This window comes from Molossus molossus, unplaced genomic scaffold (genome assembly GCF_014108415.1).
Source record: "Molossus molossus isolate mMolMol1 unplaced genomic scaffold, mMolMol1.p scaffold_m16_p_23, whole genome shotgun sequence".
NCBI classification, from domain to species: Eukaryota; Metazoa; Chordata; class Mammalia; order Chiroptera; family Molossidae; genus Molossus; species Molossus molossus.
This window is the reverse complement of record NW_023425359.1, coordinates 14,189,125-14,261,213: the sequence shown is the minus strand read 5'-3', so window position 1 is coordinate 14,261,213 and position 72,089 is coordinate 14,189,125. Positions and strand designations below refer to the sequence as shown.

Genomic DNA, 72,089 nt, shown 5'->3' with positions numbered 1-72,089 from the left:
TATTTCCATGAAGTGTCCAGAAAAGACAAACCTATGTAGAGACCAAAGCAGAGCCACGGTTGCCTGGGGCAGGGAGAGAAGAGGAATGAACAGTAGACTGGCATGAGGAACCTTATTGGGGCAATGGAAATATTTTCAAACTGCACAACTTGGTAAATTTGCTAAAAATTCATTGAAGTGTGTACTGGAAATGAGTGAATCATACAATATGTAAAATATGATTCAAAAGTTATAAGAAATAGATGTAAAATGTCTAGAATAGTTTTTCAACATGGTGGGATTCTGAAGAAGTGGTGACTCTTCTCCACTCAGGTTCTAAATCCATAAAGCTACTTCTTCCTGGAAGGGGCAACATTGTCTTTTTATACATCCTGGAGGGCAGTTAGAGGAAGCACTGCTTCTAGAAACCACTCTAGTCGGTTCAGCTGTGCAGCGTCCTTTGGGAGCCGGGAGGGAGGCCCCATCTACAGAGCAGACTAAAGGGACATCAGGAAGCTCAACCTCAACCGTCCTACCCTTCCACTCACCACCACCACTGCACGTACAAACCAAGAGGTTAGTGACCTACCGTGTCCCCCAGTCTATCCTGGAGTCAGTGAAAGGTCACAGAATATAAAGAAATGGGGTTGCCCCAGCCGGTTTGGCTCAGCGGTTGGAGCGTCAGCCTATGGACCAGAGAATCCTGGGTTCGGTTCCCGCTAGGGGCATGTACCAAAAAAAAAAAAAACAAAGAAAGAAAGAAAAAGAAATGGGGCTGATTGCACCTCCTAGAAAACTAGTTTCATCCTTAAGAGTCTTCTAGGCAGCCGCACCCTCCATTTGTCCACTTCCTTCCTCATGTTCTGGAGGTCACGAGCCTTGAGACCCGGATGTCACAATGTCACCCTCGGCAAGTCAGGATGCTCAGACGCTGATACAAACATTTGACCATAACCCCAGAAAGACACTTCTAAGAAGGCTCTCCAGCCCAGAGCTTGGGGTCAGTTCCCAGAAGTGGCTGCGCCACTGGAAAGGAACATGGGCTTCGGTCTGCAGCTCCTGGTGACCTTGAGCATTGACCTCAGGAGCCACCGTTCTTGTCAGCCTGGTGAGTGCCAGGGTGGAGAGGAGCTTGGCCTCACCTGGACATAGAAAGAGGGATGACAGTCCTGGCCGGTTTGACTCAGCAGTTAGAGCGTCGGCCTGCAGACTAGAGAGTTTTGGGTTTGTTCCGGTCAAGGGCACGTACCTTGGTTGTGGTTCGTCCCCGGCCCTGGTTGGGGTCCTGTGGGAGGCAACCAGTTGGTGTGTCTCTCTCACACTGATGTTTCTCTCCTTCCCTCTCTCTCATCAATGTTTCTTCCTCCCTCCCTTTCTCTCTCCCTCCCACCCTATCTGAAGATAAATGGAAAGATATCCTTGGGTGAGGATTAAAAAAAAAAAAGATGGATGACAAAGGATACAGGGAAAGGTGAGGGCTCCTTCCCAGGTGCCTCCTCCACACCCTGTTCCCCAATTCCTAGAGCACAGATCTGATAACAACAGCCCCACTTCCTCCCCTTGTCAGTCTGGCTTCAACCCAAGGCTGCCTCATTTTCTTGCCCCCCCCCCCCCCAGGAATCCCTCGCAAGCCACACAAGACTCCCCGCTGCCCCAAGAACATCTGCTTAACTTCCTTTATTCCTCCTGGAATATTCTGCCCCGTCTTGGCTCCCTGGAATCCTACCCAGCCTTCCAGGCCCATCTCAAATATCACCGCACCCATAAAGGCTTCCAGACTCTTCCCCACAGCACACCATCTGTGTATCAGACGCCTGCAATGGGTCCTCCCCAAGCAGACCGTGAGACCCCACTCCCTCCCAGCCACAGCCGATTGGCCCTGAATGGCCAATCTGTTGCCTGGCAGAGGCTGGTGAGGGGGGACCTGGTGCTCAAGGATGAGCTGGGCCTACAAATTCTCTCTAGAGAATTTTAACTGCAGGCAGGCAATCGGGCAGGAGGACCAGCTGAAAGGATGCATGGGGGGGGGGGGGGCGGGGAGGAAGGGATGGACTGAGCGTGGCCCCACAATCCAGGCTGTGAGGAAGCAGAATCTGGAACACAGTGAGAGGCTGCACGTAAACAAAGCCCCGCTCTGCGAAGAAGGGAGGCCACCTTGGAGAGGAGCTCACTTCCCCCCACTCCTCAGGTAACCCACAGAGAGAGCTGTGCAGCATCCAAGCCAGGGACATGCTGCTGAGGACTCTTCCCATGAAATAACTTTGCAGAGTGTGGTCATTTGGAAAGGTTAACTCCAAAGCAAGCCAGGGATGCAGGCTTGATGGCAGAGGAGGAGGTGTGATCAGTACTGCTTGGTCCCCAGCACAGCTACCCTCCCCCACCTCCAGAAAGGACTACTGCTGCCTTCCCAGCCACAGGTCACAGAGACACCCAGAAACAAGGACCCCCGTCCCGGGGCTACCATATCTCTCATCTGTAACTACCTCACTGCACCAGGAGCTCCAGGAGCCAGGCTCAGTATCCTACCACTGCCTCTGGGGAGCCTATCATTAAGACAGTTTTCACATCTTTATTTATTTTTTATCCTCACCCGAGGACATTTTTCCATTCTTTATTCAGATAGAGTGGGAGGGAGAGAGAGAGAGAAACATCCATCGACATGAAAGGGACACATCGAGTGGCTGCCACCTGCACAACCAACCAGGGCCAGGGACAAACTACAACCGAGGTGCATGCCCTTATCGGGAACCGAACCCGGGTCTCGGGACTATAGGCCGATGCTCTAACCGCTGAGCCAAACCAGCCAGGGCTCACATCTTTATTTTATTTATTTATTTTTTTAAAGTTCTTTTTTTTTTTTTTTTATCCTCACCCGAGGATATTTTTCCATTTTTTGTACAGATAGAGTGGGAGGGAGAGAGAGGAAGGGAGAGGGAGAGAGAGAGAGAAACATCGATGTGAAGGGACACATCGAGTGGCTGCCACCCGCACGACCAACCAGGGCCGGGGACAAACTGCAACCGAAGTACGTGCCCTTAGCGGGAACCGAACCCGGGTCTCTCCGGACCACAGGCCGACGCTCTAACCGCTGAGCCAAACTGGCCAGGGGCGCTCACATCTTTATTTTAAAACAATTTTTTTTTCATTGATTTTAGGGACAGAGGAAGAAAGAGATAGAAACCTCCATGAGATAGAACATTGATTGGCTGCCTCCTGCACACACACACACACACACACACACACACACACACACACCGGGGATCTAGCCCACATCCTGGGCATGTGCCCTGACCAGGAATCTGGTGACCTCTTGGTCGACACTCAACCACTGAGCCACATCGGCCCAGCAGTATTCATATCTTTAAAATGGAATAATAATAGTTGTCTGCTCACTACATGTGGTTGCTAAGATTCAGTGCTTTCTACATAGAAAGAGCATCCTATGTCCTCCTGCGCTCTACAACATGATGACAGAGACCAAGCAGGCGGTCACTCCTGTGACAGAGACAGGGCTGAGGCAGACAGCGAGGACGTACCCCAGGTGTCTCGTGGTCCCTCTGAGCCCGTTTGTTCCTATGGCACCTGACCCAGGCAGCCATACACTGTCTGCTCCTCGCCCTCACCCCAGTCACCTGCTGCCACTTCAGTTTCTGCTCCTCTTGACAGTTGTCTTGTGTCCAGAAATGCCCCCGTCTCTAGGCTCAAGGTCACAGTGCCCACCAGCTCTGGCCCTGGCAGGATGGCACAGGGCATCTGAAGGCTGATGTCAAGCACAGAACCATTCCCCTCCGGGTTCTGGAGAACACAAGCCACCCAGAGAATTCACCTCAAAGGTTGCTGGTTGCCTACCCAAAATCCACTTGTCCCTTCCTCCTTGGTAACTGACCCTTGTGTTGTTGGTAAGGGACTAGGCTAAAAATCTACATTACATGTTTGCAGCTGCGGTTGCCAAGGAGATGTAAGTGGACATCACTGGGTGGGACTTCTGGGAAGGCTCTCTCACAGGGTGGGGGGTGCTGACTCAACAGAGAATTAGCCCCTTTTGTCCTTCCCACCTTCCTCCTCAGGACTCAGAGGTGATGGTTAGAGCACCTGCAGCCATCTTGTACCATAAGGTAATCTTGAGAGTGGCAGCCACGAGCTAATAATAGTTACTGTGACTGTGGAACTGCACACCCCAGAAACCTGGAATTCCAGCCTTTGCATTTTTTATGTAAAAGACAGACACATGGACTCAAGCTGACTTCACATAAAAAGGGTCTTCCTAAAAAGACTGTCAAAATTTTCATCCTCTGACTTCCTGAGGAGGATCCTGGGTCCTAAACCATGCTTTCCTAATATGTTTTGTGCAAACCACGTTTTTACAAATCTAGCCGTTGTTCCCCATTGACTTAATGAATTTTAGAGATGCCTCTGACATTTAGTGTTCAGTTGGCAATTATGCCTAACCAGTGTTGTTTTAAGTTTTTCAAATTTTTCTCTCCTCAGTCAGTTGGGGAATGACCAGTAAACAACACTTAAAAACCCCAAAGAGCCACTTGAAAGAGAAGAATCTTATTGAAAGATCAGTGTAATACCAACCGCGATGTGTTTTGTGACTTTACACTTCTTAGAGCAGTGGCTGTGAGGTGACCCCCACGTGCACACACACCCCTGCCCCGAAGAACTAAGCCAGCGGCCTGGCCAGAGATGGCGGCAGAGGTGGGCCCTGCTGGACAAGCGGACGAGTGGGCTGACCAGGTCTCCAGGCCCCTGGTAACTGCTCACCCTTGAAACTGGAATTGAAAGCTGAGTGGATAGCACAGAGGAGCCCATGAGAGCAGGGTGTGGCCTCCAGTGTGGGTCCCCTGACCCAGGGAGCTTGCTTAAAGGGATCCCAAGAGAGTTTCTCCCCAGAGGTAAGAAACTGCATTTTCCCAAGTACATTCAAGGCCGTGGGTGTTGTTCATAAGCACTCTGATTTTAAAAGGGTCCGGAGTCAAAATCCATTTAGGAAAAATGCTTACACAGGTTCCACGGCTCCAAGCCTTGCCCAAGCCGAATTCCCACAGTAAAGGCCTCCTGGGTGAGCGCATGTGCATGGGACCCTCAGTGCCACCAGCCAGACCTGCACCTGCTGAACACACCTAGGAAATTCCAGGTTAAGGCATCATTTCTTCCAAAGGCCCAGCTTCATTTCATTATGGACGCCCAGACACCGTGCTGGGCTCTGGTGGAAAGACAGGGAGCAGCTTCGGTTGAGATCTCTAGAACCTAGTTTTAGGAAGAGGTTGGGCAAGGAGGAATAAGGCACTAGTCCAAGGACTTATTAGCACTATGTAAAGGCAAGTGCAGAGCAGGGCTAATTAGAATGCAGATGTCTTAACAGAGAGAAGGACACTCCCCCAGACGGATGGGAGGGGGGTGGGCAGGAGCTCACCTGTGTCCTGAGGCGTGCCAGGCCCTGCGGAGGGTGGCAAGAAGAGGAACTAATTCTGGATTTAGGAAGGAAAGGAGACAGCACTGCCCGGGGCCTGGAATATCAGGAAGCAAAGGAGGTAGCGTGTTCCTTCCCAGGGTGCTGTTTCTTTCCACCTTGATAAAAAGAATTCCGATAGAGGGGTGGGTAGGCAAATAATGGCAAACTGGGCATATCTTTTAGAGGCAAATCAAATGGACTCAGTTACAGTGCACATGATCCACTCTCCCCTCTCCACTGGATCATCCCCATTAGCAGGGACACACGCTGCCACTTCTCCCAGCGAGAAAAGAGCCCTTTCTGTCACACCTCTCTCTCCAGCTACCCCTCTCTGCTGGCTTCACGACAAAACTCTGCTAATGAGTCGTCCATCCCTCCCCTTCTCTCTTGGACCCACTCCAATCAGGCTCGGGCCCCACTGCTCCTCCAAAACTTATCTTGCCAACGTCATCAGTACCCTCCCAGTTGCTGGACCCAGAGTGTCCACGCTGAGTCCTCATGACTTGACCTCGCAGCAATGTCTGACCTCACTCCCTCCTCTTGGTAGCACCCTCTTCTCGGGGCTTCTGGGACACACCTGCCTGGTTTCTTCCTGGCTCTGCTCCTTCCCAGGCTTCCTGCTGGGTCCTCCCCAACTCACTGGCTTCTATGCAATGGAGAGTCCCTGGGCTCAATCAACCCATGGACCCTTCTCTTCCCTACCCATCCCTCCTCCCTACGTTGGTGTTCTCCAAAAAAAGTTAACATGAACCACAGGCAGAATTAAAAATTTCCTAATCGTAGTCCTGGCCAGATTGGCTCGGCAGTTAGAGCATTAGCCCAAGGACCGAAGGGTCCTGGGTTCTATTCCTAGTCAAGGGCACGTACCTGGGTTGCAGGCTCAATACCTGGCCCTGGTCAAGGTCATGTGGGAGGCAACCAATTGATATGTCTCTCTCACATTGATGTTGCTCTCCATCCTTCCCTCTCTCCCTTCCACTCTCGCTAAATAAATCAATGGAGCCCTGGCCGGTATGGCTCAGCAGTAAGAGCGTTGCCCGCAGACTGAAGAGTCCTGGGTTCAATTCCAGCCAAGGGCATGTACCTCAGTTGAGGTTCCTCCCCATCCCCGGTTGGGGTTGTATGGGTGGCAACCAGTCAATGTGTCTCTCTCACATCAATGTTTTTCTCTTTTTCTTCCCCACTCTGTCTGAAAATTAATGTAAAAATATCCTTGGGTGAGGATAAAAAAATAAAAATAAATAAATGGGAAAATATCATTGGGTGAGAATTAACAAACAAAATTTTCTAGTAGCCATTTTTAATTTTATTAAAACATTTTTTTCTTGCCCTGGCCGGTTTGGCTCAGCGGTTGGAGCGTCCGCCTGCGGTCCGGAGAGACCCGGGTTCGGTTCCCGCTAAGGGCGCGTACCTCGGTTGCAGTTTGTCCCCGGCCCTGGTTGGTGGCGGCCACTCGATGTGTCCCTTTCACGTCGATGTTTCCCTCTGTCTCTCTTCCTCTCTCTCCCTCCCACTCTATCTGTACAAAAAATGGAAAAATGTCCTCGGGTGAGGAAAAAAAAATAAAATTTTTTTTCTTTATTGATTTTAGAGACAGAAGAAGAAAGGAAGAGAAACACTGATGAGAGTGAACATCAATTGGCCACCTCCTGCATGCCCCACAATGGGGATTGGGCCCATAACTTGGGCATGTGCCCTGACCGAGAATCAAACCGTTAACCTCTTGGTGCATGGGTCAACGCTCAACCACTGAGCCACAATGACTGGGCTCTAGTAGCCATTTTTTTCAAAAGTAAAGTAGAAAATAGGTAAAATTAATTTTAATACCATTTTCTTAACTAAGTAGAGCCAAATAGTACCATTTAAACGTGTAATCTATATAAAAATTATTAATGAGATATTTTACTTTTTTGGCACTAAATCCTTGAAATCCAGTGTATATTTGACACAGCATATCTCAAACTAGATGCCAAATTTTTATTGGAAATTCTTGATCTATTTTTAGATTTGATAAGCTCTATAGTTGAAAAAATAGATTTATATAACTGAGTTGTTCCAAACATTCTTGAATTTTTCCAATAACTGAATCAAATAGCAGTTTAAATTTTTTAATTAATTGCCCAGCCAGTGTGGCTCAGTGTTTGAGCAGCAACCCATGCACCACGTGGTCACCGGTTCCATTCCCAGTCAGGGCACATTCCCAGGCTGTGGGCCAAATCCCCAGTGGGGGGCATGCAGGAGGCAGCCAGTAAATGTTCCCTCTCATCAATGTTTCTATCTCTCTCCCTCTCCTGTCCTCTATCTCTAAAATCAATAAAGAATAAATTTTTTAAAATTTTAATTAAAATTTAGTTCTTCAGTTGCACAATTTCCACTCATTTCAAGTGCTCAGTAGACCCACGTGGCTAGTGGCTACTGCACTGGACAGCACAGAACTAGATAATATCAGAAAATTGTGCATCTAAATATCAGCAAGTCTGTGCAGACGACTTCCCATTTTTATCTCCAGACAGCACACATCCTCTGCTCTACAGACCTGTCTAACAAGTGTCCACTCAACCCCGCACTGGGCTGTCTAATTTAGGGCGCCTCGCACCTAACCTTTCAAAACTGTCCCAGAGAGGCTCACATCCACCCACCAAACCCGCGAGGCCAGTTTTCTCCACCTTGGTTAACAGCAACTCTTTCTTCCTGTTGCCTAAGCCAAAACCTTGGTACTTTCCTTGACTCCTCTCTCTTTCCTACCTCACATCTGGCCTGGCAATAAATCCGGGCAGTCTTTCCTAAAAAGTCTTTACAAAATCCCACCGCTTCTTGCCGCCTCCGCAGCCACCAGCCTAAGCAACGCCCCATCGCCTCCTGGGATTACTGCAAGAGCCTGCCGACCGGTCTCAGCGCTTCTGGCCCTGGCCCTGGCCCTGCCCCTGCAGTCTGTTCGCCAACCAGAAGGCTGCTTTTAAATGAAGTCAGACGTGTCCTTCCTCTGCTCTGAACCCTGCCGGGCTCTTCTTGGCACGCAGAACAGAAGCCCAAGTCTTCACAGTGGCCCATAAGGTGCTCCAACACCTGACCCTTTCCTCTCCATCTCCTAGCCGCCTCCTCCACACTGGCCTCCTGGCTGTTCTGGAACAAAGTAGGTCGCCAGACATCTGCAAGGTTGGCTCAATGCCCCGAGGCCTTTACTACAAGCTCACTGTGGCCTTCTCGGTGAGGCGTTCCCGGTCCCCGTATCCCAAAGCCCACCCCTCCAAAACACACATTTCATACCCTTCCCTGCTCTCTCGGCCCTTATTACCATCTACCATACGCTTTACTTCTGTTCTGCCTTTTTAATTACAAGATACGCTCCCGGAGAGCAGAGTCTTTGTGTTTGTTTTTGCTGCTCTATCCCCAGTGTCTAGAACAGTGCCTGGAACCTATTAGACGCTCAGTAAATACTTTAAATGAAGGAATGACTTCCAGGCAGGGGGAAAAGCTGGAGCAAATCCACGGGCAGCTGCTATCTCCAGAAGCCTGAAGCTGGGGTTGGGGAGCCCACGGGGTGCGGGGGGATGGGGTAGTCTGGGGTGAGCACTGAAATCTCCCGCACTGGAACTTTCTCTCTGCATCAGGGGAGTGGGCGCGGGAAGCGCAGCGCCCCGGGAAAGCGGCGGATGGAGCGGATGGAGCGGGGCTTCCCGGCCCGTCACCTGCTGAGAGGCCTGGAGAAAGCGACAGGCGGGTTGGCGGCCTCCACTACAACTGCCCCCGATTCTAAAACCACGGGGGTGGATTTGCTGTGAGGATTCTACGTGATAAATGCCCCCACGGGGGAGTGGAGGGCGGGGCGGGCCGGGCTTTGTCCCGGGAGGAGGAGCACGCATCACGTGACTGCGGATTGGGGGGGCCCCCCTCCCACACGTCCCCCTACCCTGCGGGACTGCTGTCCCTAAAAGTGACTGTGCGGCCGGGTGATGGGCGGCGAGGCTGGGAGGGCGGCTGAGGCTGCACCGCAGCGGTAAATCCTCCCGGACGGCCGGGGCCACGCGCCCGGGACTGTGCTGGCGGAGGACACTGCGCTCCGGGCCGGCGTGGCCTCGGAAGCCCCGGCTGCTGGGCGCGGGGACGCGGGGGTGGGGGCGGGGCGCGTGCCCGTGGGGGTGGGGGCGGGGCGCGTGCCCGTGCGCGCACCCGGCGTGCGTACAAAGGAGAGCCGCTTCCCTGCCGGCCGCTCGCAGAGCCTGCGCCCAGCGCCCGAGCCGCAGCCGAGCCGGGCGGGGAGCACCGGCCGCCAGCCACGCTAGTGTCCTCAGCTCCCCCGCCGGCCGGCCCGCGGCTGCCCTTCATTTCTTTAGTTTGGTGGAGGAAGGCAGGGTCATCTATCTTGGAGACGAAAATCTTTCCAGGAAGTTTGTGCCTATTAATATTTCAGTTCCTGGCAGCTGCTGGAAGCGCTGGGGGAGGGGTGGGGAGGGGTGAGGAGGGTGGGGGCGGGGGAGGGCCAAGTTCAGGCTGCGGGAGAGGGAGCTGCAGGCTGTTCCCTGTTCCCGGCGGCCTGCGGCAGCGGGCGACGGGCAGCCCCGGGCCTCCCACCACGTCCCCTACGTGGGAGGAGGGAGCTGCCACCGGAGGGCAGGCGGGTGCCTTCGGAACGACGCGCTCGGAGAGAGGCGGACACCGCCGTTGCGACGGAGCAGAGCGAGGGCGCCAGAGCCAGCTTCCCGGAGCGGGAGCATCGGAGGCGGCAGCGGAGAGAGCCGCCCGGGCACCAGATGTTGGCGATTAGAGGATTAGAGGGCGCGGGCGGGGGAGGAAGGAAAGGCAGCGCCGGGAGCATCCAGGCTCGGAAGGCGCAGCCCCAGGAGCGGGGCGCATCTGTCTTCCTGGGAACCGGCGACAGGGAGGCCCGGAGCCCTGACCATGTCAGGACGCTCCTCCTGACCTTGCTGCGGCCACACTACAGGAGGGCGCTGCAGCAGAAACTTGACCCAACCTGTAAAGCTCCTAGACGTCTCACAATCACCTTGCAAGGTTATCATGATCTCCAATCTACCAGCAGAAAATGTAGCTCAGAGAAGATAACCTACAGGAGGTCACAGTGCTGCTGCCCGACAGCAAGGTCGTCGGGTTTTGACATATATCTTGCAAGAAAGGGTCCCCTGGAAGCAAATGCAACAGTGCTCTCCTGTAGTATCAGCCAACAGAATCATCCCCTGAGAGGAACCACAGGAAATGGGAGGATTCTGGACTCGGCACCTCGGGGCTTGCCAGGTTTTCATAATCCCCTGCATTCACCTGCGAGGAGCCTGCTCGGGCTCTCTAGCCAATCGCACATCTGGAATACCAATCATTTTGCCAAAGAAAATTTCTTTTTAACACCTCTCGGTGTTATAGTTGAAGGGTTAGCATAGTCACCTCTGGAGTGTCGGCTCCTGACCAGGGTACTTCAAATGCTACCGACTGTCCTCAGGGTAAAAATTTAAGTCATCACACACAGCAACATCACACTGTCTCTTCTGCAGTACAGTAGTCCAAAGTCACTGGGAGACACTGTGGCAACCTTCCTGCTGAGGATTAGCGACCTCACCCTGCTCAAGGACTCTGTCCAGCTCTGCAGGGAGCTCACTGACTCAAGGGCCAAGATTTGGGCAAAGGGAAAGGTCTCATGAACCTTCTCACTCTGGTCTCCAGGTCCCCTCCACCTTCCACCCTGTCACCACCTCCCTAGCCATATGTGTTTCTCCCAGGTGGCCAGAACCAGTGGACCAGAGGGGAGGATGTGGCAGATTCAGGCACTTTAAGGTAAGACTTGCTGATTAAGGCCTTCCCTGACCCGCATCTCCTAGGAGAAAGACTCGAAGGAAAGCCCTAGTGGAGCATGGGGAGAGCTGGCTGCCGCCTCTGTCTTCCTGGGCAGCCAGGCTTGGTGCTCCAGTGGAGGAATTTTAGTGCTCTGCTGGCTGCAGTCAGCAGGGGAGGCATTTCGGAGACAGTCCTCAAGCATGGCTGCCTCCTGTGAGCTTTCTCTCCCAGCCCGGAGTCAGATCCAAAGTGCCCTGCTTCTGTTTGCATTCACACTGCTGAGATTTCTGGGAGCGGGGTCCTTGAAACAAATGCCTTCTCCCCAGCTTGGGTGGGCCAGGCCCTGCCAGCTGCCTTCACTTTTGGCTGCAGAAAGCCTGCCAGGCTGCCGTGTGCAAGGGCCTGGAACAATGACTGGTAGCATCAGCTATTTTAATGCAGAGTTAGGCACACAATCCTTGCTAAAAATAAATACAAAGGAAAACTCCGAAGTAGCTAAGCCTATTTTAATACCTTTTATTTTTCTTGTTCCCAGCTTCTTTGTCTTCCCCTTGCAACTTGGGAGCTGCATTTCACATGGGGCCCACCCTGAATATTGCCAGGGCTCCCACCCATGTCCTGTGGACTCACAGACCAGTCTTGATCACTGGCTGGAACTGAGTCAGAGGGTATAGAGGGAAGAAAAGGAGGAAGATCCAACAACCATGTCTTTGAGTGCAGTTTATATTAAACAGAATGATGGCACTGCTTCTAAGACATGCTGGCTAAAAAGGACTTTCAGAGTGATGAGACCTCTTCCCACCACCTTTTCCCCTTCCAGCTCCCCACGCAGCCCTCCATGGGGAGAATGGATGTTTGCAAAGACCTGCCTAGGAAATGGCCAACAGACATGCCCTCTGCTGGGAGGGAACAAATCTGAGCGTCCTTGGCTCCTGGGAGCATCACTGCCTACCTTTTCAGAAGGGAAGCAAGGGTGGCAGACGCCTTTGGGGGTACTTGCTGTTAAATTACTTAAACAAAGAGGCCATGAGATTGACGTGGCTCTAATGCATGGGGGCCCACATAAGCAAACCAAAATCTAAGCCTGTAAATGCTTCAAGATTATAAAATCAAACTGATAAAGACAACGAATCACAAACAGCCAATGAGGCTTTTAGCTAGAGCCAAGCAAATAATTTCCTTTCTGTACTTCCCCACTTCCGGTGTCTTTCCCTGGCTCCTGGGGGAGCCCTCTTGACCACTTCTGGTTTGCCCCATTCAAATCTTCTGCTCAAATAAACTCTTAACAGTTGCAATATGCCTCAGTTTATTTTCTAACACTATCTAAACTGAAATCTATGACTCCTCTTTTGTTCCCACCTTATGGGGTCAAGGAGGTAGTTTCTACCTGCTGTGTCATTACAAAATTTCTCTGTCGACCCCCCTCCTCCCCCCAGTTGATAGTAATATGGGTGGACACTTGATCCAATCAGGGCCACTTTCCCTGGAAATTGGAACAGGGAGAAAGGGAGGGAAGGAGAGAGACAAAGTCCAACATCTGGGCCCCCTCACCGGTTTTCCACTGACTTCATTTTTTTCAGAATATCAGTCACATTTTCCTTTTTCTTTGCCCGTCTTGTCTTTTTTTTTTTTTAATCCTCACCCGAGGACTCTTTTTTTTTTTTCATTTATCTTCAGATAGAGCGGGAGGAATATATAGAGAGAAACATCTATGTGAGAGAGAGACATCAACTGGCTGCCACCCAGGCGACCCCAACCGGGGCCAAACTGCAACCAAGGTACGTGCCCTTAGCGGGAACCAAACCCAGAACACTCTGGTCCGAGGGCCGACGCTCTAACCGCTGAGCCAAACCAGCCAGGGCCTGTCTTGTCATTTCTAAATTGACAGACACTTTAGGTAACATATTGTAGCAGCTCTAGCTTCATATTGTAGCAGCTCTGGCTTCCGATCCCTCCCCCGCCATTGATTTTGCTGGGTTTTGTTTGTTGGATTGCTTGGACTAACTTTGTGAAGTCTGTCTCCCTACAGGGTGCAGCTGCTGCTAGCTCTACTTGGTTTTTTCTTCTCATTTTGACTTTTCAACCTCCTTGCTAGAGGCTCCCTGAGCCAGCAAATGGACGGAGGTTATGCTCAAACATTTCGAACCAGTAAGGCTTCCATGTTCTGCTGGTGGAACTGTGTGCAGATCGGGGGAATACATTCAAAATTCAGGCACTGTTGTAAGTCCAAGCCAGCTTTTCCGTTCAGCCAGGCCCTTTGTATCTCTTCTGCTTGCAGGCAAGCTTGTCCTTCCACCCAGGGTGTGTGGGAGCAAGGCCCTCTCTGGTCTCTCCTGAGTGGTGCAGCCTTGTGCAGGCATGCGTCCCGGACCACCCAGGGTGTGAGGAAGACCACCCACTGATGAGAAGGGCCCCATCCCTCCTTCCTCTCTTCTCCAGTATGGCCAGAGTGTGATGTCATTGGTGACCAGTGTTAGGTCCCTCATTGCCATGGCCAAGAAAGATGCCTGTACTAGAATCTTAGGCTCAGCCTAGGAGCTTGAGAGCCCCTACTGAGGGCCAAGCCAGGGTCTTCCTACTCTCACAGAGAAATGAAGACTTCGCTCCCAAGGCAGTTCAACATGGTCTTCTCGGATCTCCTCACTGTGTCCTTAGAACCCACTAGCACAGGCCTTGGGGAAAGAGACCAGGAAGACGTGGTCCTCAGGTACCGGAAACGCAGGGGCGGGTGGGGAAGGGAGCCAGGTAAAGGATTAGCTAGCGGACAGTACCCTGGGCTCCGACCAAGGAGGGCAGGAGGTCGTTGGGGAGCAGAAGGTGAGCCAGGGGCAGGGTGTGGGTGGGCAGATCTTGGGCCCCAAAGGATGAAGGAGCATCCCTGGCTTCCCTGGCTCTGTCTCCCCCGTCGCTCCCTGTTCCACCACAGCGGAGCCTGCCGCCTCACCACAGAACTCGGCCTGTGTCACGCTGCAGACCTTTGCAGGTGTGTTTTCCAAGGCTGGGCCTCGATGAACCGACATGGGAGGAGTGAGGAGGTGCCCCAGGCGGGGAGAACACAGGGGAGAGCGAACCAGGAGAGACAGAGGTGGGCGAGCAGCCTGAGAGGCCCCTGAATGCGGGGAAGGCCCCGCCCGGGTCCAAGGGGATGGAGAGCCGGACACTTCTGCGCCGGCCGGGGCGGGGGATGCCATCTCACGGGATCAGCACGCGCCTCGGCTGCCGGGCACCATCAGCGCAGCTGGACTTTCTCGATGGCACTTGGGTGGCGCTTGAGGCCTAGTCTTGGGCCCCAACCAGGGTGGTGTCCTGACTCCCTGTCCTCTGAATCTCGTGACTGGTGACCTAGTGGGGACAAGTGCATCTTGTCTCCCTGTGAATAGAAAAGCTCTTCCCTTTCTTGGGCCTGGAGTGTCATTGAGCCCTGTCCCCCATGAGCGTCCCAAAGCCCCGCTCACCCTCTGCTCAAGCTGGTCAGGGGAACCTCTTTATTCCAGGTCTCTGACTCCCCCACCATGTGTCCTGAGGACAGGCCCTGTCCCTGAGGAGAGGGGTCGTCTCTTGCCACTTGGGAGAGGGGCAAATACCAATTGTACTCTGGACGACACAGGGGCTCTCGGTATTTGGGGACCTAGATCAGAAGTTGGGGGGATTCTGTCTCAGAGGATGATCAGCTCCAGCAGGGGAATGTCACCTCCTGAGGGGTAGTGTCACTGTCGGCTGGAAGGTTCATTAAGGAAGCCCGTGGCACTAACAGAGAGGCGATGAGAAACAATGATGGCGAATGTGGGTGAGCTGAGCCATACACCTAGATGGTGCCAGCCTCATGCCAGGCTGGGATAAAACTGGCAGCCTCTGTGTAGGTTCATCAGATAATTGGGATTGGGGGGGGGGGTGCGCTGCAGCGTCTGTCTCCCCTCTGACCTTGGGTTGCTGACCACTGTGGAGAAAGGACGAAGGGGAGAGTCCAGGTTCTTGAGGTCAGAAACCCTGGCAGCTGGGTGGGCTGCTTTGCTGGGTGGAAGAGGAGGGGAGGACAGTCAGTAGAACATTCTCCTGACTGATGGCTGACCGCAGGGGTGGTGAGCAGGCCACTGGGGAAGGGGTGGGCGCAAGGCAGCCGGAGGCAGGGCTGGGACATGGAGGGACCTCCTGACCTGGTGGGCTGAGGGAACACTTTCTCCAGTGGAACAATGTTCCTGTCCCAGACAGGAGTCCTCCTGGACTTCATATCCAGTCCATCACCAGTTGCACAGGCAGCACAGCCTTGCGCATCACTGGACAACAGGGAAGAGGGCTGGAAAGCCCAGAGGGCTGAGGAGCCCCAGGTGGACGAGGGAAGACGAGGAAAGACCAAGGAGCGTTAGGGAGGAGGGTCTAGGCTACCTGCACAGCCCCCAGAGCCTCAGGCTGTGGCCAGAGAAAGTTCCACTGGGACCTGTCACAGCCTTATGGAGAGACTCAAATGGAGGGCTCTGGGCAAAGCACCCTTGGTCTCACTTTATAGATGAGAAAACTGAGTCTCAGAGAGGTTGAGTGACTTGTCCCAGGTCACACAGCTGGTAAGTAGTGAAGTCAGCGTTCATGACCCCAGATTAGGAAGTAAGAAGCACTTTTCATGAATCCTATAAAAATATATCATGCCCCACCCTGCCTCTACTGAGAACTGATTCAAAATAAGACTCAGGAACTGTGGGTAGAACAAATAAGTGAGGAATAAGTAGAAAATGCTGCACAAGGTGCCCTCTGCCCAGGCCACCCAGAGGATGGAGGGAGCCCACGTCTCCTGACGGGCTCTGAGCCTCCTAGGGTATAGGGGTCAAGGTGGGGGACAGTATAAGGAAGACTGTGGTGAAGGCAGCCGAAGGTCTTGAGTTCCTCCCCACAGGCTTCCCCAGCTTTGGCCCTCAGCTCTGGCCAGGGTAGGACTGGGCATCACCACCCCAGGAGGCCCAGGGCTGCTGAGGAGGGTGCCTTCCTACCTAAACGGGAGGAAAGAGGACCCTGCCAACCCCAATATCCACTGAAGTCTGCCTCCTCCTTGGCCAGGCCAGTGAGCTTGTGTGTTCCACCCACTCTTCGGACTTAATGAAAAAGTCACAAAGTTCAGGGAATTTAAGAGCAGCCGATGCCCAGTGTTATTTAATGGGTGGGTCCCTGCCCCTGCCCAGTACTAAATGGTCCAGGGAAAGACAAGGCTCTTGTGACCAGCCGTCACCATGGTGGGTAGTTGAGCCTTTCCTTGCTTCGGGGTGGCCTGGGGCTGGCAAACCGAGCAGGTCCCCAATTCAGTGGAGTTCTGGGACCTGAGCTGCCACCCCCTCCATCCCACAGAGATACCCCACTGAGTTCAGTAACGCTGCAGGGGTGTGGGGTGGGAGTAGGGAATGGGTGGGTGTCCCCAAGCCAGAGTCCCCACAAGGAGCAGCCGCTCCGGGCAGGGTGGAGGCCAGCACACCTAAGTTGACTGGCTGGTGAGACATGGTCTCTACCTGTCTTCCAGCAGAGGCCTGTGGAGCAGCCAAAGAATCTGTCCAAAAAGGTGGGGGCGCATAGGGGAAACCGAGGCAGGAAGGGGCCCAGCTTTAGCATCCTCAGGCCCGATGGGGCCGAGCCCCGACTCCCTGCTGGGGAGCATTAAGAGGGAGTCGGAGAAAACACGGGTCCTTTGCAGTCTGTTCTGGCACCTGTCAGGTAAGCCCCGAGCCCGTGCACCTAAATCATATGCCTGCCCTTGGCCGTATCCATTTCTACCAGGTACACTTGTCTCCTGGGTTGGCCCTATTCCCTTTGCCCAGGAGGCTGAAAGGAAGGGCCGGTGATGGTATCTCAGGCTTGTACTGAGTAATGACACAGCGCTGGGAGTAGGTGCACTCGGGAATTAGAGGGCAAATCCCACCCTCAAGTGCCTTTGATTTTATTTATTTATTTTTCCTTTATTGATATTTAGATTTTTTTTTTATATCATCCTCACCCGAGGACATTTTTCCATTCTTTGTTCAGGTAGAGTGAGAGGGAGAGAGAGGAACAGAGAGAGAGAAACATCAATGTGAAAGGGACACATCGAGTGGTCGCCACCCGCACAACCAACCAGGGGCGGGGACAAACTGCAACCGAGGTACGTGCCCTTAGCGGGAACCGAACCCGGGCCTCTCAGGACCGCAGGCCGACGCTCTAACCGCTGAACCAAACAGGCCAGGGCCTTTATTGATATTTAGAGACAGAGGAAGAGAGGAATAGAAACATTGATGACAGAGAACATCGGTTGGCCGCCTCCTGCACGCGCCCCGCTGGGGATTGGGCCCACAACCTGGGCATGTGCCCTGATCAGGAATGGAACTGGCGACCTCTTGGGGCATGGATCTATGCTCAACCACTGAACCACACTGTGGGGCTAATGCCTTTGATTTTAAAAGACAGTGATAAGCCCTGGCCAGTTTGGCTCAGCGGTTGAGTGTGGGCCTGCGGACCAGAGAGTCCTGGGTTCGGTTCCCCTTAGGGGCACATACCACACACACACAGGACAGTGATAAGGTGGTTGGTAGGATGTCATCTGTGCCTGACCTGGGCAAGTCCATCCTAGGGGCCTCCACAAGTGGGCTCCCAGGAGCCTCAGAATCACTCTGCGTTACAGACAGGCAGTGTGCACTCTCCATTCACAGGTGGGAAACTCAGGCACAGAGAGGGCCAGCATCTGCCCCAAGATCACACAGCCACCCAGTTGGGTTCTCTGTTTGGTGGCATCTGGAGGCTGGGGCCTGCGACAGGGGCTGCCTGATTGTCCACCCAAGACACACCCCCTCACACATACCCCGACCATTCCCCGCCAGATGAGGCCGCCGCGTTTCTAGGGACCCTCGGTCCCTAGTCCAGGGCTGGGTTCCGCTCACCGCGGGGTTTCAGCGGCCTGGGAGCAGAAGGCTGAAGGGACAGAGCCCGGGCGCCCTCTGGTGGCCTCCACGCGCAGAAGCCGGGAGCCCGGTCTCCCCGGGCTCGCAGCCGGGAGGGGGCGACAGCGACTCGGGACCCCTACTTGCAGGGGCAACAGGACCTCGAGGCCGCGTTTTTAAATTTTTTACAAAAAGGAACACATTGGTGGTGAAACCAGTCTTCTGTAAAATCAGTAAAATCGATAGGGACACCGGGTCGATAAAACAGGGGATAAGCGCCCTCCCGCCCCCAGACCCACGGGAGAAACGACAGGGAGCAGCACGGGGGTGGGGGGAGTGGGGGCTGGGGTCCGGGGCACGGGTTCCACTACCAGGCCTCCCACCAAGGGCGCCGCCGCGGGGCCCCACCTGGGCGGGGGCGGAGGGGGAGTGGGGGCGGCGAGGAGGAACCGCCCGGAGGCTCCGCCCCCGGCGCCCGCCCCTCTTTGTCCGCGGGCGACGCCCCGCCCGGGGCGGCTGGGGTTTTGCAGGGCCCGCCTGGTGCCAAGGCGCTGCGTCGGAGAAAGCCGGCGGGGGTCGTCGCCTGTCTCCCCAGCCGGGAACACCCTCTCCAGGAGGGGAGGGGGCCTGACTCCAGGTCACCCAGCACAGCCAGGTCTCCAAACTAGAACGCACCCCTTCCGCCCGTGTCCCCGGGCCTCCTGGCACGGCCCCTCCACCTGCGCCCCCCTACCTGCGCGGGCGGAGGCCCAGAGGTCAGGAAGGGCCGCCGGTCGTTGTGGGGGACACAGTTTGCTGGATAAACCCCGGCACCCTCTGAGTTTTAAAATCGCCTTTCTTTGTAGAGGCCGGTCGGAGGCGCCGCCTTTGGTCTGCGGCATCAGAACAGAAAGGGCAATTTGCTGCTGCTCCCAGGTGCTGGCCTGTGACCACAGGCACCTCAGTTTGAGGGCCAGCTGCAACCCCCGCAGGGGAGGGCCTACCTTGCCTTCCAGCCCAGGGGCGGAAGCAGGACAGACAGCTCTCGGGGAGCTGCAGGAGGAAGAGGGGATGGGGGGCGGGTTAGGGCGCCCCTCTCCAGGGCCGCAGCACTCTCCAGAACCTGGCACGTGGTAGGTGCTCCGTAAATAAATATCTAATACCTGCTGCATGACGAAGGTGCGACTTGGGCTGGGTGGGCTCTGGCTGAGCAGAGAGGGCTGGAAAGATCGTGGCGGGGCGAGCCCGGCAGGAGCCCAGAGGGTTACAGGGCAGCGACTCCACCTGGAGGAACAGAGGCTGCAGACTGGGTCTCCTTAGAGAGGAGGGAGGCCAGGTGGGAATCAAGTGGAGGGGAGTCTGAGGGCTGGCACAGGGTCCCAGAGGGTAGTAAGGGCCCCTCTGTGAGTGGCTCCTCCTAGGGTGGGGTGGAGGTGGGGTGAAATGAGCACTCAAGTTTATTGCTTGTAAAGGTGACGGTTTACTACAATAGTGCAAACAATACATCACCAGCACCTGTTTACCCAGGCAGGTGGGCCCCCTCTTCTCTCCAGCTCCTCCTTGAGGCTGGAGATGATGTTATGGGGAGAGCTGGCAGCCACAGCCAGATCTGAGTCTCAGCTGTTTCATTTACCTCGTCTTAAAAACTTAAAACAGCAAACAGTTAGGGTTTGTAAAAGGAAAGGCCTTCTTCACCCTTCCCTGATCCCTCCCTCCCGAGGTGGGTGTCCTGGCCAGCACCGTCCCCCCACCCCGCGCCGCCAAATCTTTTCAAATGTATATGTGAAAAATAGGTCAGGTTTGGGTTTGTTTCTTTTAGTGACTGGAATCATACTGTAAATACCGTTCTTTAACATGCTTGTTGGAGATGCTTCTAGTCCAGAATGCTCATCATCACATAATATCCGTAGTCAGTGTCCACCATCTTGATGGCCATTTGGGTTGTTGCATTCTGCTGTGTTATAATAAAACGCACTTTTGTGCACAGATTTGAGTACAGGGGCTGGGAGTCGAGGGGGGGTCCCAGTTGGTCTGAGGTGAAGGTGTGTTGATGTGTTGAAGCGGCAGCGGGCAGTGCATGCTGAGCCTAGTCAGTGGCTGGGCTGTGGATGGAGACTCAAAAGTCTCCACTCACAGTATGTGACCATGTAGGTTACTGGTTTTGCTTCTGGGCCGGTCAAGGCTGTGGTCCGTGCAGGCACAGGTGTGTCCACGAGGGGGCGCCAAAGCCAGCAAGTTGAGGCCCTGGCTTCAGAGCATGTTACTGCCAAGGTTCCAGCTTGTGACCCCTTAGCTTCTGTAACACGGAGCAAGATTCTCCTCAGCCCTGGACTGCCTCCCTTAAACACCTGGGGTGGGGCAGCCATAAATGGTTCGAAAGATGAGCCCTGCCCAAGGGCTGTGGCCAAGGTGGGGGACTGAAATTCTGGGTGTGGGACAGGCCATGGTATCCCAGAGAAGGGGCTGCTTTCTTCTAATTCACCCAAGTTCAGAAAGTGCTTGCAGAGGCCGGAGTGGGGGGAAACTACAGCTAGACAGCCCTGGTTTCCAGTAGAGAACCCCAGGACTTGCTAACACTGCGCAGAGCCCCTCCATTCCTGGTGGGGTGGCCCTCAGTATAAATCGCGGGCCAGGAGTCCTCTGCAAACTGCCTCTCAGGACAGGTCTGGTCACCTGTCAGCACTATCTCCAAAATTTATTCTGATTTCAACCCCCATCTTTCTAGCATCACCCTAGTTCCAGCCAGCACCGCCTCACTGGACCACGGCCGTGGCCTCCTGTCTTCTGCTTTTCTGCTCTAGCCTCCCCATGCTCAACAGAGCACCAGGACACCTTTTCAAAATATAAACCGGATCACGTCACTGCTCACTCAGTTTAATGCCCTTCCCACCATGACGCCCACTGCACCTGGCATAGGATCTAAGCCTCGTGCCCACAAAGCTATGCCTTGTCCCCTCTTCCCTAACCTCAGCCCAGCTCTCACTTCCCGTGCACTGGCCGCCTTTCTTCAAACACAAACACTAGGTTCCTGCAGCAGGGCTTTTGCACCTGCTGTTCCCTCCCTGGAATGCTCTGCCCCACATCTACACGGGGTGGGCCGCTTATCATTTGCCCTCAGACAAAATATCCCTGCAGAGAAGCCTTTCTTGATCTTGACCTCCAAGCTGAGTGGCCTCAGCCCCAGTACCTTACCTTTACTTCCTTCATGCTTTCATTATCCGACATTATTTCCTTTCCTTGTTTACGGGGTCTGTCTGCCCCGTGGGATGTCACCCGTAGGGCAGCAGGGCCCTTGGGGCTGGATGCTCCCGGGATCATCAGCGTCTGGCACTGGGAGAGTAGGTGACAAGGACTATTTGTTCAATGAACTACTAATTAAATCCTGTAGAGCCCCTGATCCAAACTGCTTCCTAGCCCTGGTAGGCAGCCTGGTGACAGGGCTGTCCCTAAAAACAGTACCGAGTGACAGCTGTCAGGCTGAGGGTGAGATGATCCTGTCACCCTTGGTGATGGACTGACTCCCCACACTGATCTGCACACATGCAGCCAATATCCTGAACAGCCAGAGTGGTGGCACGCACCCCTCCAGCCGGTGGAACCAGGGCCAGCTTCTCTCCAGCTCCTCTCCCCTCCTGGTGCCAAAGTCCACTCCACTTCCTGCTTTGGGGAAATGACACTCCTTTTAGGGAACCACCCACTCCTATTCCACGTTCCAGCTGGCTGGCTTGAAGACAGGAGCTAGTGGGAGCTGGGGGAGCGGAGGTGGTCATCCGGAGCGCAGAGCACAGGGCACAGGGCACTTTCTTTGGTTCCAGTCCTTTGAGAACAGGCTGCAAGCTGAGGAAAAAGCCATGTGTCCCACTCTTGCATACAAGTTTCCAGGGTGTCCTTGTCACCACCGCCTGTCCATGGCCCAAAGCCAAAATCTGTCTCTCCCAGATCCTCTAACCTGATAACACTATCGAATACTTACTGGTTGCCAAAGACATTTTACACACAGGACCTCATTTAACCTGCCAAGAAGCTCCAGAGCCCAGAGGAGCCCCTTTCCTGTAGTACAAGAGGCCCATATACCAGCTGGGAGTCTCCCCTGGCACAGTGGGTGCAGAGGGCTGCGGGCTGCAGGGCCAGAATCCTAGGAACACCAGTGAGCGGAGGCCAGGGAGGGTGGAAGAGAGCCCAGAGGCGCAGCAGGAAACCAGGAGAGGAGGCTGGAGGCAAAGTAGGGCAGTGGTCTGGCGGGTGTGGCTCAGTGGTTGAGCGTCGACCCATGTACCAAGAGGTCGCCAGTTTGATTCCCGGTCGGGACACATGCCCAGGTTGTGGGCCTGATCCCCAGTGGGGGACATGCAGGAGGCGGCCAATCAATGTGCTCTCTCATCCATGTTTCTATCTCTCTCCCTTCCACTCTCTAAAATCAATAAAGGAAGGGAAAAAGAAAAGCAAGCAGTGACCAGAGTCAAACACTGCAGAGCTGCCCAGGGCACAAAGGCTCCCACGGCTTTAACCACAGAGCTTGCTGGTGATGTTTGAGGAGGGAGATGCCGGCCTCGTGTTAAGACAGTGGACACAGGAGCCTCGGACCTCTTCTCGAGTAGCTTCCATGTGTGATGAAGCGGAGGCTGGACAAACGCTAACAAGGACAGGGCTAAGGAGACATGAGCTTTTTTGCTTTTAAGGTGAAACTTGGGCATGCTTCCATGGCCAGGAGGAGGACCCACGACGCAGGAGTCTGGGTCCGGGTGTGGGACAGGATGGGACGGGTAGGTGCAGAGCGGAGATTAGGCCCTTTTCACACGATGGTAGGAGACCAGCTCACCTGCTGGAGTTGGGGTCAAGGGCACTGGGCCTGTAAGGGTAGTTGTAGGGGAGTGAGGGTCAGGCAAGGTTAGAGAAGGAGGCAAGTGGCCCTGGGGCCACAGGACGCTGGAGAGGTCGCAGAGATGCTCTCCAGCAGCTTTTACCAGCCCAAGCGTCTGAACAGGTCCGAAGGTTTTGCTTTTCTCCTGCAAAGCCTTTTATGGAGATGGCAGTCTGGTCCCTTGTTTCTCAGTATTGTGGCTCCACCAGGGCCAGTTTTAACAATAAAACACATGGACCATCGAAAAAAACTTTTTCATAAAAGCCAACAAACAGATCAAAAGGGGTCGGAGGCCTGTATGTACAGGTAGAAGAGTACGATCCCACGGAAGCACACACATCAAGGCCCCAAAGAACGACGGGAGGAAACCAAGAAACTTCAAAAGTTTCCATGTAAGCCCTGGCCGGCTTGGCTCAGCGGTTAGCGCATCGGCCCACGGATCAGAGACCCGGGTTTGGTATCCGCTAAGGGCACATACCTTGGTTGCAGTTTGTCCCCGGCCCCGGTTAGGGGTCGTGTGGGTGGCAGCCACTCAATGTGTCTCTCTCACATTGATGTTTCTTTCTCTCCCTCCTGCTCTGAAGATAAATGCAAAAATGTCCTCAGATGAGGATTAAAAAAAAAAAGTTTCCATGTAAGATGACTGGTTAGCTCCAAATCCAGTTCTAGTTCTGCTGCAAGTGATTGTGTTTGGTTTTTTGATTTTTAGAGAGAGAGGGAGAAAGAGAAACATGGATGAGAGAAAACATCGACTGGCCGCCTCCTGCATGCCCCCCACTGGGGATCGGGCCCACAACCTGGGCCTGTGCCGACTGGGAATCAAACCAGTGACTTCTTGATTCATGGGTTGACGCTCAACCACTGAGCCACATGGGCCAGGAGGTGATTGCTTTTGGATAGGTAAGAGTTTCCTTGTTTTTCCTACTTATTGTTAAAAGGGGGTGGGCCGAGACAGCTGCTGACTCTCAGCTGGGAACAGCCTCGGGGGCTCAGCCTGGTGATCTGACCCCAACCCTGCTGCCCGGACCCCAACAGCAGACTTCCCCCACCCAGGACTGCTTAAGTCTGGAGCTTGCTTTAGCCATTCATTCTTTAAGTTGTCCCCAGAATTTGGGGCTGTTTCTGGCCAGGAGGGAGACCCTCACAGCAGGAGCACCAGAAGGAAAGAAGTCTGCTCCGTGCGGGAAAGAATTACCCATGAGCAAGGTACCTGTCACATCTCTGAGGTCCGTCCCTTTGGTTCAGTCCCCGTTTCACAGGTAAGGAACAGAAGTCCAGCCCAGAGCAGCTGAGTGTCGTCAGCCACAGTGGGTGGCAGTGCACCCCCTGCACCCTGGGGACTGTCCTAGGAAGATAGGGCAACTGAGAAGAGGGAGGCAGCCCAGTCAGACACTAGCAATTAGTACTTGAAACCAGAGGCTTTAACAGACTCAGTGGGACACCACAGGACACTGAACGCACACCTGAGTGTCAGCACCAGCGGCTGTGGCAAATCTGTCCTCCAGCCCCAGGACTCGGGCTCGTCCTCCATATACTCCTGAAGGCCCCAGAAGGATGTGGAGAGCACTTCGTGTTTGAAAGGTTCAGTAATCCTGCCCTGGCTGGGTGGCTCAGGTGGCTGGAATGACAATCTGCACATCGAAAGACTGCAGGTTCAGTTCCGGGTCGGGGCACATACCTAAGTGGTGGGTTTGACCCCCAGTTGAGGCACATATGATGTTTTTCTCTCATAGTGATGTTTCTCCTTTTCTCCCCCTTTCTCGCTAAAAATTAATAAAAACGTATTCTCAGGCAAAAATTTAAAAAATAAAATAAAATGAAAGGTTCAGCAATTCTGTTCATGCTGCTGGTAAAAAGCAACACCTTCAAAAATCAACTTGTCCTCCCCACCAGATGGGAGAAAATATTTGCAAATCAAATAAGGGACTGATATCGAGTATATAAAGAACTTCAGAAGTCAACAACAGGAAAACAAGCCAACTTAAAAATAGGCAAGGGACTTAAATAGACATTTTCTCCAAAAAAGATACACAAAGAGCCAATAGGCACATGAGAAGATAGATGCTCGACATGGAGGATCACTAGGGAAATCCAAATCGAAACCACAAGGAGAGGCCACGGAAACTAGTGCTGGCGAGGAGCTGGAACTGCTGTCTGTTGCTGGTAGGAATGTAAATGGTGCAGCCACTGTGGAGAAAAGAATGGCAAGTCCTCAAAAAAAAGTAAAGCTAGAACCATCATATGCTCCAGCAATCCTACTTCTGGGTACATACCTGAGATGTTTGATGTCACTGGTTATTAAGGAAATGCAAATTACTTTTTTTTTATCCTCACCTGAGGACATTTTTGCATTTATCTTCAGATAGAGCAGGTTGAAGAAAGGGAGGGAGGGAGAGAGAAACATCGATGTGAGAGAGACACATCAACAGGCTGCCACTCACACAACCCCAACCAGGGCCAGGGACGAACTGCAACCGAGGTACATGCCCTTAGCAGGAACTGAACCTGGGACCCTCTGGTCTGAGGGCTGACGCTCTAACTGCTGAGCCAAACTGGCCAGGGCAGGAAATGCAAATTAAAACCACAATGAGATACCCCTCCACAAGCATTACTATGGCCACAACCTCCCTCCTCCACCCTCCCGAAACAAGAAGTAACAAGTATTGGAGGGGTTGTGGGTGAACAGGAACCCTCAGACGCTCCTGTTGAGAATATAAAATGTTGCAGCTACTGTGGAAGATAGCTTGGCTGTTCTTCAAGAAGTTAAACCTAGAATTATCACATGACCCAGCAATTCTACTCCGAGGTATATACCTAAAAATGAAAACAGGTATTCAAACACTTGTTCAAGAATGTCCGTAACAGCACTATTCACAATAGGCAAGAGATGGAAACAACCCAAATGTCCCTCAACAGATGAACAAACTGCGGTGCACCCACAGAATGGATTGCCATTCAGTCCTAAGAAGCAGTAAAGTGCTGCCATTTGCTATAAGTTTATTAAAAACATGATGCTAAATGAAAGAAGTCACACAATGTTACATATGACGTGGTTCCTTATCATGAATTATCCAGAATAGGCAAATCCAGAGACGGAAAACAGATTAGTGGTTGCCAAGGGGTGGGAGGAGTGGGGAATGAGAAGAGGGAAAATGGGAAGTGATTTTATTAATGGGTTATGGGTGTTCTGGGGTGAAAAGGGTTTAAGAGGTGGGTGGTGGTTGTACAAAACTGTGAATCCACTTGAATGCCACTGAATTGTATTTCAAAATGGTTAATTGTATATCACATGATTTTCACCTAACACAAAGAAAAAAGTCCAATGAAGTTCTTATGTGTTGATTAAACTGTAGAGTATATTAGGCAGGGAAGATTATCACTTTGTACTTCTTTACTTGGATATGCACAGTATTCATCAACCTGATAACACTACCTACCTCCAGGGATCAAAGTCCTTGGTGGCTGGGGACAGAATGGAAGGGGAGCTCATTTTTACATATGAATTTTGAACCATGTAAATGTTAATATTCAAAGAACTTAAAGGGAGAAATAAAAATAAAATTCATATGGAAAAGCAAAGTACCAGAACTAGCCATAATGATTTTGAAAAATAAAGGGGAGACGGGAACTTGACTCACCCAGATATTAAGACTTATTTTAAAGAGAAAGTAATTAAGACAGTGTGACATTGGTATAAAAGTAGATAAAAAATAACATCAGAAGAGAGAGCCCAGAAACAGACCACACAGGAGCATATATGTGACACATAAATATATAAAAATATAAAACAATATCCTTTGCATATTTGTGTATAGAAAATTTAAATATTTTTATATAAAGGATAACTAGTCTATGAATGGCGGAATAAATTTAGTTATCCCTATACAAAAATAAAGTAATATCAAACTCCTATCTCACACCAAAAATAAATTTCAGGTTACTTGACTGCAAGGCACTTTTTTGTTGTTAATTCTCACCTGAGGATATTTTTTCATTGATTTTTAGAGAGTAGAAGAGAGGGAGGGGAAAAGAGAGAAACATCGATGTGAGAGAGACACAACTGGTTGCCTCCCACACTCGCTCAGACTGGGGCTGGGGATCAAACCTGCAACCCAGGAATGTGCCTTGACCAGAAATTGAACCTGAGATTCTTCAATGCAGGCCAATACTCTAACCACTGAGCCACACACTGGACAGGGTGCAAGGCACATTTTATTTTTTTTTAATATTGATTTTTTAGAGAGGAAGGGATAGAAACATCAACGTGAGAGAGAAACACTAATTGGCTGCCTCCTGCACGCCCCCAACTGAGGATTGAGCCCACAACCCGAGCATGTATTCTGGGAATCTAACTGGGACCTCTCGGTTCATGGGATGATGCTCAATCCACTGAGCCACACCAGCCAGGCTCAAAACAGATTTTAAAATACGGAAGAAATCTTTATATCCTCAGGGCTGAGGAAAACTTATTAAAGAGATGGAAACACCAAGCATGAAATTTTAATCTATTTAAATTAAAAGTAAAAACTTCTAAACAACAAAAGACATTATAAACAAAGTAAAAAAACAACCCGAAGTGTGGCACCAGTTATTGGTCATGCCCAAAAAACTAATATCCAGATAAAGTGCTCTTACAAGTCAAGAAAAAGCCCAAGAGAATGGATAAAAGATACAAAACATGCCATTCACAGAAGGCCAGTAACACGAAATGATGCCTGTCCTCACTGGTTATTAAGCAGAAATTCTGAGATTCTTTCTATACACATTGACTTGGTAAAATTACAAAATCTGTAAGGATGTGGAACACAGGAACTCTTGTATATTGCTTTTGAGAGTTTAATTGGTACAATCATTTGATAAGCAATTTTGCAATATCTAGAATAGTTGAAGATCTACATAGCTTATGACAACTCTATTTCTTTGTATAAACACAAGAAAAACTCTTGCACATGAGCATAAACAGATATATACATTAATGTTGTAATAGTGGGAACCTGAGAAAACCCTAAATGTCTGACAGTAGAATGACATGGTGCTATTCAAATGATGCACTACTGAGACAGTAGAGCTTTGTGACACTCATCACCAGAAACAAGGTGGATCAGAAAAAAACTGTCAGGTGCTATCATTTTATACAAAATTCAAAAGCATTCTGCAAAACCATACGATCCTTTTCTGGCAACATACATTGTTATAAACACCATATGGAATGATAAACATCAAAATCAAGATAATAATTATCTTTTGGAGGAAGAAAGAGGAATGGTAATCAGGGAAAGGTTTACCACACTTTCATCAGTGTTTTCTTACTCAGACGAGATCTGAAGCAAATAAAGCAAAATGGCAAATGTGATCAATGTGGGTGTTTGGTACATGAGTACTCATTTTATGCTCTATACTTTTCTGCATGCTAGAATTAGATCTTAATTGAAAATCAGAATGAAAAAGACCAGAAGAGTTCCCAAATGATAACTTTTCTCTGTTAGTGGGTAGTTTTCTAAATTTAGCTTTCTTTACACCTATGTATGCCAAATTTTCTACAATAAATGGATATTGCTTTTATAATGGAAAAAAAAATCAATGAAAGTTACATATTTTAAAATTCACCTGATAAACACAAGCTGCTAACTGTCCACTATTTTGGCTGGGCACCAGTGCCCAGAAAGACACACTGCAGCTAGAGGGGCCAGGTAACTAAGTACTTGTTAATGGAAAAGGAACAGAAATAGGGGTTTTCCCTTTAAAACTGGGCCTCCCACCCTGGCCCGTTTGGCTCAACAGTTAGAGCATCGTCGGCCTGCGGTCCAGAGACCCGGGTTCGGTTGCCACCAAGGGCGCATATCTTGGTTGCAGTTTGTCCCTGGCCCTGATTGGGTCGTGCAAGTGGCAGCTACTCGATGTGTCCCTTTCACATCGATGTTTCTCTCTCTCTTCCTCGCTCTCCCTCCCACTCTATCTGAACAAAAAGTGGAAAAAATGTCCTCCGGTGAGAATAAAAAACAAAACAAAAACTGGGCCTCCTATCCACTCTGGTTGAACCAGGAATGTGATATTGGCAAGCTGGATTCTAACCTTGATTATAAAACCAATACCATCACTTAGGATGGTAAAACAACAAAATTAAAAGAAATCTGGACTCTTGACCACTTCATGAAATTGTGCGGCCCACCCGCCCTTGTACCACTTGCCTTTTTTGGTCTGTTCGTGATATCAAACTCTCTTATTTGAGCCATCTTATTTTTCAGTCTCTGTTGTTCCAGATTTGCCGGTATCCTAACCAATAATGACAGAAAAGACCACTCATGGGTTGTACCTTCCATTTCTCCTACTGAAGATACCATTTAAGATCAACCTTTTAAAAGCCCTGGCCGGTTTGGCTCAGTGGTTGGAGCGTCGGCCTGCGGTCTAGAGAGACCCGGGTTCGGTTCCTGCTAAGGGCACGTACCTTGGTTGCAGTTTGTCCCCAGCCCTGGTTGGTTGTGTGGGTGGCAGCCACTCGATGTGTCCCTTTCACATCAATGTTTCTCTCTCTCTCTCTCCCTCCCACTCTATCTGTACAAAAAATGGAAAAATGTCCTCGAGTGAGGATAAAAAATAAATAAATAAAAAGGCAACCTAAGTTCACATTAAAAATCAGTGGCTGAATCTCCACCAATTAATTTATTAATGAATGCAATATCCCAAAGTAAATCCCAGTAAGATTTTTTGTGACATATGACAAGCTAATAATTAAATTCATATAGAAGGTGCAAAATAGTCAAGAGAAAGCATCAAAAGAACAGCGGGCCCTGGCCAGTTTGGCTCAGCAGTTAGAGCGTCAGCCTGCGGTCCGGAGAGACCCGGGTTCGGTTCCCGCTAAGGGCATGTACCTCGGTTGCGGTTTGTCCCTGGCCCTGGTTGGTCGTGCGGATGGCAGCCACTTGATGTGTCCCTTCACGTCGATGTTTCTCACTCTCTCTCCCTTCCTCTCTTTCCCTCCCACTCTATCTGTACAAAAAATGGAAAAATATCCTCGGGTGAGGATAAAAATAAAAATAAAGAACAGCAGAAATTTGCTTACATCAAAATACATTTTAAAACTACAGTAATTTAAAGTGTAAAATTAACAGATAATTGGAACAGAATTCAGAAGCTCTCATATATATGTGGAAATAAGCAAAAGCCATAAAGAAAAAAAACTGAATAAAACTGTTAACATAGTTTATAACTTCTATGACCAAACAGACATACACACACACACACACACACACACACACACACACACCATAAACAAAATTAACAGACTAGCAATAAAGTGGGAGAAAAGACTTACATGTAATGTATGGTTGGTATACAAACTATAAATGCTCATAAATCAATAGAAAAGAGTACCCAATTGAAAAAAATGGGTAAAGGATACAAACAGATAACTTATAGGAGAGGAAATACAATGACCAATTAAAATTGATGCTTAATCTTACCGCACATCAGGGAAACACACATTAAAACGAAATCTCACTTTTCACCCATCAGACTGACCAAAATTTAAGTTTGATAATATCAAGTGTTTACAGGAGGAAAAAAGTTGTGTGTTTTTACCCCTTATACACTACCAGTGGGAAGGGAAATTAGTTCAGCCACTCTGAGGGACAATTAGGCAGGGTCCATTAAAATGAAAAACAAAGAACTTATGATCCAGCAATTCCACTTCTTGGTATCTACTCTTAAAAAGCTCATGCAGCCCTGGCCGGTTTGGCTCAGCGGTTGGAGCGTCGGCCTGGGGTACAGAGAGACCCGGGTTCGGTTCCCGCTAAGGGCACGTACCTCGGTTGCAGTTTGTCCCCGGCCCTGGTTGGTCGTGCGGGTGGCAGCCACTCGATGTGTCCCTTCACATCGATGTTTCTCTCTCTCTCTCTCTCTCTCTCTCTCTCTCTCTCTCTTCCTCTCTCTCCCTCCCGCTCTATCTGAACAAAAAATGGAAAAACGTCCTCGGGTGAGGATAAAAAAAAAAAAAAAGAAAAAAAAAAAAAAAGGTCATGCAGATTTGAGAAAGGCATATAAAAGGGTGTTCACTGAACACCACTTACAATAAAAGACCACAAGTAACCTAAAATGTTCAATAACAGAAAAATGGCCAAAGACTCATTCTACAGAACACACAGATTTATTTTTTTAAATCCTCACCCGAGGACATTTTTGTATTTATCTTCAGACAGAGCGGGAGGAGAGAGTGAGGAAGAGAGAAACATTGATGTGAGAAACATCGAATGGCTGCCAACCACACAACCTCAACTGGGGCCGGGGACAAACTGCAACCAAGGTATGTGCCCTTAACGGGAACTGAACCCGGGATTCTCCAGTCCTCGGGCCGACACTAACTGCTGAGCCAAACCTGCCAGGGCACAACCTGGAATTTTAAGAGTTGCAAAATGTCGACCTTATGAAATGTGTTTCCATTTCTGTATCTTGCCATGCACCTCCCCCCACTAGCTGTTTGTACCTAGAACCGGAGATATTTAAATTAATCTTAGCAAACGGTAAAAATTGTAATTGTAGGACCATGCCATTAAAGAAAAGTCTAAAAATCAGCATTTGTAATTGAATTTGTACTTGCTCTTTACAGACTTGCGGTCACCACTGAATGGAAGGTTGAACTGAGCAGTCACACACAAGCTCTCGTTATGGCTATAAGAGATGAGTTAACTGCTCCAATTTATACCTTTGTCCCCAGGTTTGATGGCCTGAGTCCAAATGCCAATGTCGATTCTGGAAAAGTCAGCCACTTAGTTCCCTGGTACTAAATCAGGCACCCTAATCACATCACAACTTACAAATGGCATGTCTACTAATAAAAATGGAACTAATGTTTCCCTTGCATTACAAAACAAATCAAGCAAAATGATAAGCACCTGAAATAACGACAACATAATACATTCAAAATAAGGGTGTTAAGCCCTGGCCAGTTTGGCTCAGCGGTTGAGTGTCGGCCTGTGGACCAGAGAGTCCCAGGTTCGGTTCCCACTAGGGTCCCATACCACGAAACAAACAAACAAGAACAAAATAAGGGTGTTAAAAAGGACAATAAGCAACTTGGGTCTTTAAAAACTTTCAACAAGCAAGTTGAAGGCAAATATATATGAGACAAAAGTCCAATGCTGATCTCATACACATTCTGAAGTTACTAAATGGAAATGATTTGCTCTACCCCAAGTAGATACACATGCACACATTTAGATTGCTGAACTGAGAAAAAGCTGGAGACAGACGCAAAGATGGCTTTGGTTGTAGAAGACTATTGTCCTCTAAGCCTCAAGAAATTATTAGCAATCATTTATTACTCTGAACCGGCTGCTTCTCCTCTTCCCTCAGCAGATGGCTAAGACTCAGCAGCGTGGCTTCCGAGATGCGTTCACACAGCAACAGATCTGAACTGTTCTCTGGTCTGGCTTAGGGTCCCCTGCCAGAGCAAACAACCAAGATGATCACCTCATTCTGTGTCTCCAAATTTTAGAAGAAAAACAAATGAATGTCTGAGACCGCGCCTCTCAGCGGGGTCACTGCGAGACTAGTTTCCCGCACTCCACAGCACACGGGCGGGGGGGGGTGGGGGGCACTCCCCTCGTGCTGCTTTGCTGGTGCCACACTCAGGGCTGTTCTAAAGTGGCCCGTCTCCAGGTACTTCAAGGAACATACCACGCACGAGTGGAAAAGGGGAAATAATTTTATAGAAGTCACTTTCAATAAAACAAAGTCAGTACTTTCCTTTCCACCAAGAAGTCTGAAAATGTTTCATCTGTTTTAACTCACTAGGGTAATTCTCAGCAAAAACTAAATAATCAGCCAGAAATAGTTTGCTGTTGTTTTTTTTTTAACCTTTTAAAACATAAAAGATCATTTAAAATATTTCTTCTTGTCCTACCCCAGTGAAGAAATGCAGAACTAACGCCTCCTAGAGGAACTGTATCAATGAAACATCACAAGTTACAGATAAACATTTTAATTGATTAAACACATTATTTTCAAGATCTTTTTGAAATCGCATTTGAACTGTACTAACCAACAGCCAAAGGCAATATAAAAGTTTAAACCCAAAATGTTCTGACATGGGCACATGACAGGAACCACTGCTATGTGAAGTAATACACATTGCTCCCAAGAACGTATTTTTGGAAGATAATTCATCTTAACATGTGCAAGGACAAGTCTGTAATCAAAGGCTGGAAGAAATATATATTAGTGCCTGCTTTTTAAAAGTTTATTTTACATTTTAAATACAGTATTTTCTCATTAAAAAAAAAAAGGCCCAGAAGTGCCTAACCCCATTTTTCCTAGACCATACATATATACACGAGCTGAGGGACAGCCTGACAAGTGCTCTAATGTAACAGTGTGGACGTCTATGAGCTGGGACTACTGAATCAAAATGAAAAAACACAGGGTAAGCACTTCTTAGGAAAAATAATCCAGTTTCTAAACAATGAAAGAGAACAGTTAGATATGTACAAAACCAGATATTAAAAAAAAACAGAAAGAAATGCAGCGCATAAAACAAATAGCCCCTTCCTTACGTAGTGAACTGTATATACTGCAGCTAATCAATGGAAACCCTCCTATGAGAAGTGATTTATGATTTGAAATTTTAAAAGTCTAAGTATTTCAGTAACATATAGTAACAACATTACGTGTGTATATTGCCATCGTTGTCATTTTCTATCTGTACTACCCACCCTTCTGAAAACAAGAATCTCTAGACTAGTCAATCACATATACATATTGAGGCAATTAATTAATCCATATTTGTTTTCAGTAAAGAAAACAAAGGTGTACCTCTTCCCATCAATAAAGACATAATACAGATTAAAGCTATAAAAAATTTAAGCATGGGCATCTGCATTTCCAATTCTCTCTAGTAAGTAATTCCAAACTGGAATCATGTAGGGTTTGTGCCTAAGTAGTAACAAATTAAAAATGGGCTGTCTCTGGCAGTGATTTCCATATTAGTGCAATGTTCTTCTTCATACACTGAATTATATTTAAATGATTTTATATTTTTTAATTCAGTAGGTGGCAATTTGAGTTTAAAAAATCCCTAACTATATCTTGTGTAGAAAACAGTTTCAATTTGAGATGCTCTATAAAGCCAAATCAAGACAAAAATGAGTTAGTTTTGCTCTGCTACAGGTAGTATAAATACCAAATGAAAAGGACCGCGAGTTTGTGGAGGTTTGCTTAAATGGATATTTGAGGTGTTCTATGTATATTGATACTTAATCAGCAATCAGGTTTGGACATTCTAGTCTAAGATTATCTCAGAAAATAACTCTCTGTAATATAACTTTGAACTAAATTGCTGTACCCAAAGCAAAAAAAATCTGGGTCGTTTACAACCAAATTGAAGCAATTTTTTTCCTATTATAATCTGTGAGGTCTCAAGTTTTTAAGTTTAAAAAATGGTGATCTTCAATGTCAGCTGTACCTCATGTAGAATATTAACAAAAGGATTTCAAACGAGAGGGCACTGTAACTGTGGGTTCTATAAAACACATCAAGCAGGGAGCAATGGACTCACCCAGCTGGGGCCAACCTTGGGATGTTTATTTTGGAGACTTGAAAAGGTTTAACAAGTAGCTCATGTAACTTCAGCATCCACCAGTGACTGCTGGTCAGCACCCAAGGGCTGGATAGGTTTGAGGATTGAATCCCTTTAACCCCAACGTATTAATGTAGAGTCTCAAGGAAATCCTGATTCCCAACAAGAGTTCACAAACCATCAGACCAAAACCAACAGGGCAAATACTGACTGCAATGCTCCACAAAAGTCAAAAGAAATTTCCAATTAAATGCCATCTTCTGCCCAACCCTAGACTCCAGACTCTGTAGTAACATCTTTATCTAGTATAATAGACTCTGTAGTAGACTGATTTTGACCTCCACAAAGAGTAGGAGTTGTCAAACTTGAGGAGATACACTCCTCTCCCTGGGTATTGGTGGCTGCCAGCATACACTTCTTCATGACAGTCCCGTCGGTACACAGGCACAATCTCATCCAGCAGAGGCTTGCTGGCATTCTTTTTGGCTTTCTCTTCAGAACTGATGTTTTCTGTGACAAAGAACAGAGATAAATCATGAACAGATCCAGGAAAAACACATTTGCATCAAGCACTGAAACTCCTTCTTTTCTTTTAGAAATTGTTCATTAGGAATTCACTTAAAAAAAAAATTCACGTGACCCATTCTACAACTTACAGGATTCGAGTGTTTATTGGTTGTTTGTCTCATTCATTCATTCAGACATCTGAGCCACTGCTATGTACCAAGCACTGCCTGGGCCCTGGGAACCCAGTGGTGAGCATCTGGTGGTGGGAGTGGCTGCATCTTATCTCTCTTTGTACTCTGATCATTGATCCTATTTCTGAGCCCCACTTTTCCTTCTACATTCAATCCCCAATTCCTCCCAAGAAGAAGAATATCACTCATCTGAATAACACCACAGAAATCCTCCTCTTCCTGCTCAACAATTTGGAAGACTTCTCTGTTTTAGGAAGGAAGGGAACCTATGAGGACTATATATCTTTCTTTCTTTTTTTTTTTTAATCCTCACCCAAGGACATTTTTGCATTTATCTTTAGTAGAGCAGGAGAAAGAGGGGGGGGAAGAGAGAGAGAGAAACATCGATGTGAGAGAAACACATCAACTGGCTGCCACCCACACGACCCCAGCCCGGGACAAACTGCAAACGAGGTACGTGCCCTTAGCGGGAACCAAACCCGGGATTCTCCGGTCCGCAGGCTGATGCTCTAACTGCTGAGCAAAACTGGCCAGGGCAGGATATATATTTTAAATATATTTTCTATATATCTTAAATATAAGGAGTAAAATGAGAAAACCACAAGAGAGAGGTAGGTATTCAGAAACAATCTGAAAATGCAATTATCTTCACTAGACCTATGTGACCTAGGGATGATCCCAGTAACAAAAATATGAGCTCTGATTCTAGGTTTGCCCCAGTATATAGTTTTCTGAACTGTAATGACACATTAGGGGGGAAAATACCTATAGAAACCTATAAAAATAAGAAAATTATAAACCAACTTAAAAGTCTCAATTTAATATATTAAATATAAAGTCTCCAGGAAAATAGGTTCTGGGAATATTCTGCATGGTAGATAAGAGACTTTCTGGTTTAGCCCTGGCCGGTTTGGCTCAGGGGTTAGAGTGTTGGCCCGCGGACCAAAGAGTTGCAGGTTTGATTCCGGTTAAGGGCACGTACCTCAGTTGCGGTTTATCCCTGGCCCTGGTTAGGGTCATGCGGGACACAACCAGTTGATGTCTCTCTCTCTCATCACATCGATGTTTCTCTCTCTCTCTCCCTCCCTCCTACTCTATCTGAAGATAAATAGAAAAATATCCTTGTCCGGCTGGTGTGGTTCAGTGGTTGAGCATCGACCCATGCACCAAGAGGTCACAGGTTCGATTCCCAGTCAGGACACATGCCCAGGTTGTAGGCCTGATCCCCAGTCGAGGGCATGCAGGAAGCGGCCAATCCATGTTCTCTCTCATCAATGTTTCTGTCTCTCTCTCCCTCTCACTTCCTCTCTCTCTAAAATCAATAAAGGGAAAAAAAAAATTTTTAAATAAAAATAAAAAACGTCTATTAAAAAAGAAGAAAAATATCCTTGGGTGAGAATTAAAAAAAAAAAACCCTGGCCGGTTTGGCTCAGCAGTTAGAGCACTGGCCCGTGGACCAGAGAGTCCCGAGTTCAGTTCCCGCTGGGGACATGCACCTTGGTTGCAGTTTGTCCCTAGGGGACTCTGGTTGGGGTCGTGTGGGTGGCAACCACTGGATGTGTCTCTCTCTCTCTCCTCCTCCTTATCTCCCTCCTGCTCTATCTGAAGATAAATGCAAAACAAATGTCCTCACATGAGGATTAAAAAAAAAAAAAAGACTTTCAGGTTTATAACATGGCGAAGTGAATTTGGTTACTGAGTTAATTGCATGGTCGCTGTCAATGGCTACCACCAGGAATTTAAACAAGGAAAGTCTGACAAACTCTCCGAGCCTAGAGAAACTTAAGGCAATATAATGAACTATCTATATATGGCATCCTGGATTAGGTAAAAACTAAGAAAATGTGAATAAGTATGTACTTTAGTTAATAATGATGTATCAATATGATGAATGCATCATAGTATGATATAAAATATTAACAACAGGGGGAACTGGGTGCAGGGGTGGGGGTATAATAGGGGAACTTAATGCACCATCTTTGCAACTTTTCCTGTAAGTCTAAAACTATTCTAAAATAAAAAATTGTTTAAAAAAAGAAAAGTAGATGTCATTTATAAATAGGCCCAAATCAGATTTGCTTGATCACAGAAATACTTAAATTACAGGAGGAGAATGGGTTACCATCCATCCACATTTCTTTAGAGAAAACAAACTCCTGTCTTTCAAGACCTAATGGAAAAAAAACAAAGCAACAAAACAAAAATCTGGACTCCTCTTGCATCTACCTGAGCTAAAAGGATCCCCATAAAACACAATGTGGACAGGACTTGGTGGCTCAGTAGCCTCCATAAGGAGCCATATGCATACGAACCAATGTAGTTTGTGAGGTACCTTTTCCAACAAGAGAAAGTTGTACTCACTCCTAGCAAACAATTATTGGAAGCAATAAATACCCACTGTGGTTACTGTCAGTACAGAGATTTTTTTTAATCCTCTCCCGAGGACATTTTTCCATTTTTTGTTCAGATAAAGTGGGAAGGGAGAGAGAGAGAGAGAAACATCAATGTGAAAGGGACACATCGAGTGGCTGCCACCCACACGACCCAACCAGGGCTGGGGACAAACTGCAACCGAGGTACATGCCCTTAGCAGGAACCGAACCCGGGTCTCTCTGGACCGCAGGCCAACGCTCTAACCGCTGAGCCAAACCGGCCAGGGCAGTACAGAGATTTTTTTTCTTCTTCATTGATTTTAGAGAGAGAGGAAGGGAGAGAGAGACAGAAACACCAATGAGTGAGAACATTGACTGGCCGCCTCCTGCATGCCCCCCACTGGGGATCGGGCCCACATCCTGGGCATGTGCCCTGACCAGGAATCAAACTGGCAACCTCTTGGAATATGGGTCGACGCTCAACCACTGAACCACACCAGCCGGGCAGTACAGAGATTTTAATGGGTTTGTTTTAGCTGCAAATTGTTTTAAGGTTTGAAACAGCACAAGGGAAGGTAATGCCATTTTCCATTTGAGGGGTATTATAGATTAGGTTCAGGATGTCACGGTTTTCACCTCTAGACAAGTCCTGGACCCCAGCCATTTTTTACCAGTGTTCCTTCCAACAGCAATAACCCCAAAATGATTATAGCTAAGGGCTCAGACTAGGAAGAAACCTGCTTTTAGACGCTCTCCAGCAGGCAAGCCAGAAGAAATGAATTACCTACTTCTGAACAGAGAATTTTACAAAGCTCTAAGTACAATAATTTGTACATGTGCGTGCACACACACTAACTTTCCTTCTCAGACATTTGTAAATAGTCTTTTTTTTAAATCCTCACCCAGGGACATTTTTTCATTTTTTGTTCAGATAGAGCGGGAGGGAGATAGAGGGAGAGGGGGAGAGGGGAAGAGAGAGAGAGAGAGAGAGAGAGAGAGAGAGAGAGAGAGAGAAACATCGGTGTGAAAGGGACACATCGAGCCCTGGCCAGTTTGGCTCAGCGGTTAGAGCATCGGCCTGCGGTCTGGAGAGACCCGGGTTTGGTTCCCGCTAAGGGCACGTACTTCAGTTGCAGTTTGTTCCCGGCCCTGGTTGGTCGTGCGGGTGGCAGCCACTCGATGTGTGCCTTCACATCGATGTTTCTCTCTCTCTCTCCCTTCCTCTCTTTCCCTCCCTCCGACTCTATCTGTACAAAAAATGGAAAAATATCCTCGGGTGAGGATAAAAAAAAAAAAAAAAAAAGGGACACATCGAGTGGCTGACACCTGCACAACCCAACCATGGCCAAGGACAAACTGCAACCAAGGTACATGCCCTTAGCGGGGGGTCTCTCTGGACCGCAGGCCAACGCTCTAACCGCTGAGCCAAACTGGCCAGGCGTTGATTTTTTTTTTTACTCCTCACCCGAGGATTTTTTCTATTTATCTTCAGATAGAGTGGGAGGGAGGGAGGGAGGGAGGGAGGGAGGGAGGGAGGGAGGGAGGGAGGGAGAGAGGGAGAGAAAAACATCAATGTGAGAGGGAAACATCGACCGGTTGTCTCCTACACAACCCTAATCAGGGCCGGGAACAAACCATAACTGAGGTACATGCCCTTGACTGGAATCGAAGCCATGACTCACTGGTCCCCAGGCCGATGCTCTGGTTCCCGCTAAGGGCGCGTACCTTGGTTGCAGTTTGTCCTCGGCCCTGGTTGGTTGTGCAGGTGGCAGCCACTCGATGTGTCCCTTTCACGTTGATGTTTCTCTCTCTCTCTCTCTCTCTCTCCCTCCCATTCTATCTGAACAAAAAATGGAAAAATGTCCTCAGGTGAGGAAAGAAGAAAGGAAGGGAGGGAGGGAGGAAGGAAGGGAAGGAAGGAAGGAGGGGAGGGGAGGGGAGGGGAGGGGAGGGGAGGGGAGGGGAGGGGAGGGGAGGGGAGGGGAGGGGAGGGGAGGGGAGATTGCTGAAAACAAAATGCCATGTAAGACACAGCAGCTCCGAGCTGACACTGGCCCCAGATGGCGGCACATGTGGTAACGTGACTGCATTGTGCCTCGAGTGGACTCAGCCTCCCTCCACACACCTCCAACGACTACCTATCTCTTTAAATGTACCCCAGCATAATCTCCCAACCCTCTTCAGGAACAAGCAGTCTGTTCACAAGCTGCCTAAAGTGAGTTCCCAGGACCGAGGAGGTGCTTTTCCATTCTCACAGTCAGACGCTCCTTCCATTATTACCCTCGACCAAGGCAACAGGTATGTAAGTGCTTACTAAGTACAGTGGATAAAAGCCCTGAGTTCTAACTTTCTAGCTAACGCTATTAAGGAGACCATCTTTTTAATTAATAAGCAATACATTTCATAACCTACATCCTAAACCAAGATAGTTCAGACTGTCCTTGGAAACAATTTTGTCTACTTGAGAAAATAAAAAAATTACACTGTGGTAAAACAGGGAAGGGTGAGTGAATTTTTTTTTCAGCTAGGATGTTCTCATGAGTTTCTGTATTTACATTAAAATTTTTTAGAATAGCACTGGCCAGTTTGGCTCAGCGGTTAGAGCGTTGGCCTGCGGTCCAGAGAGACCCGGGTTTGGTTCCCGCTAAGGGCGCGTACCTTGGTTGCAGTTTGTCCCCGGCCCTGGTTGGGTTGTGCGGGTGGCAACCACTCGATGTGTCCCTTTCACGCTGATGTTTCTCTCTCTCTCTCTCTCTCTCTCTCTCTCTCTCTCTCCCCCCCCCCCCATCCTCCCACTCTATCTGAGCAAAAATATGGAAAAATGTCCTCGGGTGAGGATTAAAAAAAAAAAAATTTTTTTTAGAATAATGACCTAAAAAGCTAACATCAGAAATAAATTTAAGCCCTGGCCAGTTTTGCTCAGCGGTTAGAGCGTCGGCCCATGGACCAGAGAAATAAATTTAAGTAAATTCCAAAATTAGCTGAATTTCTTGCTTGCTCCTTTAAAATTTTTTAAAATGACCTTGCACATTTGGCTTTTCACACACACAAGGCTGGAAGTAAAATAGTATTCAGAAAGTAGAAAATAAATGGCTAAACAGACCTTGGCATTAAAAAAAAAATCATGTGTTGGCACCTCTCCCCTATAGGAGCTAGCCTCTCATAACCTTTCTCGCCCAAGGTCCCTCGAATGAAGGGCGGGAGCCCTGCCTGCTAAGTGTTAATCAGGAAGCGTAGGGCTGGGTGCCCTCTGAACCACTGCCATTTTTGCCAACACACAACTCAGCAGCTACTGAATACAGACCAATGGCTCTACCTTCTTCCTCCTCGTCGTCGTCGCTGGACTCACTGACATGCACACTGACAGCAGTGTTTGGAGAGTCTGTCCATTCAAAATATACCCCAAACCCAATGTCATAACTGTCTGTAGCAAATTCCCAAAAGAGATATGATCCTTCTTCATGGGTGGGTACTCGGACAGTGACCACTTCTCCTCGGCCCACCGTAATCACAGAATCTGCATCCTGCCGAATCTTCTCTTTAAAGTCTTTGATCTGGGGTCGTGTCCACATGGATGGAGCTGCTATCACTGGAAGAGATTCTAAAGGCAACAGAAATTACAAAAGCTACAGAGGATGAGCCTTCACCTGCAGAAATGTTCTATGCAACATTTGCATAGAACCACCTGCCCAGCTGCACTTAAGCACCAAGTGCAACATGGTCTACCCTAGATCAAGGATTCAGAGAACACAAAAGCCTCCCCGTGGAAGTCTCCCCCAAGTTACTACACTGAATGATGTCATGGTTATTAAGAGGTCATATACCACTTCAAGTAAGACATACAATCCAAAATCTTACAAGTGATTTTTTCTTTCTGAATGTTTTTATTGATTTTGTAGAAAGAGAAGGAGAGAGACAGAAACATCGATGTGAGAAACACCAATTGGCTGCCTTCTGCATGGCCCTCACTGGGGATCGAGCCCGAAACCCGGGCATGTGCCCTGACTAGAAATCAAACCAGAGGCCTCTTGGTACGTAGGCCGATGCTCAACCACTGAGCCACACCAGCCTGGCACAAGTAATATTTTTCAACATTCTAATTACATATAGGGATTTAGGAATGACCTTGGGAACTTCCTAGCTAGAGGTTTATCAGTTTTTATCCTATCTATAACAAAGAAGAAAGATTTGGACTTAGAAATAAGTCCACTTTTGGATGTGGACAAAGAAAGCTGGGCTCTGATTTCAGCCTCTGTTGAAAAAAGTCTTTACCTCTCAGTAGCCCAAAGTTCTAGGAGCTATATTATACAGGAACTCAAGAAACAGAAAAACTTGGACAGAATTGGAACTGTTAGGGACTCTGCAAAAATGAGTCAAGTCTTGCCAAGCAGTATCCATGTGCTATGGATACTACTCAAAAAGTTTTCCAGTTAGTCACAGAGCTTTGGACAGATTCATTTGAAAATACTGATAAACTGTTAATAGGGGGGAAAGCCAAGGCATTTCAAGGTCTTTTCTGAAACTATTTTCTGATACTTGTTCTAAAAAGACAAGGAAGATCACTGAAACCACTGTCCCTGATTGATCACGGTCACTGAAATGCTCTTCTATTCCCTTACTGAGTTGACTCCTACCTATTTTGCTTCAGATTTCTCAGCTCAAGTGTGCCCTCCCCAGGAAAGTCTCTGGTGACCTCTCTGACTAGATCACATATTCCATTTTACATGCTCTCAAACTATAATGTACCTCTCTCTCCATCACAATACTAACCATAGCCACAATTTACACTGATGTGTGTTATTTTGCCTTACCACTGTATTCTTACAATACAGAGAATTTTCAACCAATTGTTAAATAAATGAATGAATTAGTCAATGAAAAGCTAGTACACCTCTGAAAATGCTACATTACCTTCTGGGTAACATGGTACTTTAGTGTCAAAAAATAAACTGTATTATAAGGTAGCCAGCCTCCGAGATGGCTCCCAGCAATCCTCGCCTCCAGGTATTCACGCACTTGTGAGGTCACCACCCAAAATGTATCAGGGGTTGGTACGTGTGACCAATAGAATGCAGCAGAAATGTTGATGTGCTACTCCCAACGTTAAGGCATAAGAGACGTTGCCACTTCAGCTTTGTTCACTTTGAAATCATGTGCTCTGGAGGAAGCTAGTCACTGTGTTGCGGACACTCGAGCAGCTCCACAGGGAGGCTTCACCAGGCAAGGGAACCCTTTTGGAAGCAGAGCCTCTAGTCTCAGTCAAGCTTTCATATGACTACAGTCCCAGCCAACATCTCAATTGCAACCTCATGGGAGACCAGGCCCACCACCACTCAGCTAAGCTGTTTCTGAATTCTAACCACAGAAACTTCGTGAGATAATACATGTTTATTATTATTTTAAGCTACTAAATTTGGGTGCAAATTGTCATAAAGCAACAGAAAACCAATATATACAATAAGTATATTTAATTTGCCCTTCTACACTATCCCAAGGGTCACCAGAGGCATCAGATTCAGACTAAAAAGAGTGAAAATGCATTCAACTCTTGCAAACATATACTTGCTCTCAGATGCTTGTTAACCTGACCTCCTGACTTTGCTTTTCATGAAGTCTGAATTCCGACATCTGGATGTCATACCTTTTGGTCCATTCTCCAGGGCTTCTTCTGCAGCTTCCGATTCGAGCTCTTTTTCAGAGTTGTCAGTGTGGGTTTTGGCCTGTCCATTAACTGACATCATATCACTTGGTACAGCTGCATTCACTTTTAATGATGCAGGCAAAGAAGCCCCAGCTACTGCTACTTCCTGTTGTTTCTGCAATGCTGCCTACAAGTCGAGAAAAAGTGAAGATACACTGACCAGGAAGGCTAACAAATGAGACATTTTCCCTGGACAGCATTCTGACCCATGTTTTAACCCTACCAAAGAATTCTGCTCCAAGAAATTACTAGTGAGCTTTATCAATTTTTATCCTATCTATAATGAATATTAACAGTATAATATCAAACCAACAGCTAAAAGTGATAAGAAATCAACATGAATGAAAAACTAACTGAGAATCACATTTTTGTTACCTGAGGATCACTAAAAAAACTCACAAGGAATAATTAAAGTAGGCAGAAATAATCAATGCAAAATAAAATTATTAAGGGCAAAAACTGAACCTAGTAACATTTGTTCTTAAAAGTGGTAGCAGAAATATTCTTGATAAAATTCAGATACATAAACTTTCAATAAGGAAAATGAAACTTGGTAGAACTAAACAATCACAGAAGAAAATTCACAAAGGCAAAAGCTGTAATTGGTAAACTTGGATATTGGCCCCCAAAGTGACAAATCAAATATGGACAATTTTTCTAATATGGGTAAAAATAATAAATTAAATCTTCACTGTAAACTACATAAAGAAAAAATATTATAACAATTAAATTGAAAACTGTTTATCATGTTGTAAAAAATACTGACCTAAGAATTAAATAGGTTTATAAAATGAATCTTGAGGTCAAAATACTTTCTCAATAAAAATTCATCAGTTTACATAATTATGATTAAAATATGTATATTCATGAACATGAAATCAAAATGCCCTCTGAGTCAAAATGGGAGAGTAAAATCATCTTAAACCCAAAGGACAATTATTTTGGGACATCCCTCTCTTATATCAAGATGATAGATATTAACACCACTAGAAATACTGAAGTAACTTTGGGAGGAACTTTAAATTGAATTATAACATACATATAGAAAAGTATACAAATCATAAATGTACAGCTTGATCATTTTTCATAAATCAAACATACCCATGTAACCAACCCCCATATCAAGACATTATTTACATGCCAGAACTGACCCTTAGTGCCCCTTTCCACCACCCCCTCAAGGGTAACAACTATTCTGACTTATAACACTACAGTCATCTTCTTTGCCTATTTTTGAACTTTATATAAATGGAATTATATTATATTCTTTTGTGTCTGGCTTCTTTCACTCAACATTATTTTTGTGGTATTTCATCTATAGGGTCACAAGTAATTGCATTTTGTTTTTTTGCATCACTATAGAATATTCCATTGTGAAAATACAAAATTCATTTATTCATTCTACTGCTGATACGCAGTTGGGCATTTAGGTAACCCCTTAGATATAAGTAAGCATAAGTTCATAACAGTTTAAAATGTGGAAAAAAGCCTTTATAATCTCATGGTTTAGGAATGATGACATATTATGGCATATCTACATACACACTTTATTTAACTTATCATTTACAAACCAATTATTTAAACAGCAACACCTTTCTCTGCTGCTAGTACAGGCTAGTAACATACTTAAGATTTTTAAATACCTTCCTTCCAAAGATCTAGATTCTCGGCAATTTTCATGTGAATTTTCTAGAAAGAGTACCAGCTTCCAGAAAAAGTGCATACAAACCAAAAAAGTGAGCACACTCAAAACATTCATTGCATGACAGAAAAACAGAAACAGCATTTCTGTTGATGAATTGGTCCGGTCAGACAGTCTCTCCCCAACAAGCCTTTCTTGAAATCTTCTAGCAGAAACTTCTTTCCCCAGGACCATACTGCCCACAAACATGCATCAGTTTCATCTAATAGGCTGCAATTACTTACATAAATAATCTCTCTTTTGTACTTTGGGAATTTTTCTAAAAATGCAGAAAGGTACAGGAACAATGTAACAAACACCTATGTAACTACATCCCCAGATTAACAAGATGTTCGCATTTTGTCATTTTCCTCAGTATTTATATAAAAATTAATACTTTTCAGGGCTGACGTTCCTTTTTTTCTTTCCTCAGTCCATTTCCTTCTCTCTTCCCAGAGACAACCAATCAATTTGATAACCTGAGGTTGAGCACTATAATCTAAACTATGGCTTTCCAGTTAGATTTCAGAGCTTCTTGCTTTTGCCCTAGTTGAATGACTTTGTTCCCATTAAATGACAGCAACCAATAAATAGGACAGTGTGTGGAAGCTACCTAAATAAAAAATCATCTCGATGCCATCAAAGAAGCAGGAAAAAGGGACGGATTTGCTAACGCAGAAACAGGCTTCAGAGGACAAAAAAGAAATCCCTCAAAAAATACCATTTATCCTGAATAAGCTTTGGGCTGACATTCTTTTCCTCTTCTCATGGATTACACACACTCTGCAGTGCTTTGAAACTGCTCACTAAAGACGCGGGGGGGTGGGGGGGGGAGACTCAAGGGAAAAGGTATTTTAGGTAAGAATATTAATTATCAAGGAATTTAAAGAGCTTGGCAAAACAAAAATTACTTCATCTAACAAAAAATGTTGAACAAACTATAAGGTAATCCTTCACTCAGATTTTTTGACAAGTGGTAACTGCTTTATAAGTGAAAATTACTTAAATAAGTATAACTTAGCTAGATTGAGTTTAAAGAAGCATTTTATGCCCTAGCCAGCGTGGTTCAGTTGGTTGAGTGTTGTCCCATGCACCAAAAGGTCACCGGTTCAATTCCCGGTCAAGTCACATGCCCAGATTGTGGGTTCAATCCTTGGTTGGAGTGCATGAGGGAGGCAACTGATAGATGTTTCTCTTATAACAATGTTTCTCTCTCTAAAGAAAAAAAAAAATTAATAAAACTACTTTTTTAAAAAAGAGAGGCATTTTATGCTTCTGCAAGATATAAAAGAGAATGTAAAACTGGTTACCTTCCAAATGTATAAAACACTTTCACACAGTAGCTATTTCCTCACTCTATTCCTCTGATGGTCCTGTGAGGTTAATAGGACAGGTACCAGGATTTCATATCCCATTCTTACTGACTGGGAGAAAAGGCAGAGAAATCAAAGCAGCAGGTAACTTGTCTAAGATCAAACAAGATAATGGCATAGCCAGGACAGAATCCAAGTGTTATCTGACTCTGGTCCCATGTTCTTTTTCCTAAACCACCTGCTCACATGTGGAAGCAAACTATTTAGGGGTACAAAATTGGTGAAGGACTACCACTGTCTAGCTACTGTACTTAAAACAAAGGTCAAGATGGACCTAAACCAGCACTGCAGAACCAGCCAATAGCATAAGGGCCAGGGTCCTCCCAATGGAAGCTGTCTGTGCCTATGACAGTGCACTGCCCGAAGGACATCCTTGAACTAATGCTGGTTACCCAAGTCCTCCTGGTTCCAGAACCACTATCAGAATCTACTTCAGACTCACTGCAAAGACACTTGGTCCACACAACTCCCAAATATGCCTAGGACAATATAAGAGTGGCCACATCATCTATTGCTCTAGGATCATATATTTTCTTTCATAACTGCCAGTGCAACACTAAAGTCTCCCTTAATAAAGGTCACCTAAAAGTTACTTTATACCTGAGAGGCTAATGAAAAATTCATTAGCAACTGTTAAAAAAGAACGTGGGTTCCAATGAAACTAAAAACTCTAAGGCTGAATGCTGAATTGTCTATCATACCTGTTGCTGTGCAAGCTGGACTTGGTACAACTGCTGCATATACTGCTGATAGTGCTGCTCCTGTAACTGGCGGATGAGAATCTGCTGCTGTTCGTAGTTCCCTGGATACTGTTGGGCTGCATACTGCTGGAACTGCACGGCAGTCTGGGAGTTTAAAGCTGCCATTATCTGCTGCCTAAAAACATTAAAAAATATATACTAGTCTGACTACAGGAGATTGGTCATGACAAAATAAAATGTCCTTACTACTAATTTTCATAATTTATAACTCTTAAAAATGACTAAGCTAGTAATATATACCATCAGCATGTGTCCCAGGCCCAGAAGAAAGATATTAAAACATAAAACTTGGTCTCTAATTTTTTTACATAGAGTTTCCAAGGAAAATTTGGGATGGAGAGAGAGTAATAAACACATCATCATTATTATCATCACCACCACATTTGCTAACATTTATGTGCCCTTACTATGCACCAGGCAGTGTGTTCAAGGCTCTTCCCTGTACTGACCCACCAGTTCTCACCACCACGCTTGGGGGCAGCGTTTTACAGAGGAGGAAATGGAGGCGCCAGTAACGTGCCTGAGATTACCCTGCTAGTCGATGCCAGAGCCAGGACTGAAGACTAGGCAGACTGGCTCCAGCCCATGTATTCTAACCATGACGCTGTAAGAGGACGGACTGTCATCATGGCAGTCAACTGCAAGCCATGGCTTCTCTACCTAAATACATGAAAAGCAGTAAGAGGCAGAAGAATAGCTAAAAGATGTTACAGGTGGCCTTGGTAAGTATAAATAAAGCTGGTGAAATTTTTTGGGTCCTCAGCATTTAAAAGCCTGTCTTTATGCACAATCAGTCGACACGGACATTAGATTGGGGAAAGCAGGAGGGAAGTGGGATGGGAAGTGGGGGTCAATGGGGAGAAAAGCAAGACATCTGAAATACTTCCAAAACCAATCAATCAATCAAGCCTGTCTTTAAAAGGAACACTGAAAATAATATCTGGGCACACTTGGTTAAAAAAAACTAATTTCTGTAAAATATTAAAATTCTCTTTTATTTTCTGTAACAGAGAAAGCACATGCTTAAGTTACATGACCAACTTAACAAAGACCTCAAAGCCATCTATTAATAGCTAAATAAAAAAGTCTCACAAACTCCTGAATAGAATACGACACTCTCCCCCCACCCCTCGAGTAGTATTCATAGTCTCTCTTCAAAGTAGAATGAGGGCCCTGGCCGGTTTGGCTCAGCGGTTAGAGCATCGGCCTGCGGTCCCGAGAGACCCGGGTTCGGTTCCCGCTATGGGCATGTACCTCGGTTGCAGTTTGTCCCCGGCCCTGGTTGGGTCGTGAGGGTGGCAACCACTCGATGTGTCCCTTTCACGTCGATGTTTCTCTCTCTCTCTCTCCCTCCTACTCTATCTGAACAAAATATCAAAAAAAAAAAAAAAAAAAAAAAAAAAAAACAAAGTAGAATGAGGCCCTGGGTTGGTTTGAAGCTTTTCTGAGGAATGACTCAGAAATAATGAGGAGAAATCAATGGACTCCCATATTCTCTGGTTTAATCCATATGCCATGCCACCCCTAGGACCCCAGGCCTTCTTTCCAGTGTTTGACAGGTATCAATCCCTCCCTCCTTGAACCCAAAACTCCCTCTAGAATCAGTAGCTTGAGACAGTTGTTCTTCCAGCCCTTACTAAGAAATAGTTTCACCTCCCAAGTCCTGTATTAGAGGACACCTGACATAGGCTAAACCAACCCCATTCCCTGTCCTGGGAATTTGAAACTGGGTCTCTCAGATTCCAACCAGTCCCTATCAGATAGATCCATGAATACAAAAACACCTAAAAAAAAAATCCAGGCTGGATTAGCCTGTGTATGACAAAGCAGAAAGCAACAATTTGCAGAAAACAGGAAGACTGAAACAGAGACAAGCTGAGAAGCAAAGACAAAAGATCATGCGGACTCAGAGACAGGGAACAAGTGAACAACCTCAGTTCCTATTCTAGTCTCTGGGTTCTGGAAGCAAACCCCAAACCCTTCCAATACTATTCATCCTCTTTTTGCAATCAAATGATGCTTAAGATGAGGCCCTCTTTGGCAACATATCATCGGTATAAGTGGTGAATAGCTAATGTTGGTCCACCTCCCAGTCACACAGATCAGAACTATTCTAAGGCACACAATGATAAAAAGTCAAGTCATAGTAGTGCAGCAGTTCATTTCTCATTCTTAAACATAAGCCATATAGCAAGCTTACTTTTGCTGTTCCAATCGAAGCCTCTCTTCTTCTAGTCGCCTCCTCTCTTCTTCCTCCCGTCTGAGCCTTTCTTCTTCTTCTCTCCTACGTTTCTCTTCCTCCTTTTGCAGGCGTTCTTTTTCTTCCTCTTCTCTCCGCCTTCGCTCCTCCTCCTCCTTCCTACAACGTATAGGACAGAAAAAATGAACCCTATCCAAAAAAATCCTGTTTAAAAATAACTTAAGACATTATTTCACAGTGAAAACTGATACAAACTTTTCAGAGAATCACATGATAATATAAAAATCTGAAATGCAGACACTGATCATACAGAGTCAATCTCACAATATACAAGATCATAGCAAGGACAATTACTGCTGCACAGTAATAGAAAAAGGTGTCCATGCCCTGGCCAGTGTGGCTCAGTTGGATGGATGTCATCCTGTGCACTGAAAGGCTGCCGGTTCGATTCCTGGTCAGGGCACATGCCCGGGTTGCAGGTTCAATTCCCAGTAGGGGGCATGCGAGAGGCAGCAGATTGATGTTTCGCTCTCATATCGATGTTTCTCTCTTGCCCTTTCCTTTACGCGCTCTCTAAAAATTTATTTAAAAATCTTTAAATAAAAATATAAGGTGTTCGTTAGTAAGATACTACTCAAATCATGATGATGTACCCATGCCATGAGGTTCCCCTCTAATATATGCTCACAGCACCACAAGCTTTTCCTTCGTATTACTTGCTGTAATTGCAATTAAAGTCGTGTGATTAATTTAGCAATACATCTGCCTTACCCATGAAAATACATGCTACATAAGGGAAGAGACAGCTATCTCACACCACTACATTCTCAGGGCTCAGCACAGTGCTGGAAAGAACAAGCAATCAACAAATTTGTAGAGAAATGAATAACCCACGCTGAAATGCCATGCAGCCATAAAAGACGAGAACTACTGGCCTAATATGTATAGACATTTAACATAGTTAATGAAAAAAGCAGGGAAATATATGGAAAAAGGTCTAGAAAGATATACCTTACACGTGTCAATTATTATCTATGGAGAGAAGAAAGAGATTAAGGGTATGGTGGGAAGGAAGATTTTCAGATTGTGCTTCATATATGAGAATAATTTATATTGCATATATTTGTGTATTTCTGAAATTAAAAATAATTTTAAAGCTTTTAACTGAAGAAAGAAAAGAACACTTGGAAATCAGGTGCAGCGTTTATCCAGCTCTCCCTTACCCCATAACCCCTTTCCCAAAGGAGAACACATTCTGACACTAGGAGTGGATGCCATTTGTGTCTAAGAGCGGTGTGGAGTACAGGGAAGTTAAAGATGGGAAGAGAAGATCTCTCTGGACTGCAGGCCAATGCTCTAACCACTAGGCCAAACCGGCCAGGGCGAAAGAGAAGATTTCTGAGGAGTCTCAGGAAAGACACTATTTCTTGGTCCTATCATGAGCACCATCTGGGTTATCCCACTTTTATTCTTAAACTCCTATTAAATAATTAACAGCACACCTGAACCACAGCCAAGGCTCATTACTATATTACTATATAATAACATGACCTATTTTTATTTAAATATTTTTTCTTTATTGACTTTAGAGAGAGAGGAAAGGAAAGAGAGAGAAGCAGAGACAGAGACAGAGACATAAAAACAATGACAAGAGCCCAGCCAGTGTGACTCAGTGGTTGAGCGTCGACCCATGCACCAAGAGGTCACCAGTTTGATTCCCAGTCAGGGCATATGCCCAGGCTGTGGGCCAAATCCCCATGGGGGTGGGGGGACATGCAGAAGGCAGCCAATCAATGTTCTCTCTCATCGATGTTTCTATCTCTCCCTCTCCCTTCCTCTCTCTCTCTAAAATCAATAAAGAAAAAAAAATAAAACGATGAGAGAGAACATCAATTGGCCGCCTCCTGCACAGACACATAGACTGGTTGCCTCCTACACGACCTGACCAGGGCCAGGTACAAACCACAACCGAGGTATGTACCCTTGACTGGAATCAAACCTGCAACTCTTTGGTCCGGGGGCCGACGCTCTAACCACTGAGACAAACCGGATAGGGCTCATTCCATTCTTACATGAATCAAAACTTTTCCTTTGAATAGAAACAACCTTCAAAAATATATTAAGCTACTTCTTATCCTCTTAAACAGGAATAAATTATAAGTATAAATATAAAAATTGCATGTGTCATAATATAGTGATGAAGAAGTTTACCCTTACATTTCATTACATGCCCCTGACTGCCATACTTATATAATTCTTGTGTTTATTTTTCATGGCTTCTGGTTTCTCCCTCACTATCAGGATATTTTCTCATCTATTATTTCCAGTCCAGATTAAGGTGAGAAACCAGAGAACCAACTGTTTCTAAAGTAAGTGTAATATAATCTGAAAAAAATTGGTTTTATATCATCATTTTCATTATGTAGAAAACTTAGACAGCCAAAGTTATTGAAAACATAACCTCTAAATAAATAAGGTGCTAACTATAATTCTGCTGCATTCACAATCATGACAGAGAATCCCATATATATAAACAGCACATTCAGCAGCTCCCCCTCCAGCCGCTAGAAACAGTGAATAAGCCAAATGGAAGCTAGAGCCAATATAGAATGTCTATATAAGGCCTACTATTGTAGCACAGCTGATAACCATAAAATGAAGTATGAACATTCCAGAAATTCAAGGGAGACAGCCCCAAAGGATGTGTCAGACCAGAAGGTAAGGTGGTTGAGTTTATGGTACTTGCTCAAAAATTTAGTGTAATGAACCCTGGCTGGTTTGGCTCAGCAGTTAGAGTGTCAGCCTGCGGTCCAGAGGGACCTGGGTTCTGTTCCCGCTAAGGGCATGTACCTCAGTTGCAGTTTGTCACCGGCTCGGTTGGATCGTGCAAGAGGCAGCCACTCGACGTGTCCCTTTCACATCGATGTTTCTCTCTCTCTTTCTCTCCCTCCCACTCTATCTGAACAAAAAATGGAAAAATGTCCTCGGGTGAGGATTAAAAACAAAAATTTAGTGTAATGATACAAAAGAAATGCTGCAATGATGGATGGGCAGTTTCTCTTACAGGTATAGCCAGACAGAGGCAGCAAACCCCATCCCCCCAAAACTCATGAATATCTGCTCACATCAGGACGTTTGAGCAACTGCCATCACTGGGGATCCAAGGCAAGTTATACACCTGATCTAGAACACTCCATAAAGCAAAAGCATCAATATATTGAGCTATACAAAGATAATGTGTTCTGTGCCCTCAAACTTCACCTTTTTTTTTCTTGCTCTTCCTTCTCTATTTTGTGGGATGCAACATACGTTGAAAAGAGATGGCAGCACCTATTTAGGAGCTTGACAAACTCTACCATGGCATCCTCTTTAGACATATTTCCCAGAGCTGCCCATTCTCTCCTGTAAGGAATAACAAGAAAATTCTTAAGAGAATGAGAATTTTATTTAATTGAAACCTAAATATGAACAATTCTCAATCATAACTAAAATGAGTAATCCTACTATAGACAAAAGGCTCAAAACTTCAAGTTTCAACAAGCATGTACTGATTTAGTAAGTTAGGTATGCCATGTACAAACCAACTTTGTAAACTACAATTTAACTGCATCACTGAAAATTTCCATACAAACAAAAGTATATCTAAATTTTGTTTTCTGTTTAATTTAGCCTTACTTGAATAAAATAGTCAATGTATTCTTTTTTGTCACAGCTCTCTGTATGTCCCAATAAGGAAACCAATCACTACACATTTTAATGGCTGCTTTTAATATTATTACGAAGAACCAAATAAAGCTATACTTGTCTTATGTTCATAATCAGATGAGTAAGATTCTTCCACAATATTTAGCCATAAACATCTCCAAGCCAAAAAGAGATAAACATCTGAAGACTCCAGAAGCTGCAAGCAAAAATGTTCGTTTCAGTTCTAAGCTAATGAACCAGCTATTCACATATTAACCAATTAAAATACTTGGTACCGTTTTCAACTCTATTCTCATTAAGTTAATTATACAACAAAACACTGTTACCTCCTGTCATTCCCCAACACATCAAAGAATCCAATCTCAGGACAAGTGTCTGGATTATATGGACCCATAAGAACCTGCTTATGCAGTGCCACAAGCTTCAATTTTTCTTCATAAGTTGGATGAAATGCCTTGCCATCTTTTTCTGTAAGGAAAAACAAAACAAACAAAAAAATAATTAGCACCAGAATAATGCATAATTATCAGCACTGTATGCTGAAGTTTTGCTATGTCACAAATTGCCTGTGATAGATATAAACACTATTATAGTGAGATTTTTTTCAAATACTAAATTTTAATAGCCTTTATGCTGAATTTTAAAAAAATGAAGTCAAATACCAATATTTATGTTAAAACCACTACAGATAAATCAATCTGTCAAGGTACAGCCAGGTACACACGTACAAATGTATCACTGACATATTTTATTTTTTTGTTACAGATATTTCACCTTTTTGACCCCATTGACACCCCCCTCCCCACCCCACCCCCACCCCGTCCCCAGCTTAGTTGTCCATGTCCATTGGTCATGCATACATGCATATAAGTTCTGTGGTTTATCTCTTCCCACCCCCCCCACCCCCTCTTCTGAGGGATGTCAGTCTGTGCCCTACTTCCATATTTCTGGGTCTACCAGATTCCTCAGACTGTTATGTTCATTATATTCTGTATACAAGTGAGATCATGTGGTATTTGTCTTTTTCTGCTTGGCTTCTTTCACTTAGGATAATACTTTCCAGGTCCCTCCATGTTGTCTCAAAGGATAAGAGATCTTTCTTTCTTACCGCTGCATAGTACTCCATTGTGTATATGTACCACTGCTTTTTTATCCATTCCTCTACTGATGGACACTTAGGCTGTTTCCAGATCTGAGCTATTGTAAATAGTGCTGCTACGAACATGGGGGTACATATATTCTTCCTGATTGGTGTTTCAGGCTGCTTAAGGTATATTCCTAGAAGTGGGATCACTGGGTCAAATGGAAGTTCAATTTTTAATTTTTGAGGTAACACCATATTGTTTTCCATAGTGGTTGCACCAGTCTGCATTCCCAACAGCAGTGTACTAGAGTCCCCTCTTCTCCACACCCTCGCCAACACTTGTTTGATGATTTGTCGATGGCGGCCATTCTGACAGGCATGAGGTGATACCTCATTGTTGTTTTAATTTGCATCTCTTTGATGATTAGTGATGTTGAGCATTTCTTCATATATCTCTTAGCCATTTGTATGTTCTGTTTGGAGAGGTGTCTATTTAGTTCCTCTGCCCATTTTTTAATTGTGTTCTTTGTTTTCCTTTTGTTGAGTTGTATGAGCACTCTATATATATTGGAAATTAACCCCTTATCTGATATATCATTGGCAATTATGCTCTCCCATACAGTTAGTTACCTTTCCATTTTGATGATTGTATCTTTTGCTGTGCAGAAGCTTTTGAGTTTGATGCAGTCCAATGTGTTCACTTTCTCCTTTGTTTCTGTTGGCTTAGGTGATGCATCAGTGAAAATTCTGCTGCATATAATGTCTGAAGTTTTGCTGCCTACAGTTTCTTCTAGGATTTTTATGGATTCATGAGTCACATTTAAGTCTTTTATCCATTTTGAGTTTATTCTTGTGTATGGTGTAAGTTGATGGTTTAGTTTCATTTTTTTTGCATATGGCTGTCCAATTTTCCCAACACCATTTATTAAAGAGGCTGTCTTTACTCCACTGTATGCTCTTGCCACCTCTGTCAAATATTAATTGAGCATATTGCCTTGGGTCCATTTCTGGGTTCTCTATTCTGTTCCATTGATCTATGTGCCTGTTCTTGTGCCAGTACCAGGCTGTTTTGATTACAGTGGCTTTGTAGTATATATAACCTGAAATCTGGTCATGTGATCCCTCTAACTTTGTTCTTCTTTTTCAAGATTGCTGTGGCTATTTGAGGTCTTTTTTGGTTCCATATGAACTTTTGAAGTATTTGTTCTAGTTCTGTGAAGTATGTCATTGGTATTTTGATGGGGATTGCATTGAATCTATAGATTGTTTTGGGTAATATGGACATGTTAATATGGGATGTTAATTCTGACAGGTTTCTAATGGCCAATTAAGAATGAAGCCAGTTTGACCTGAAAAGACTTTACCAATATTCGAATGTAGTATGAAACATCAAAAACAATCCAATTATAAAAAATGGGCAAAGGACCTGAATAAACCCTCCTCCAAAGAGGATGTACAGATGGCCAAGAGACACATGAAAAGATGCTCAATGTCACTAATTATCAGAGAATTGCAAATTAAAACCAAAATGAGTTATCACCTCAAACCTGTCAGAATGGTTATCATCAGTAAATCAATAAACAATAAATGCTGGCGAGGATGTGGAGAAAAGGGAACCCCCATGCACTGCTGGTGGAAGGCAGATTGTTGCAGCCGCTGTGAAAAGCAGTATGGAGTCACATCAAAAAATTACAAATGAAAATGCCTTATAACCCAGTGATTTCACTTCTAGAATTATACCTGAAGAAACACAAAACACTAATTTGAGCCCTGGCTGGTTTGGCTCAGCAATTAGAACGTCAGCCCAAGGACCCAAGGGTCATGGGTTCGATTCCCAATCAAGGGCATGTATCTCAGTTTTGGGTTCAATCCCCAACCCTGGTTGGGGTCATGCAGGAGGCAACTAAAGGATGTGTCTCTCTCACATCAATATTTCTCTCTCTCTCCCTCCATTTCTCTCACTCTATCTGAACAAAATCAATGGAAACATATCTTTAGGTGAAGATAAGAAAAACACACACTAATTCAAAAGAATAGATGCATCCCATATTCATTTTGGCATTATTCACAATAGCCAAAGTTTGGACGCAGCCCAAGTGCCCATCAGTAAATGAGTGTATAAAAAAAAGCTGTGGTTGCCCTGGCCAGTCAGCTCAGCGGTTAGAGCGTTGACCCTTGGACCGAAGGGTTTCGGGTTTGATACCTGGTCAAGGGCAAAGTACCTGGGTTGCAGGTTCAACCCCCGGCCGTGGTCAGGGTTGTGTGGGAGGCACGAATTGATGTGTCTCTCTCAAATCAATGTTTTCTCTCTCTCTGTCTCCCTTGCACTGTATCTAAAAGAATCAATGGAAAAATATCCTCGGGTCAGGATTAACAACAACAACAAAATCTGTGGTAAATTTACACAATGGAAAACTACTACGTGGCTGTAAAAAAAAAGAAGGAATCCTGCCCTGGCCGGTTTGGCTCAGCAGTTAGAGCATCGGCCTGCGGTCCAGAGAGACCCGGGTTTGGTTCTCACTACGAGCATGTACCTTGGTTGCAGTTTGTCCCCGGGGCCCTGGTTCGGTCATGCGGGTGGCAGCCACTTGATGTGTCCCTTTCACATCGATGTTTCTCTCTCTCTCCCCCCAACCCTCCCTCCCTCCCTCCCACTCTATCTGAACAAAAAATGGAAAAAATGTCCTCAGATAAGGATAAAACAAACAGAAAGAAAGAAGGAATCCTACCTTCTGCTACAGCATGGATGGACCTGGAGAGTACTATGCTAAGTGAAATAAGCCAGTCAAAGAAAAACATATGATTTCATTTATATGTGGAATCTAATGAACAAAATAAACAAATAAAACAAGTAAAATAAAATAAATAAAATTTAAGAATTGGTGGTACCCCACCCTCCCACTCTGGCCATCCCCAGCAGGCAGATGGCTACCTTGCCCCTACTTTAGCACAGGTCTAGATGTCTACTAGAGATATGGATCACAGATGCTCCAGGTGGGAGGACACCAGGCGGGGGTGGGGGGGTGGGGGCAGGACTAAAGACAGAAATGAAATGAAAGTTCCCCTAGTAAATGGTAAACTTCCACCCACCCTCTCTTCCTCATTCTTGAATGTTGGCAACTAGGTTTATACATCACAGGCAGGATACAGAAGTATTTTCATGAAAAACTGGCCCAAAAGAAATGACCTATACATACTGATTTGAAAAATACTGATGTTGGAGGGTTCTCCTATGAAACCTGTGCCTCATCACTCTACAATAAAGGCTTCTACTCAATGTTACAATCAAGCTGTTCAGTACCTTGACCTTTAACATGAATGAATGAATACCCAATGATCACCAGACATATGAGAAAGTCTCTAACATAGAAAAAATGTGTGAGACAGATTTTAAAAATAAAACAAAAGTAAAAATTTATATTTAGTATCATCAGAGGCAGAGGTAATGTGTCCATAAAGTAAAATGGTATGAGAAAGACCACCTGGAGAGAATAAAAACTCTTGGAAATTAAAAATGCAAAAGCAGCCCTGGCTGGGTAGCTCAGTTGGTTAGAGTGTCGTCCCAATATGCCAGGGTTGTGGGTTCGATATCCGGTTAGGGCACATATTAAAAATCAACCAATGAATACATAATTAAAGTAAAACAACAAAATTGATGGTTCTCTCTCTCCCCCTTCCTGCTCCCCCTTCTCTTTCCTATCTAAAAATCAATAAAATGTTTCCCCATTTATCTTCAGATACAGTGGAAAGGAGGGAGGGAGAAGGAAAGAGGGGGAGAGAGAGAGAGAGGGGTAGAGGGGGAGAGAGAGAGACATCAACCAGTTGCCCCGCCACCACCCAACCCCAACCAGGAACAAACTGCAACTGAGGTATGCGCCCCTGACCGGAATTGAACCCACAACTCATTGGTCTGCGGGCTGACGCTCCAACAGCTCAGGCAAAGTGGCCAGGGCTAAAAATAAAAAAATTTTAATGTAGAAGTAGAAATTTTAAAAATCCTTACTAGGCTGAAAATTTAATTCATGAAAATTATCTCCTAGATACAGCAAAAGATAATGATAGAAGAGAATCAGAAGTTCAATATTAACAAAACAGAAAATTAACAGCATCAGAGTAAAAACAGAAAAAAAAATCACCAAAGAAATAATACAAGAAAATTTCCTAGAAATTAAGGATACAAGTTTATAGAGTAAAAGGACTACCAAACATTTAGCATAACCATTGAAAAAAACAACAAAGGCAATAACAGAAATCTCTGAACACTGGAGATAGAGAAAAATTCTAGAAAGAAAAACAGATCATATACGTAGGATCAAGAATGAAATGTACAGACCTCTTAAGAATATGAATACTGAAAGCTAGAAAACAATATAATAATACCTTGAAATTCTGGGAGAAATTATTTCCAACCTAGATTTTTATATCAAATCAAATCAAATCAAATCAAATGTGACAGTAAAAACAAACACATTTTTGGAAAGGCAAGGTCTCAAAGTTTTATTTTGCTTGTACTCTTTTCTCAAGAAACTACCAGAGAGTAGGCATTTCCAAAGTAAGGGAACAAAAAACAACAACAAAGGGAAACAAGGGATTCAAGGAAAAGGGTATCTGACACCAAAGAGAGGTGAAGGTAACTTCCAGGATGACAGCTGGGTAGCAGACTCAGAAGGTAGAATGCTATCAAGAATTTAAGGGCATCTAAGAGAGAGACATCTTTTTAAAAAAGTATTTACCTGAGGACAAAGAAAACATAATAATTGCCTTTAACCACATGAAAGTCAAAGAGAAGCAGAACAGAAACAGACTCACAGATACATAGATACAGACTCAAGAACTTTTTGTTGCTTGCCAGATGGGGGGAGGGGGGGCTGGGGGGCTGAGTGAAAAAGATGAAGGAATTAAGAAATAAAAATTGGTTGTTAGACCTCAAAGAGAAGGGGGGGGGGCAGGATGAGATAAACCAAAGAACTTCTATGCATATATGCAAAACCTATGAACACTGACAATAGTGTGGGGAAGGCAGAAGGGGGGTGGGATGGGGAGGAGGGCAGAATGGGGAGGAGGGCATCAATAGGGAAAAGGGGAGGGGCGTCTGCAATAAATTCAACAATAAGTTAAAAAAAAAAAAAGTCTGCATAAGAACCAAAATATAATCAAAGTACAGATCTGTCTCAGCTATGAATACAAATGTAAACAATTGACACTGATTTTAATCACAAATGTATTATCATTAAATTAGGGAGTTTGGGAAGGGGAAAAGAAAACCATACACAGAGAAGTTAATGAAGACAAATACCAGAAGAAACATTTCAAATAATGAAAAATGGTTGTAGGGGGGAGGTCTTAGAGGTGGGAAAATAGAGTGATAAGGGATGGCTATTTTTAATTTTATAGTGCAACTTGATCTTTTAAATTGCTTTGGTTTCCACTTTGGTAAAAAGGTCAAATGAGTAAATTCATAATACACTCAATTTCAGTAGGCCAGTAAGCCAGGACAAATGGAATAGGGAAAACAGACACACAGCTGAACAAAGTGGCAGAGCAATTTACAGCCAGATACAGAAGGTCACCTCCCTAGAGATAACATCTAGGCCTCAGTAGTATTTCAGCTCCAGACCCAGAAAAGTAGCAAAACCAGGTGGGTGATGCCAGGACCAACTGCAATGACTAACAATCCCCTGCCCTGGCACTGACCAATCAGTGGAGATGACCCTGAAAGAACACACCTGAAAAAGTTATGAATATTCTGCTGAGACCTCCCCTAAAATTCAGTCTTCAAGAGAGACATAAAAGCCTCAAGACAAAGGTCCCAGCAAGTTCTCAACCTCCGGGGAGCAGTCCATGCTATTCCCTTTCCCCACTTCTTCCCCTACATGCACGAATCTTTTTTTTTTTTTTTAATTTTTTTTCTTTTTTCTCCATCAATTCTATTTTATTTATTTTTTTATTTATTATTTATTTATTTTTTTGATACATGCCCCTAGCGGGAACCGAACCCAGGACTCTCTGGTCCGCAGGCCAACGCTCCAACTGCTGAGCCAAACCGGCCAGGGCACGAATCTCTTAAACTCTAAGGGACCCCAGGAGATTTGCAACTAGGGGAGCAATGGGCAGGGACAGCTTGTCCCAGGCGAATCCCCTGAACCTGTCCGCAAGGTCCTCTTTTCTCTGACTTCCCAGTGAGCTAGGCAGCCCAGCCTAGGCTCTCCTGTTACTTCTTCTATGCTAAGCCCTTCCTTGTTTCACTGTCCCCAGCTCCAATAAACGTACCCTCATAGTCACGTGGACTCGTGCTGGGAAATTTCTCCTGCATGAAGTCAAGAACCCACACACTATTGGCTGGCCCCAGGCAGACCCACTCAGGGCCAGGTCATAAGACATTATGACATGTGATAGGCATAATAATATCCCCTCAAAGATGTCTATATCCTAATCCTGACTCTGTGGATATGTTACATTATATGAAAAAGGGGAATTAAGGTTGCAACTACCTTACCCTGGAGCACGCACATGGGCCAAATGAAATCACAAGAGTCCTTATAAATGGAACAAGAGAAAGAAGAGTCCATAAAGTCAAAGCTAGCAGGTGGCCTCTAGAGTCTAGAAAAGGCAAGGCAACAGATTTTGTTGTTGTTAATCCTCACCCAAAGATATTTTTTCCATTGATTAAAAAAATTTTTTTTCTTTATTAATGTGAGAGAGAGGAACAAGGAGAGAGAGATAGAAATATCGATGAGAGAGAACATCAATTGGCCGCCTCCTACATGCCCCCCACTAAGGATTGGGCCCACAGCCTGGGCATGTGCCCTGACCAGGAATCAAACCAGTGACCTCTTGGTGCATGGGTCAACGCTCAACTACTGAGCCACACCGGCTGAGCTCCACTGATTTTTAAAAAGAGTGGAAGGGCCCTGGTCCTTGGTTGAGTGTCGACCCATGCATCAAGAGGTCACTGGTTCAAAACTGGGTCAGGGCACATGCCCAGGTTGTGGGCCCAATCCCCAGTGGGGGGCATGCAGGAGGCATGCAGATGTTCTCTCTCATCAATGTTTCTTTCTCTCCCTCTCCTTTCCTCTCTCGCTAAAAATCAATAAAATAAATAAATAAAATTAAAAGAGTGGGAGTGAGAGGGAGAGCGGGGGGAGGAGAGAGATGGAAGGAGAGAGAGAGACAGAGAGAGAAAAACATCAACAGAGACTGGTTGCTTCCAGCAGGCACCTGAACTGGGGCTTGGGATCAAACCTGCATCCCAGGTACATGCCCTTGAGCAGGAACTGAACCCAAGACTCTTCAGTGCACAGGCCGACAGTCTAACCACTGAGAAATACTGGCCAGGGCAACAGGTCCTTTCCTAGAGCCTACAGAAGGAACAGCTCTATCCCCTTTTTTAACCCAGTGAGACCCACTTTAAACTTCCGATTCCAAAAACAATTAAGACAGGAGGTGCTTTAAGCCACTAAATTTCTGGTAATTTGTTACAGGAGCAATAGGAAACCAATACAATACACAAAACACATCTTCTCAAGCAATTAAAAATAGAAATGGCTTCTAGATTATGTTCTTATTAAATACATAAGTATTCAACTTTACAGTTCTAGTAAGACAGCATAAATAATTTGATAGCAGCATTATAACCACAGTTACCAAGCTCAAAGGTCTGAAAGATGAAAATTAAGTCCCTTCTACTTGAAATTAATCGCATAGAAATTAATCATATACAAGGTTATTTAGTCTCACATCTCAATTGCTAGAGTAAGTTTACAGAGAAATCATATTTTTCCCTTCTGTCTGGAGATAAAGGTAGAGGGATTTAACAAATTATTTCAATGTCCCGTCAAGCCTTTATTTGATGAAACGAAAGCCATAAAATATATGGGTTGGAAAGGATATTAAAGACAGGTGAATGAATTGCACAACCAAAGCTCAAATCTGCCCTACATATCTACTTGCCTCCAGTAATTTGTAACCAGATATACAATATAAAAAAGATGTAAATTGTAGTGTCAATAACCTAAAATGTGAGGGCAGAAGAAATAAAAGTACAGAGCTTCTGTATGTTGTGGAAGTTATGAGCTTAAACTAGAACTATAAAATATATTATATAAGCCTCATGAAAACCACAAAGAAAAACCTGTAGTATATACACAAAAGGAACTAAAGCATATCCACCTACTAACTGCTAACTTGTGCTTGAACACTTCCTGGTAATGGTAATTCATTGTCCGAAAGCAGTCTATTCCCATCATCGGATAGCTGTGATTTTTACTTTTTTATTTTGAGTTGACTGTTCTCATTTCTATCTACATGATCTAGTTCTAGTCCTCAGCATTAAATAAAACATATCTAACAAACCAGACCTCAAAAAAGGCCACAAAAGCCCTGGCCAGTGTGGCTCAGTTGGTTGGAGTGTTGGCCCATACGCTTAAAGATTGCAGGTTCCACTCCCAGCCAGGGCACACACCTAGGTTGTGGGTTCGGTCTCCAGGTAGGGCACGTACGAGAGGCAACCAATCAGTGTTTCTCTCTCACATCAATATTTCTCTCTCTCGCCTTTCCTCTAAAAAAAAAAAGGCCACAAAATACACACCACTTTAGTCCTAAATTCTCTATTCTCTAGGCTGAACATGTACCGACTTTTCACTCCTGCCTCCTAAATCCCAGCTCTGCTATTACTAACTATACAACATGGACAAATTATGTAACCTTCCTGAGCCTCAGTGTTGTTATCAATAAAATGGAGATACCAACTTCTCCTTGGGGTTCTTGTGAGGGCTGGAAATAATATGCTCCAAAGTTTTGAAATAGTGCCTGCAGAGCAGACACTGGCTGAACAACAATTCTCATGATAATGACGGCAGGGATTTGAATTCCCACACCATACAAATTGCTCTCTTCTGAATGAGCAGAAGATAACCCTAGAGGATGCTCTGCAAAGTGAAAGCAGTATCCAGGGATTGTCTAATCTGTGCAGAGGAGAGCAAGACCATCTTCCCCTTCCCTCATCCTGGATACTGTATTTCCACCACAGCAACTTAAAATCAAATCTGTTTTCTTCCACAGCCCTTATCACACACTGTTGCCTCATAGAGAATACACTTTGAATAAAATCAATCTTTTAAAAATATTAAAACCACATATCTCCCATATTGGGTTGAGAAAAAAACCTCATGATAAATTCTTATGCTACTTATAAGAAAGTATAATAGCCCTGGACGGTTTGGCTCAGCAGTTAGAGCGTTGGCCTGCGGTCCGGAGAGACCCGGGTTCGGTTCCCGCTAAGGGCAGGTACCTCGATTGCAGTTTGTCCCCGGCCCTGGTTGGTCGTGCGGGTGGCAGCCACTCGATGTGTCCCTTTCACATCGATGTTTCTCTCTCTCTCTCTCTCTTCCTCTCTCTCCCTCCCACTCTATCTGTACAAAAAAAAAGAAAGTATAATAAAATGTAGTATTGCTGAGTCAATGAATATAAAACACTGGAAACTGCCTACCATGTACAAAGTGCTCAATAAAAGTTGACTTTCCCCCTATTAAGTCAACACACTCCATAATAAATTTCAGTAACCTCTTCAGCCACAGAATACCAACTGCCAGGTACTCTGCTATGAGTTTACATACATAATTTCTTTTTTCTTTTTTCTCTTCATCTGAGAACATTTTTCCATTTTTTTGTTCAGACAGAGTGGGAGGAAGGGAGAGAGAGAGAGAGAGAGAGAGAGAAACATGGACGTGAAAGGGACACATCGAGTGGCTGCCTCCTGCACGACCCAACCAGGGCCGGGGACAAACTGCAACCGAGGTATGTGCCCTTGAACCAAACCCAGGTCTCTCTGGATCGCAGGCCGATGCTCTAACCGCTGAGCCAAACCGGCCAGGGCAATACATAATTTCTTATAATTCTTACAACCCTTTGAGTAAAGAACAGCACAAAGTTTAAACAACTGAGTAGCAGAACTAGAAAAAAGTACCCAGGTAGTGTTAACTCCAGGGCTCAACTTTCTAATACTGAGTCAGAGTAATAGCTCATTTTAGTTAGCTGATAAAAGCAAACATTATCTCCTTTTAGGTGTTGGTTACCAGAGTGTGTTTGCTTTGTAAAATTCATCAAGCTATACACTTATGATTTGTGTATTTTCTGCACAAATCCTCAGGCACATGTTAAAATCACTTACATTAATATAAACACACACACACACACAGGGGTGGGCAAAAGTAGGTTTACAGTTATGAGTACATAAAACAAGAGTTTTTTCTTGTACTGTATTACTATCTGTCAGTTATTGTATTATTTTCCATACAAACAATTGTAAACTTACTTTTGCCCACCCCTGTATATACACATATAAACATATCCATGAACCCAGTCTTCAAAGGAAAATTTTAGTTCAGCTCAAATGTATTAACTAGCAAATTTTAAAAATCAGACGTTTAAGAGGTATTACTATTGTTCGTGGCTATAATTTTCTTTCTTCCAATTGTCTCTCAGGTCTATACATCCTCCTATACCAGTACACACTTATGTCTAAAGAGAAAGACAATAAGAAGGGAAAAATAAACTCAAAACTTAATAGATATTCTATGGTAACAATTAAACTTGAAATTACCTAAGGCTGCCACTTAAGTTCAGAAGGCACACACTAATTATATGTTACCAAAGAATAAATTACAGCTGTACAGTATTTTAAAACATTAATGGAGGCCATTTATAAAAGTTCTTGATGTTACCCTGGCTTTGGCTCAGTAGTTAGAGCGTCGGCCTGTGGTCCCTAGAGACCTGGGTTCGGTTCCCGCTAAGGGCCCTGGTTGGGTCGTGCGGGTGGCAGCCACTCGATGTATCCCTTTCACGTCGATGTTTCTCTCTCTCTCTCCCCCTCCCACTCTATCTGAACAAAAAATGGAAAAATGTCCTCAGGTGAGAATAAAAAAAAGTTCTTGATGTTTATGTTTAAGGAAGACAAAAGGAAAGGGAACTATTTCAGCATGACCATATGATTACTTCTCTGCTATCAGTAATAAAACCAAGTGAAATCAACCGCAGTGTCAGCAGAAAGGCATTAATAATTCCATATTCAATTTAGAAACTGAGTCCAAGATGGAAATTCCTCCAAATTCAACTAGGATCCTTTTACATATCATACCCTCAAAAATACCACACACAAACACACACACACACCCACACACACACCTCTTAGATCTGTCTACTGAAAAGACCTAGAAATAATGACCTATCCAGTAATGGGCACCCAGTTCCTAACACCCAGATTATGGCTCTTCAAATGCCATTTCTCACTAAAAGGAATCATGTCTCCTTGGAGAAATGGCTGATTCTGCTGAGACAGACTATGTGTAAGATGAATCTGAGACATCTTATCATATCTATCATATCAGATAGTAAGGAAGCTATGTAAGATGACTAGTCATGTCAAAGGAATTTAGGAGCCAATATGAAAAGGCTCCCACTTTCTAAAGATGCAATACTTTGAGTATCAATAATAAAGAGCTAAAAAAAAAAAAATCTAATATGTTTAAAAGCATGAGTACATGATGACATTAAAAACTGTCACTTTTTGCCCGGCCGGTGTGGCTCAGTGGCTGAGCATTGACCCATGCACCAAGAGGTCACCAGTTTGATTCCCAGTTAGGGCACATGCCCAGATTGTGGGCCCAATCCCCAGTGGGGGGCATGTGGGAGGCAGCCAATCGATGTTCTTTCTCATCGATGTTTCTATCTTTCTCTCCCTCTCCCTTCCTCTCTCTCTCAAAATCAATGAAGAAAAAAAAAATTGTCACTTTTTGAGCCTGTTAGGGATACTCATTATTTTGAAAACTAATAAATAAAGGGAAAGGAGCATGTATCTTTCCTTTCCTATTTGAACTGTATCCCAAACCAAATCATATATGAGGAAAAGTACTACGGTGAAGTAAAGACATTTTTTCAATACCTAATCAATTAAAACACATCCATTTTCAATTTACAAAAGTAAAAAAACAATCATTAGCTTAGTTAAATACAGGCCTTCCAAAAGGTCTACTAGTATATTAATAGGAATATACTATTAATACCAATATTTTGATGGGTATTAAAATAGCAACATTAGCATACCAATATATATATATTTTTTAATGTGCCCCTAGCGGGAACCGAACCCGGGACTCTCTGGTCCGCAGGGCTATGCTCCAACCGCTGAGCCAAACTGGTCAGGGCCCAATATTTTTGATGGGTATACTTACTTCAAAGATCCAAAGATCTGCTCTGGCCGGTTTGCCTCATTGGTTAGAGCGTCAGCCTGCGGACCAAAGAGGCATGGGTTCGATTACCAGTCAAGGGTACGTACCTTGGTTGTGGTTCAATTCTGGTCCTGGTCGGGGTCGTGTGGGAGGGCAACCAGTCAATTTGTCCCTCTCACATCAATGTTTCTTTCTCTCTCTCCTTCCCACTCTATCTGAAGATAAATGGAAAACTATCCTTGGGTGAGAATTTAAAAAAAAAGTTTAAGGGGAGGGGTGTTTGGGGGACTGAGTGAAAAAAAGTGAAGGGACACAGACGACAACATGCTGATAACCAGAGGGAAAGGAAGTGGGGTAGTGGAAGAGGGCAAAGGGGGAATAAATAAATAGGGACAGACAGAGACTTTCCTTTGGGCGATGGGCACAAGATACAGTATACAAATGATGTTTTGCTGAGTTGTACACTTGAAACCTGTATGTTTTGTTAACCAATGTCATCCCAATAAAAATTAAAAAAAAGAAGCTCCAAGATGCGCTAAGGCACCTGGGTAGGAACTTGAAAATATCTTCCTCAGACCACCACCAGAAACCAGGGTTCCTACTTGCTGTTCATTGTATGTTGTGGGAAGAACTGTCTTAGAATCACAAAGATTAAGAACGAACACTACCTCTTGCTAATAATAACTGAGTGGCCTTGGGCAAGTTCTTCAACCAAGAAACCAGGATAATAACCTCACTGAAGGGCTTGTGGAGGATTAAACATAATGGTGTATATACAGCTCTCAAAATAGTACCAGACTTTTAGAGAACAACTGCTCAATAACTGGTGGCAATTATTTCTCTGGAATTTTAAATTAATGCAACCATCTACCAGCTTAATGTAATGAGGTAATAAAGTGTTAGAGAAGGGAAAATTCACCCCTAAGAACTCTAAGAAACAAACTACAAAGCCCCAAATTAACTCCATTCAAAAAGTATGAAGGCTACAATATAGCCAACTAATTTAGTACTTAACCCAGGGATAAGAAAATCAGCTTAATCTTGCTAAACTAGAATCGGGCAACTTTGTTCCTCCCTTGAAAAACCTTCAATGGTTCTTCACTGCGTACTGACCAAAAGGCTATTTACAATGGCATTCAAATTGGTCCATAGATCTGACAACTTACCTTTCAGCTGTCCCCATGGAACTACTTCCTATTTGCCATTTCCCAGGCACACATGCCTTGCCCTTTGCATGGCCTTCCCCCTTTCTGGAATGAATTTGCCTCCTGGATCTTCCACAGTGTACTCCAGTTGTCACTAGGTCTTTAACTCCTCCCCTGGCCTCTAAAATTCTTACTAGCAAAAGGGAGTGTGCTATTCATTTATAGTGGTAACCTAATATGAAACTTTATCCATAAACAATGTCTGAAGTTTAGATGGTGAAATGCTAACTTATACTGACCTGTATTTTCATCCATTATTTTACTTTTACCTTCATAAGATTAAAAATGTAGGTAGTTGACACAATGGATTCAGTCAATCACTGGCCCATGACCACTGTGACAGGGATGGAATGAGAAACAGGGTTCTGAGGATATTTTTCCATTGATTTTTAGATAGAGTAGAAGGGAGGGAGAAAGAGAGCTAGAGAAACATCTATGTGAGAGAGACACATTGATTGGTTGCCTCCCGCATGACCCCTACTGGGGCCAAGGATTGAACCTGCAACCCAAATACATGTCCTTGACTGGGAATTGAATCCGCAACCCTTTGGTCCATGGGCCAACGTTCTAACCACAGAGCAAGGGCTCCATATTATTGTCTTTTTAAAAAAGTATTATTGATTTTAGAGAGATAAGGAAAGGTAGAGAGACAAAAACATTGATGAGAGAAAACATCGATTGGCCGCCTCCTGCATGCTCCCCACTGGCCCACAACCTGGGCATGTGCCCTGACTGGAAATTGAACCAGCGACCTCTTGGTGCATGAGTCAACACTCAACCACTGAGCACCGGCCAGGCTCCAAGTTCTTTTCTTTTTTTTTATCCTCACCTGAGGACATTTTTCCATTTTTTGTTCAGGTAGAGTGGGAGGGAGAGAGAGGAACAGAGAGAGAGAAACATCAACGTGAAAGGGACACATCGAGTGGCTGCCACCCGCACGACCAACCAGGGCCGAGGACAAACTGCAACTGAGGCACGTGCCCCTAGCAGGAACCGAACCTGGGTCTCTCAGGACCACAGGCCGACGCTCTAACCGCTGAGCCAAACCAGCCAGGGCATATTTTCAATGTTAATAGATCCATGCTTTCAAGATTCATATTTATTCCACAGTGGAAGAAAAAGTGTAATGTTATTTCTAATTCTTGTGAGAAACACCAGTACAAAACCACAAAATAGTGATTTATTAGAAGTCCTTACAAGACTGATAAAAATGCCAATTACTACACTGGAAAAACACACATTAAAACAAAGGCAGCAACATGTTACTCATCCCACTTCCCATAAATCTTCCGACTGCTTTTAGATCCTTCCTTCCCTTGTCCCCCAATTAGGCATCTCATACATCTTATATACTAATAGCCTCTTCATTGCTAACTATGTAATATTCATGCAGAAAGGTAGCTGTTGATTGCTACGCTGCTATTTCTCCTTTTAAGCATTTGGATATTGCTTTGAAAGCCTAATTTAGGAAGGGAGTGAACCATATCTATCAATGTAGCTTTTTTTTTTTTAAGGTAACTGATACCTAAGCCCTCAAATTACAGGTTCCCCCAGGAGTCCTACTACTCAGCAAAATAATATTAGGTTTAGACCACTAAATCTTAAATCTGAGGCATCACATTTTATTTAATCAAGCTCCATATATATAAATAGATGGAAACTGGGTCTAGAAAAGTTAATTGTCTAGAAGTTTACACAGTAAATGGAATCCAGGGCTTCCTGACTCCAAAGCAATGCTAAGTTTACTGCAAATTATACGGTGTTTTAATCTTTCAAAGAAGATATTACTACTATTTTCAAATAAGACAGGCTCAGAAGATTAAATTACCCATTTTTGTTGTTGTTGTTAGTCATGAACCAAAAGCTAGGATTAGAAATTGATTCTTTTCTATTCTTATATACTTCTGCTACAATATACTTTAACCTTATTGAATCTGGAAAAGTAAGTTCTAAGAATAAAAATTTAAGGTAAAGCCCAGCTGGTGTGCTCAGTGGATTGAGCATGGTCCCATGGACTGAGAGGTTCCCCTGGGATTCCCCATCAGGGCACATGCCTGGGTTTCCTGATTGATCCTCAGTAGAAGGCGGGCAGGAGGCAGCCAATCGATATTTCTCTCTCTCTCCCTTTCTCTCTTAAAAATCAATAAACACATATAAAAAATTTTAAGGTAAAATGCAGTTGTAATAATTGTACAGAAATTACCAGAATTTTATGTATGTGATAATATATCATCACTACAGGAAACTCTAAATTCAAGGGTCAAGTGATCCAAAGCCATTAGCCATTTCCACTTTTCCAAGCTAAGTAGAGCACAGAGATTGGATTCATTGTGCAATGACAATGAATATTTCAAGGGTAAACTTTAACAAATAGCGCAACGAATGTGGAATGATCGACTGTCCTGGAAAATTTATAAAAGTGAGACTTTCATTAATTTGCACAATTAGTTATTTTGATAAAAAGCAAGTAACTTTTGCATGTATCACTACACTGAACTACTCAACTTTAGCTAGTAAAATATGTAGTCCAAAAGGTACTCCCTCTGGGGAAAGTGTCATAAATATGCTGTTCTGGAATGTGTAGGGAACCTAGCAACCACTTTTAAAGTTTCATTTGTTGATGTCTCTCCTTGCCCATCTGGCCCACGAGATCTAAATATCTCTAAGAATCAAACTAACGGGCGTCTCATCAGTCTTTCCCACTGACAAGATCATGTGTCTGGTATCACCACCATTTGACTAAGTGAATCACCCAATTAAAAAAACCTACACACCACAATCTTGCTCTAAGACAAGAGACGTTTTACAATTCTGTAGGAAGAGCACAAGGCACTTTTAAACCTTACTCTGAGAATCCACTCTTGGTACATTGCTTACAAGGTAAAATTTTAACCGAAGTTACTAGGACATAGCGGGCATCCCTTCTTTTTCGAGGTGACAAGCCAGAGGGAATGTGCTAGCTTAATACCTCCTCCTCTCTGCCACATCAATATGCCAGTTGATCGAATCCCATTCGGGTGTATGGTTCCCTAGAATGACTGGAAAGGGTATGTAGGAACCTATGGAAAGACGTCTTCCACCACCGGAAAAGAGTAAAAATCGGTGGGGTGTGATGTGCCAAGCTATATAAACAGAAAAATGAATGCGATGGTAAAAAATGATAATTTTTTTAAATGGGATCCGCCGGGCGAGGGAGGGCTCATTCTTCCATTCCAGCTCATGGAAACCTGAGACGCTAAATCAGGTAAAATGTCCCGGAGGCGGGGCGGGGCTCGGACGGCTAAACCAAGGACCCAGCGGCCAAGTGGGTAGTGACAAACTTCGGGTACCCCCAAGGACAGAGCCCTGCTCTGGTGGCCGCGGCCCGGTATGGTGAGGGGGAGACTGGTGCAGCCCCCCCGGGGCCAGCGCCCGGGCCGGCTCGGTGGCCAGGCAGGGGCGGCGGGGCGCGGCCCGTCCGGCTCACCTTTGAAGAAGCGCAGCGCCAGGCCGTACAGCTCTTCCAGGCCGAAGCCCCAGCGCTGCTCCAGCCACTGCGCCTCCTCCGCCGCGCCCCCAGCCGCCGCCTCCCCGGGCTCCGGCTGCTTCCCGGCGGCGTCCGGGCCGCGGCTGGCCCCGGGAGGCGAGGGCGGCGGCAGCGGCGGCGGCAGCAGCGGGGCGCCCTCCGCGCCGGGCCGCTCCTCCGGGTCCGGACTTAGCGTGAGGCCGTCAACGGAGACCTCGAGTCGCTCAGCGTTCAGCACTGCCGCCATCTCCGGCTGCTGCGCCTCCTCGGCGGGGACAGGCGGCGGCCACGTATCGACTTCCTGCTGACCTCTCACCTCCACTTACCGACACAGGAACTTCCGGTGCTGAGGCGGTTCCAAGGCTCCCGGAAAGGAGCCGAGCCCTGGAGCCCCGCCCCCCCGGCCGTGCGCCACGCCCCCAGCTCAGGAGGGTGCAGAGCGCCCTGCCCCGGTGCCACCCACCCGTCCGACCCTCGTCCCCCCGGGGGGCGGTGCTGCGCCCTCATCGCCGCCCCTGCCACTCCGCGGGGCCTGTGTATCGGTGTCCGGCAGGGAGGGGCCGGGCAATCCCTGCGTGTGGTCAGTGCCGGGAAGGTGACTGTAAAGTCAAGCGCTCTATCTTGACTTTAGAGAGTTTAGTTGGCAGAAATCTTGCCCACCACAGTTTTCATATGGTCTTCCGAGCAACTGAGGAAATGCAGGGCAAATGCCTTTTTTTTAAAGTGGAAACTGAGGCAGCAAAGAAATTCAGTGGTTGTAAATTGGCATATCCTGGCTTTGCGGGAACTCAAGTTCATACAATTGGAACCCTTACTAAGAAAAAACTACTGCCCAGCCGGTGTGGCGCAGTGGTTGGGCATGGACCCATGCACCGAGGTGGCCAGTTCGATTCCGATCAGGGCACATGCCCAGGTTGTGGGCCCAATCCCCAGTGTGGGGCATGCAGGAGGCGGCCAATCCATGTTCTCTCTCTTTGATGTTTTTCTCTCTCTTCCTTTCCATTCCTCTCTCTCTAAAAATCAATAAGGAAAAAAATTTTAAAGAAAAATATACAAGCAGAAAGTT

At 45.6% G+C, this 72,089-nt stretch overlaps 1 protein-coding gene across 2 annotated transcripts; it reads right to left on the bottom strand.

The window, feature by feature from the left end:
• Nucleotides 1–32,905: 32,905 nt before the first annotated feature.
• On the bottom strand, nucleotides 32,906–71,330 carry ACBD3 (acyl-CoA binding domain containing 3). Of its 2 annotated transcripts, none has more exons than XM_036277565.1 (8): nucleotides 70,985–71,330; nucleotides 53,332–53,473; nucleotides 52,562–52,702; nucleotides 49,301–49,459; nucleotides 47,041–47,215; nucleotides 43,226–43,412; nucleotides 40,901–41,185; nucleotides 32,906–35,024 (listed from the first exon to the last, which is right to left on the bottom strand). In XM_036277565.1, exons 1-8 carry the CDS (start codon nucleotides 71,268–71,270, stop codon nucleotides 34,813–34,815), a joined length of 1,587 nt encoding a protein of 528 aa, XP_036133458.1. In that variant the 5' UTR covers nucleotides 71,271–71,330; the 3' UTR covers nucleotides 32,906–34,812. The 2 variants fall into 2 exon arrangements, with proteins under 2 accessions (XP_036133458.1, XP_036133459.1); XM_036277566.1 differs by lacking the exon at nucleotides 70,985–71,330 and adding an exon at nucleotides 60,586–60,631.
• Nucleotides 71,331–72,089: the final 759 nt, after the last annotated feature.

What these genes read in the sequence shown, in the direction of transcription:
- ACBD3 (XM_036277565.1), bottom strand. Translation starts at nt 71,270, where the DNA reads ATGGCGGCAGTGCTGAACGCTGAGCGACTCGAGGTCTCCGTTGACGGC. An exon ending in GTGTTGGGGAATGACAGGAG is followed by an intron (nt 52,703 to 53,331) that starts GTAACAGTGTTT and finishes TATTCCTTACAG; the next exon opens with GAGAGAATGGGCAGCTCTGG. An exon ending in CGACGACGAGGAGGAAGAAG is followed by an intron (nt 35,025 to 40,900) that starts GTAGAGCCATTG and finishes TCTTTGTCACAG; the next exon opens with AAAACATCAGTTCTGAAGAG.